This window comes from Telmatherina bonti (genome assembly GCF_933228915.1).
Source record: "Telmatherina bonti genome assembly, chromosome: 17".
NCBI classification, from domain to species: Eukaryota; Metazoa; Chordata; class Actinopteri; order Atheriniformes; family Telmatherinidae; genus Telmatherina; species Telmatherina bonti.
Genome location: NC_136615.1, coordinates 9,169,074 through 9,236,671, shown reverse-complemented (window position 1 = coordinate 9,236,671; position 67,598 = coordinate 9,169,074). Strand labels below are relative to the sequence as shown.

The 67,598-nt window shown below is 38.9% G+C and overlaps 2 protein-coding genes across 2 annotated transcripts; one reads left to right on the top strand and one right to left on the bottom strand.

Moving 5' to 3' along the window:
* Positions 1-1,593: 1,593 nt before the first annotated feature.
* Positions 1,594-4,895, bottom strand: abraxas1 (abraxas 1, BRCA1 A complex subunit; the record flags this gene model as incomplete). The annotated part of the gene is made up of 9 exons (XM_079256996.1): positions 4,763-4,895; positions 4,194-4,284; positions 4,091-4,127; positions 3,954-4,020; positions 3,680-3,876; positions 2,227-2,346; positions 2,068-2,152; positions 1,876-1,993; positions 1,594-1,802 (listed from the first exon to the last, which is right to left on the bottom strand). Exons 1-9 carry the CDS (start codon positions 4,841-4,843, stop codon positions 1,594-1,596), a joined length of 1,005 nt encoding a protein of 334 aa, XP_079113122.1. The 5' UTR covers positions 4,844-4,895.
* Positions 4,896-6,896: 2,001 nt separating this feature from the next.
* On the top strand, positions 6,897-24,798 carry gpat3 (glycerol-3-phosphate acyltransferase 3). The gene is made up of 13 exons (XM_079257259.1): positions 6,897-6,994; positions 8,199-8,370; positions 8,501-8,567; positions 11,984-12,272; positions 15,295-15,369; positions 15,794-15,883; positions 15,986-16,079; positions 16,156-16,271; positions 17,599-17,654; positions 17,746-17,831; positions 17,912-18,040; positions 22,657-22,736; positions 24,348-24,798. The coding sequence occupies exons 2-13, from the start codon at positions 8,227-8,229 to the stop codon at positions 24,475-24,477; spliced, it is 1,356 nt and encodes a 451-aa protein (XP_079113385.1). The 5' UTR covers positions 6,897-6,994; positions 8,199-8,226; the 3' UTR covers positions 24,478-24,798.
* Positions 24,799-67,598: the final 42,800 nt, after the last annotated feature.

The window sequence follows — 67,598 nt, the reverse complement described above, 5'->3', positions numbered from 1 at the left end:
AGAAAGTCAGCAGACACTAGGGGTGAGACGATATGCTTATGTCCCGATTCAATTCCGATTTTTTTGGGTGCCGATTCGATTTAAATTGCGATTTTCACAATTCTCCGATATTTTGGTAGATTAAAACCCCCCCAAAAAAAGTGCAAAACATTTTTTGCTCGTCATTTTTCTTCATTTCAACGAGGAAAAAAAAAAAAAAACCAGTAGCCAGACCTTCATTCTGCTGCTATAATGCCCAAGTAGACAAGTAAAAAGATCAATAAAATAAAATTATATAGTGCATTCATTGTATTTGAAGAAATATAATCAATTTTAAAATTGTGAAGAAAAAAATCCCGATTTTTATTCTGATTTTTTGATTAGATTTTCCCACCCCTAGCAGAGACACATTCTGTCTTCATGCGTGCCGACGTTTCAGCTGCTTCTGCGGTGAACATCCGCGATGATAGAGCATCATTGTCTGTCACACGGGTGACTCCTTGTGTGAAGATGCTGCAGTGGATGTTGGAATTTGGGAGACAAATGCAACGATTGTGGCATCTACACAAAGACTCCTTTATTCAGGTGTGTAGGGAGCAGGGACACATTGAAAATCTGCAGGACTGCAGCCTGTATAGGACCAAACGGACAAGCCCTGATCTCAATTCTATCTGTTTGGCATATGATGCACTGGCGACCCGTCCAGGGTGTAACCTCCCTCTCACCTGCTCATGGCTGGGATAGGCTCCAGCTTCCCTGCAACCTGAACTGGAGAAAACGGTCAAGGAAATGGCATGGATGGAAAAATAATCTATTCTTAAATTTCAAACAACTCTGAGTCCTTTTAAACTTCATGACTGGCTGAAAGCTTCAGTCATCTTCAGACTTTTCCAGAAACCATGAAGTGTAATTAGTTTTCCAGGCCTGGAACGCAGCTGTGAGATTTTCCATGACAGCTGGACCTGTTCCTCGAGGAAAACAAACACACTGGTAGCATTTCAATGTAAAAATCTGAAACGCTTCGATTATTTCATTAAAAACAATATTAAAATTATGTAGAGGACAATAAGCAGAAATAATCTGCTGAATCTAAACCGATTACAATAAGTAATCATTTCAGTGATATAATTACTGAAGATGAATGAATTTGTTAATTAAAAGGAGGATTCTGCTTTATTTCAGGGTGTCGAACTCAACGTGTGGAAAATGTTTTATGAATCATGTTAGCTTAAAGTTTCAACCTTCAGTTGTTGATTCAGAAAAACAAGCAACAAAACTTCCAGCAAAGTTTCAACTCCCTGCAACTTGTCCACAAAACCTGATTTTCAGTGTTTGTTTCCAGTCTGACAGAAACAAAGCGAGCGGCTGCAAAGCTTCAGAAACCTCTGCCTGACTCGGTTAGAAATGTTTCTCCATGATTTATATTTGTTGGTGCAGCTCCTTAATGGCAAAAATTAAAGCCAAATAACAAGGATCATTGCGAAAGTAGAAAAACACATTTATCAAGAAGACATTTGTAACAAATCCTCAGAACAGAACAAACAACTTTCCAGAGCTTTTTAAACCAATATAAAATATATATAAATATGAACTCTAGTTTTCCTGAACATCAGATCAGCACCTGCTCCTCCTCCGTTTCCGCTCCCTCACTGGTACAATTGCTTGCAGTTGTTCCTGCGTTGCCGTGGCAACTTCCTGGTCAGGGATAGGGAACGCGTGCAGGTTTAACTTCTGCGTGAGGAAAAGAGGAGAGAAGCCGAGGAGCGTTCTGACGGCTTCCAGCAGCAGCAGGTTGTTCCCCGGTCGGGTCAACTCGTCCTTTTCTGTTCGCAGGTGAAACGCTGAGTAAGCAAAAAACCCTAAAACAGATGCCAGGAGGTGAGTTCTGCATCTTACCACCATCTTCTCCTGCCGCGTTCTGCTGCTTCTCTCTGAGCCGCTTCCTGAGAGATGAAACCTCCTCCTGAAGCGCTTCAACTCCACGCTCGCTCTCCTCCACGTCTCTGCACGCTTTCTGTTCGCAAACACAGAAACGCTGAAGCAAAGTGCAGCAGCAGGGTGTTCAAACGCTCGTTTACCTTCCTTTACCTGTAGCTCCGCCTGCAGCGACTCGTTCATTTTATCCACCTCGTTCACCTCCTTCAGCAGCCCGTTGGGGGAGAAGAAGTTGGACCTACAACAGAGTCACAGCCATGTGAGCAGGGACGTGGATTTGGTATGAAGATGCTGGCGTGAAGCCGGACATACCGGTGTTTCTTCAGGGTGAGGTTATAACCTGCTGCAGAACACGGAGCCGACACCTTCCAGTACGCCTGCTGCTCAAGCAGACCCAGGTTGTTCACCATCACGGGGATGTTTACGAAGCATCTGGAAAGAAAAAGAAAGCGTTGGTCACTAGGGCTGTGACGATATGCTTTTGTCCCGATTTGATTTTTTTTCCAGATTTTTTTGGGTGCTGATTCGATTTAAATTGCAATTCTCAAAATTCTTCAATATTGCTGATTTTGGTAGATTAAAAACAACATTTCTTTTAAATAAAACTTCTTTTTGCTGGTAATTTTTCTTGATTTCAGTTAGGAGAAAACAACACAGCAGCCAGACCATCATTCTGCTGCTATAATGCCCAAGAAGACAAGTAAAAAGATCAATAAAACCAATAAAAATGAAAAATTAGTAGATTAATTTTATTTTATTAATTTTATTTAATTGAAAAAAATCAATTTAACACAAAAAAAAAAAAAAAAAAAAAAAAAAAAAAAAAATCGATGTTAAAATTGTGAAACAAAAAACCCCGATTTTCAATTTTTCGATTTCATTTTCCCACCCTCATTAGTCACTGGTGTGGTCGCAGGGCCAGCAGCTGGTCTTGTCGTTTAGTCGACCAGTTCAGAGTCGTCTGAGAACCGGGGTCCTAACTCATCAACCGTGAGCAGAATCTAAAGGTGGGAAAATTGTATCGAAAAATCGAAAATCAGGATTTTTTTGCTTCACAATTTAAAATAGATTTTTTGTTAAAAAAAAAAAAAAAAATCTATTTTTTTCAGACTAAATAAAAGTTTTATAATGGATTATTTTTGTCATTTTTAAAGTTTTTATTGATCCTTTAACTTGTCTTCTTGGGTATTACAGCAGCAGAATGATGGTCTGGCTGCTGTGTTGTTTTTTTCTCATTGAAATTGAAATTTCTCAATGAAAATGACTAGCAAAAAAAAAAAATTTAATACATTTATTTTGATTTTAATCTACAAAATCAGCAATATCGAAGAATTGTGAGAATCGCAATTTAAATCGAATCGGCACCCAAAAAAATCTGAATCGAATCGGGACAAAAGCGTATCATCACAGCTCTAGTAGAAACTTTCCTAAATTCCATCCCATGAATGAAATGAATAAAGTGTTAAAGGTTCTCACCTGTCTGTCAAATGGACCTCTGTAAGTTTTGCAACTAAACTAAATTATTTTAAAAGATTACCAATGATGTGATTATTATTTTGATGAAATAAAGAATGTTCAAATATGATGAGATTGCTGTGACGCCTTCAAAAATGATGTTGTTTACTTGTTCTACTGCTAGATTCTGTGCAAACCCATGATCAGAGCTGGTCTTTTATTAAAGTACATATTTAATAGAAGTAAAACATGCTGAATTTATCAATTGTTTTCAATAAATTATGACCCAGGAGACCAGAGACGACCTAACCTGCTGCGGAAGATGAAGGCGGAGTACTCCATCCTGTGAGTGGAGCCTGTCGGCGTCACTTTGCTGGGCGTCAGTAGCATGAAGATCATGTGAGGGTTGGACAGAGCACATTTCAGCTTTTCGTGGACTAGCTTCTCCTTGAACGTCATGTTCTGTTCGGTGTTCCTGCGCTGCCGGTACCAGCCGATGACGCTGTCCTGTGTTCAACAAACACGCCACGTCAAACATGTGAAACAGCAACACCACGTTGATGCAACACACCTTCGTTGTTCACCTGTTTGTTGTCTGCCAGCATTTTGTGCAGCACCTCCATGTTCACCTCCCCTGTGCAGCTGTACAGACTGACAGCAAAACCACCACACATCAGAGAGTGGAAACATTTCACCACCTCATTATACATGCAGTACTCACGAGTTCAGTCTGTGGCAGGGGATGCACTTCTGGACATCTGTCAGAGACACACTTATTACACACAAAACTCACACCTGATGTGTAAAAATACGTATGTACTTACTGTATACTTCCTCAATGTGGATGTTTTCAGGCTGGGAGTCGCTGATGGTGACCTGCTCATCAAACCTGCTCTCTCCCAGCACGAGACCTTCCTGCCAGACACAGAAACAGACTGAAAACCTAACTTGATTGACATGATTCCAGTTTTTCAACCATCAATGTGACCCCCTATAAAAACCGCCTTTTGGATTAAATATATGCCGAATTTACCAGCAGAGCTTAAAGGCTTGGAAAATGTATTTAGTCGTTATGAATATTTTGTGTTTTGTTATTAATCAGTGGTTTATCTTAAGTTACAAGATATTTCATAAGAGTCCGGTGTAGCATATAGCATAGTTTAAAAAGTAGAAGTAACACAACTGTGGAAGTATTAACTTCACATAACAACATATAAACTTTACGGCACCAAAATGCATATTAAAAATGTCACTAATGAAACAATAATAAATTTTTTTTTTATAAAGCTTCAAAGTTAGTGTCGGGAGGCTTTTGCTGTTTCCTCAGTCACACAAACCGAGCGGGTCAACATCAATAACACGGACTTTAAAAATGAATAAAAGAGCTTCTCACCATGTCGGAGTCATTGTTAAAATGTTGGAACATGAGAGAAGCTAAAACAATCCCGGAGACTCGAACTGTCGGCTCCGACATGACGCCTGATTGATGAAAAGAGAAAATACCGAGTTTGTAAGAGGCGCTGACTTCTTCCCTTAGCGGCTGACGAGAGGGTGACTACGGTGGCCTGGAGGGTCAAACACGTAAAGCTATTGGAGCGCAGTATCGACAACAGAGTAAAATAGAGTAAAATAAAATAAAATAAATAAACCACTTCAGTGTTTTTTTTGTCTTTTTTTTCACAAAAATGTTGCATTCTTTTTATTATTTTTTTCATGCATGAAAGAGTTAATGAACTTTAAGTTTATGTATTTACTTTTCAGTGTTATTTTTTAATGTCCATGCAATGAAATGAGGCTTGAAGTTCATAAAGGTTTCTCCATGGCACTTTGGATTTGGCAAATGTTGATTTGATTTTTTTATTTCTGTGCTATAAAACTATTAATCTATAGATCAATTTATAGATCGATATGTAAGTATCAGCCATGTTTTTGTCCCATATTTGCATGACAAACTGACAGGAAGTCATTAAGGGAGTACCACCACTTCTTTTGTTCCACTTAAAGCACTGATCTTAAGATAACGAAGCCAAATTTCCAATTAGCTCATTTTTAATAATTAAAAAATGTCATCCATATTTTCTGGTTATTATTATTATTATTATTATTGTCAAGATAATAGATGATAAAGATGGTTTAAGAAAGAAAAAGAGTTGCTAGCATCAAATTTAACTGGTAAGTGTTGCAATTGCCCAGAACAGTAAATTAAGGCAAACATTTGATATTCTGTTAGCTTCCTGGCAATGACATTCCTGAAGTTTGAGAAAGTTCCTGTTTTGTCAAGAAGAGAAAATACGTTTTCCCATTTCGCTGAGACAGTAGTGTCATTGTTTTCCCAAACTGTGGTAAATAAAGAGGTAATTTATTGTTAAACTTCAGGAAAGCCATTTCCAGGAAACCAACCGGCTGCTTGCCTCAATTTACTACTAAAAATAACTCATTATCCAAAGACAATCGCATAAAAAATACATAGTTGTGAGAATGAATGCTTTTAGGTTTTGTATCTTTGTTTTTTATGAATGTTAAAACGCATTTGAACATTTTAGCTTTAGTGTTTTAGTGCCACTGTGTTTTCTAAAAATGTATATCTGCAGAAATGCTTCATGTTTGAGAGCATGTGTGTATGTTTTTTTTTTTTTTTTGTGCTTCTGGTTGTACTGTTTTCATTTATGTTTAATTTTTACCTGCTTTTACTCTCAACTCTTTAAATATTGGCAAGGTAAAAGGAAAAAGTGAAGGCTGGACTCAAACGCATGTAGAATATTAGAGTTGTGTTTCTTTAACACTCATCACATCTATTCACTGTTTGCTGATAAAATAGCAGAACAACTGTTGGAGCTTTGGTTACTAAGATGTAGCTGAACATATGAAGCAGTTTGGGGGGTTTAGGTCGCGCATGTCATCTTGCATATTTTTATTTTCTCGTTGTTTTTGTTCCTTTTGTTTATCGGTTTGATAGCTTTGCTATTTCGTCGGATTAGTTTTGGACATCTGAGCCACCGTAGTTAAATTTTTTCCCCCCAAAACTTTATTGTGAATGATCAATACAAGAATACATCCACAACAACAAACAGAGAGAATAAGAAAATATATTAAAATAATAATAATAATAATGATACATAAAAAATAATAAATAAATAAATAAATAATAAAAATAAAAATATCACAAAAAGGAAAAGAAAAACACAAGATTATTCATATTATTATTGATATACTTTTGTTACTATTCATTATTTTTCTCATCGTTATTTAAACAAATACCTTAAACTCAGAGCAAATATTGACTGTTTTATCAGCCTTACTGTTTTGCATTGGAATAATAGTTGATAAAAACTGCTCCAGTTCAGGCTTTAGCACCAAAAACAGTGGAGTTTTTTTTTGTAAACTTGCATTGCATGAAAGTGATGTTTGGCCTCACATAAATTAGATTTACAAGAAAAAGTGCAACCGTAGTTAAACGCTTCCTTTGTTTGTGCTGCGCGCTCCAATAGACGTCATGCGCGCTCCGTCATCATGACGTCGCGTGTGGGCGTGGCTTCATCTGCCCGTCAGACGTGGTTGTGATCCTGGAGGACCAGTTCCAGATCCAGATCCTCCGTCCCAGCTGCACGCTCGTGACCGATGTCAGGTATCCGCTTCGTTTTCACCTGCATGTGTCCCCGGAACCCGGTTTCACTGGTTCGGGTTCGGGTTCGTTCAGACGCGTAGCGGCAACTGGGACTAACGGAACAGCAGGAAGCTGGTTTCCATTTACCCTGCAGCGAGTTTTCTGAGACTAATGTGGATCATTAATACCAATATTCTGATAATTCTGTTGTTAAAATGTAACTTTGCTTTATGTAATTATATTATTTATGCTTTTTATTGTTGCACTAAGCTATAAGCATCTTTTTACTGTGTGAGGAGGCAGAAATGGAGTTTATAACTACTTTATATGCAGCTCTGTTAAAATGCATTAGATAACGGAATCATTTTGGCTAAATATGTTAATCTGTTTTAATCCTATTGTTTTACAGTAACAGTTTATGTTTGATTTCTCTACTTTTAATTAAATTTACTTCAGACTATCGTCATATATGTGTTACCTAATTTCTCCTTCAGGTAAGATTTTGTGTTTTGGTTCGACAGTCTGAAAAGTTCCCCTTACATAGAGTTTAAAAAAAAGGGAAAATCCTCTATTTACGAACCTAAAATCAATCAAGTAAATTTACATAGACACAAAATAATTTAGAAATATTTTACAAAAGTCTTAAAACATACATATATTACTTTATTTTTTAATGTTTTTTATTTGTAAAATAGCTATAAATTTGAGTTAATTGTTGGAAAATAAAACTGACTTCCAGCAACTTATTTCTGTAATTGAACTTGTTCTTTTTCCATCTATGAATCATTTGTTCTTTCAGAGATTTATGATCTTTAATTTAGTTCAAAGCATTTTTGACCTTTGGTGGTTGTGAGCCATGACATGGTGAAGTGTCAAACAGGCATCCTGACAGTGACAGTGATGTGTTTTTATTTGGTTAACATGAAATATTATTATTTCACAAAACAGGGAAAGTTTATAAGCATTAGCTGCATCATCGGCTAATTATGCAGCTCATTTCTTCCTTTATTTGATTAGGAATTCCAGGAAAACTGCAGGAAAATGTCAGATTATCTCTTTTATGAAGATGAAGACAATTAGATCTGCATGTTTTTTACTTACATTAAATTGTGTTGATGAATGATTGACACATTGAATGTTGAAGGATCTGAAGGAAACGGAGTTATCGCATCATGTCTGACAACGGTGATGCTTCAGCGTGAAGTCGTGTCTGAACTCTTTGCAGACGATGAGGTGACCTTGGAGCTGCAGTGATGGAGGACCTGTACAGTCTGGCTTTGGCTGTTTTCCAGCTGTGGATGTTCACGGTGCTGTTCCTCATCATGCTGCCCGCCATGTTCGGCCTTTCTCTGGGGGTCACCGGGGTCTACATCCAGATCCTGGTCAAAATCCTGGAGGTGATTTCAGTTCAGTTCCTTCCGATGCAAAACGTTTGTCCTCAGGGGAACTTTTCGGTTCTTACTTCATATGTGAGTTGGGAAATGAGCAGCAGTGTGTTGAAATTGTTTTTTAATTCTTTTTCTTTAGTGGGCAACAATTCGCATCCAGCGAGGACTGCAGGAGCAGCCCAGTGTCCCAGTCCCTCTCCCAACCGGTGAGTCTGCTCGGCTAGAATTATGCAACAACTGAACCAGGGTATTTAAGAAGTGACGGTATTATGTGATACTACAATAAAACAAAACCTGAAACATGAAAACAAAACATCTGCAACTTTGGTAAATCAACTAATCAATAAGAAAATTGCATAAAGTCAGTAATAACATCTGACAAACACTGAGATTCTTGATAAATGCGAACATCAACAAATACATTTTTTAAAAAAGGAAGAAAATATGTTTAGATAAAGAAAAATGTAAAACAAACAAATTTGGCAAAAAAGAGAAAATTTCAGAGAAAATGTGGATGAAAAGATATTCTTAAAATACAAAATAATCTAGTTTAAACTTTTTTGAAAATTAAATAAAGATGATAATAACATTATTATTAAACAGTTAAAGAGACAGCAGGTTAGAGTGCAGAAAGAGGATGAGGATGGTTGTGGTTGTGGTGGGTGGGTGCATGCATATTGTCATGTGTGTGTGTGTGTGTGTGTGTGTGTGTGTGTGTGTGTGTGTGTGTGTGTGTGTGTGTTTCAGAGAGATTATTATCAGCTGTTTGTTTTAATAATTGTTGGCTTTTCTACTTTGGTGCATGAAGGCAAGGCAAGTTTCTTTGTACAGCACCTTTCATGTACGAGACAATTCAAAGTGCTTTACATGAAACATTAAAAGCTTTACAGAAAAAAAAGCACAAAAGAAAATACAAATAATAAAATCATAATGAAATCAATGAATAAAAAAATGAAGACTGGATTTTAATGTGCCAAAACTGTTTTTACATAAAACACTTCATGAAACTTTATGAATGAAAAGTGTTTTACATTTAAAATTTTATTTGAAATACATAAATAAATGCTTTTACCATAAAATTATAAAACTAGAAAAAGAATTATCAGTAAAATCACTAAATTGACAAATATTTGTAGAAAATATGCAGAAGACACGAATTTTAGTTGTATTTCAGAAAAAAAAAAAAGAAAAAGATCCAAAGTAAGAACTCTTTTATTAAAGAATAAAAGTTTTATTGAATGAATAAAGGCATTGCAAGTTTTATGTTTATTTATTTATTAATGTTTTTTTCATATAGTAAGGTCTTGAATTTAAAAGTGATTTTTAAGCTTTTGATTTTATTTGTTTTGCTTTTATCTCTCATTAAATCTGATTTATTTTAATAATTGTCCAAAAATCAGCAAACCTAGATTTTAAAACCTTTTTACCTAAGGCGCGCGAGTCACTAAAATCCCGCCCTAGTTGCGGTTTTAAAGACATTTTGGTGTTTTTTACTCAAACCTTTTCAGAAATTCTGCTTTTGCATGTGTGTAGGCACAAGTTCAAACTCTGAAAAAGTTTTTTAAAAGTTTTAAAAGCTTGAAAAAAGAGAAGATTTATATATTTTCTGTGTACAGTTGCGTCTGGATACAGTCAGACGTGAAAATTCCAGTTGCAACAACTGGAGAAGTGGTTTGTGTGACAGGCATGAGGCGGTCTCTGGCAGCTCCCTGCCTGTGTGTGAGTACACAGTGTCCTGCTGTATGAGGGATTTGTTTCAGCTGCACGCAGAGATCATGTGACGCTGTATGAGGGGAACGTAGGGCCTCCACATTGGTCAGCTGCTCTGCCGGATGCAGGGCTGCTGTTCACAGCTCGTCTCAGGATGATGATGCAACAGCAGATTGCATAACGTTAGCCAAACAGCCGCTTGGAGTCCACACGGAGTCTAACATGATCACTAACACACACAGAAACTTTCTGCTGCCATGTGTTAAACCTGCAGTCCAGTGGAGCGACTGAATGTTTAATTCTAAATAAGTTATTCAGAATGAAATAATTCAGAAATGAAATATTTTCCTTCGCATTAACATGGAAAAAGTCATTCTGAACTCAGATTTACATGGGAAACTTTAACTTTAAATTTAACTTTACACTCTGGGGGTTGGGTGGGTTCTGACTGGACAGGGGGGCAGATGTGATGTATTTATGTCTACTGTAAGAAAGTTCAGCGTTTTTCTGCCTCCATCCATCAACTCGTTTCATTACATCCATTTTTTCTAAGCCTCCAAATAAATGAATAGTCTCAGCTCAAGTCAAACACTTGCTTCAGGCGACCATTCAGCACGGAAAATGAGCGCTATCGCGACAGGACGAGGGAACGAACATGGACGTAATGACCAGAATTCATTTAAATGAATGAATGTATATACATGTATCTGCATGATAGAAGAATCATACATGTTTCCAAACCAGCCACTTACTTTAGATTTGAGTTTAATTTAGAAAGTTCAGTGATTCAGAATTAGATGTTTACAGGGTCTTTTTCAATCTTTTTAAAGATTTCACTTTTATTCTCAATTAAAAGGGAATAAAACTTTCATGTGAACGTGGGCGATACAGTTAATTTAGGTAAATTCAGAGCAAGTATCGTCGATACCATTATCGATACTTTTTGTCTGAAATTGGTTTGAGGTCGTATTGCCCAGTCCTTCCCCAGTGGAAAAGAAAAATGACACTGGTTGTGTTTCTAGTTTTTTTTTTTTCATCAGGTTTAGTACAGGTTTATTACAACTGCACAGCAGCACCGTACACCCTGCAGTACTACTCTTCTACCTGCTAACAGATATTAACATGTCTACATGTTAATACCTGTTAGCATGTATGTTAGCACGTTAGCCGTGTAATTTCTCTATTTGCTCAACAAAAACAAAGGAAGGAAACAACAATCGCTTTCATTGATCAGAGCTGCTTCTGTGTAAACTGAATTTAATAACCTTTATTAATACTTAAGAGATACAGTTCAGGTTGTCAATCGGGGATTTGAACTCTGTGTCTCTGCATTGACGACGGTGTCTCCAGGTGACGTTAAGGAAAACGTTTTTCTCTAGCAGACAACATACACTCTGTCTGTAAATACAAAGGCAAGAGGAAGAATCCAAGCAGACTTCTATATAAACCCAAATGGTCAACTTGTTGAATAAGGTGGAGAAGTGAAATTTGTATCTGCAGCTGACACACAGATATGAGTTGTTATGGTAACGCAGCATGTTGTAATATCACATCCTGAACTTTTCACTGCTTTTATGTGAACTCAGGCGTGTTTTTTACTTCTTTTATTGAATTCTGAAGTGGGATTAAGACACTAATGTGACTTAATAAACAAATAAAGTAAGCTGTGTATCTTTACTAAATTCTATTGTTTCTTTATTAAACTCGTTTCTTAAATTAACTTCAGCAACAATGGTGAACTTTACCAGTGTAAAACTGGCACTTTGGTCATTTTAGATGACAGAAATGTGTCTGTGAACATGCTGCAAGTGAGAATGCTGATAATCTGCTTTCTCAGCCTGTAAAACATGAACGCTGAGCTAGAGAAGCAGGATGAAGCTGCAGCCTGACTGTTGTGTGTTCTGTCTTCCAGGGATCATAGAGCGAGCGGGGGGCTCAATGGAGGAGGAGATGGGGCATCTGCGCCGCTCTCAGCCCCTGGCAGAAGGAGAGTTTTCTCTGAGCGATGCCATGTACTTCTGTAAGAAGGGTTTGGAGAGCATCGTGGACGATGAGGTGACGCAGCGCTTCTCCTCCGAGGAGCTGGCCTCCTGGAACCTCCTGACACGGACCAATCAGAACTTCCGCTACATCAGCCTCCGCCTCACCATCATATGGGGTCTTGGAGTTTTTGTGCGGTACTGCATCCTCTTTCCTCTCAGGTCAGTCTCCGGTCAGTCCGACCCCCCCACCTCCTCACAGAGGCAGCATGTAGCAGGAACCGACCCAGATTTCAACTTCCTTCACTCCAACGTTCATTCATGTAATGGCTGAACCTCACCGAGTACAGAAACTGACTGATATACTGAGTAATCATGTTTTTTTTAATTTGATATTTTCATTTGGAATATGAATTAATTAATTAGATAGATAGATAGATAGATAGATAGATAGATAGATAGATAGATAGATAGATAGATAGATAGATAAATAGATAGACAAATAAATAAATAATAATAATAACTTGTAAGCTCCTCCCCCCTCTACATGAATAATGTATCACAATAAAATAAACGTCCTGGTTTCAACATGTCTAGGTGTTAATATCTGTTAGCACTTTACATATAAATACATATGTCCTGGTCGTGTTTATACACACACACATATACTTCTGTCTGTGTGTTTACATACACACATAAAAACATACATAAACACACAAATACATGTACACATGTATAATATCGCTAACATACCTATACATACTTATAATTACTGCAAAGAGGCACCCTCCCATACGGTGTGTCCACACAAACACATCCAAAAGACAAGTGAAAGTAATCAGTAAAACTGAAGAAAGTAAAAGAAAACCCAGATCCTCATTACGTTTAGTGTAATCCATCACCTTCCTCATTCTTGTGTTTCCTGCTTGGATGTTTCTAAGCTACGTTGTGAACCAGTTCCATAGTCTCACCCCACTGACGGAAACTCAACAACCTGTCCTGGTTGTACGTATTAATTTGATATTAAAGTTAATTTTTCCCCTCAAATCATAATCTCCTTCGTTAAGAGTGAATAATTTCTGTATATTTATTGTTAATAGATTATTTTGAGCTTTAAACATTATTTGAACTGTTTGATATGTAAGGATTAAACAATGAGGAGCCGTGCATTAGACAGTTATAATGCACGACGCGGAGTCTAGAACATCATAGCTTTAAAACCGTCTAATGCGTGGATCCGAGTTGTTTAATCCACTTACACCGTGGTCTCACGCAGTAAATATTTTATAAAAAATTTGTATTTCTTTTTTACAACACTGATTAAATATGCTAAAGTATAGGAACTATTTCACATTGGCCTCAATGTAGTTTTTATGCTGAACAACCACTGTAAAGCTACAGCGGGTTTCTCTCAATCACTTGTTAAAAGACAGCTTATCTGAATCAGTTGCTATGGTGACGGCCCGTAACTATGGGGCGCTCACCACTCCTACTCATCCCAAATCTTTTATTTCTGGCAAAAATATTGAAATTCCCCTCAAAATCCATGCCACAGCAGCGCGTTTCAATCCTTCACCTGTCAATAAACTAATGTCATGTATATGGCTGCCCCTGATATTCTAAATATTTTTATTATTATTTTTATTGAAATCATCATCAGTCTTGATATGGCAGTGCTAGACCTAGCCAGGGGAAAAGGAAAAGAGAAAAGAAAGAGAAGAAAATGAAAGAAAAAATGAAAGAGAAAGGAAAAGTGTGTCTAAGCTGTTAAAAACAGTATTTGCAAAAACAATATAAACTACTACAGTGTTACAGCACAACAAGCTATATAAAGTGAAGTAATAACGATATGCAAAGAGAAAACACACACACACACAACTGTTATCAAACATACCTGCAGAGAGACTTAACAGCAGAAAGATATTACAGTGACAAAAGTCGCTGAACTACGTGTGTGTACATACGACATTCTCACTGACCATGGTAAAACCCACAATTTTGGTCATTTTTAATCATTTTGACTGAAGGGATAATAGATTTGTTTAGTCTTTTGTGTTGTGAATGATCCGTGTTGCTCTTTTTGAACAGCAGTCAGTGGCTGTAGTGATGTTTTCTAGCTGTTGCCCCAGGCACCAGATTATACACTGCCTGGCCAAAAAAAAGTCACCTCCAAAAATAAAAAAGTCTAATATTTCATTAGACTACCTTTAGCTTTGATTCCAACAGCATTCGATGTGGCATTGTTTTGATGCAATTTCACAATTTCCATCCAGTGGTGCATTAATTTGTCTCCATGATCTTGTCTTAATGATGGGAATCTGACTACGGCACCAAGCCTGCTTCACCACAGATTCTCAATGCGGTTCAGGTCTGGACTCTGTGGTGGCCAGTCAGTGTGTGAAGATGTTGTCTCCTGTTCCCTGAACCACTTTTTCACAATCTAAATCATGAATGTTACTTGGCATAGTGCCATCAGGAACAGTAGAATAACCTGCTTATCTACTATATATATATAAATAGTCAGCTGACCTCCTTCTTTAAACACAAAACCACCTGCAGCAGCCCCAGATCACAGACTGTCCCTCCAGACTTGTACAGTCGGCTTAAGGCACAATGACTGCATCATTTGTCTTCCTCTCTTCCTACCCTGATCATATCACTCTGCAACAGGATAAATATAGATTTATCAGACCACATGACCTTCTTCCAGCTCCAGAGTCCAGCCTTTATGCTCTCTAGCAAACTGAAGCCATGTTCTCTGGTTAAGCTCACTGGTTAGTGGTTTTCTGCTGGTCACACAGCCGTTCAGTCCCTTTAGTTCCTGTTGTTGTTTTTTGTTTTTTTTTTTTTTGCTATTCCTGTTCAGTCCTAGTCCAGTTCTAGTTGTGAGTTCTACTGCTTTTTAAAAAAATGATTTCAGAGACCATTTAAGTGATCACCAATCACTTGTTCGCTGAAAGATAATCACCCATATAGTAATTATCCAACAGGAAGCTCCTACCTGTTTGCTTCTTTAAATACAGATGGTGACTATGTTTTTGGCCAAGCAGTGTGTAATAAATGTGTGACACAGTTGGAACATTCGTGTGGTGCCAGTTAAGTGTGCTGGAGCTCATCTGAGATGCTCGCAGGGCTTCTGCACTGTGATAAGTCATAAAAATGATGAATAAAACCACAAACCCTGACATGAGGATGTCAGTAAGCTTTCAAAGTCCATCTGAAAGAAAACTTTGTGTCCTTTCAGGATCACTCTGGCCATTATAGGCCTGTCTTGGCTCGTGATTGGAACCACACTGGTTGGATTTCTGCCTGAGAGCAGGTACAGCCCTATTATAATATTCATTGAAGTTTTTATTATTTTAATATGGTTCATTTGTCATGTAACTGTAAAGAAATTAAACTCTGACTAGAATGAATATAGATGCACTGCACCAGCTTAGTGCATCCATCTGCAGTCCCTGTAGCAGGCAAAGAGTAGAAAGTAGGAAAAAACAAAGAAACAGATATATACAAATAAAAAACAAGGTAAAAAAAAACAAGTAGAGATAGATACATTAAATGCATTACAAACATGTATGGAATGAAATGCAAACTCAACAAAGCTCAATGCAACAATGCAAATAGATGATAATTAAATACATAAAAAGCTATTGGCCTTGTAGTAGTAAAAATTAATTATAGTAAATGTGTTGTATAGTAAATATTATTTACTAATATATGTATTTACTCTGTGTGTGTGTAAGTGCAAAGAACTGGCTGAGTGAACTGGTCCACCTGACCTGCTACAGGATCTGTGCCAGAGGACTCTCAGCCACCATCCACTATCACAACAAGTCAGTAAGCTTCTACTTTATTGATAACTGCATTGATTATTTCCTCAATAAAAAGAAAATCTCCTCCAGCTCTTTTTAAACATCTTCCTCATGTTTCTGCAGAGAGAACTGGCCTCAGAAAGGAGGAATATGTGTTGCAAACCACACCACGCCCATCGATGTTGTGATTCTGGCCAATGACGGCTGCTACGCCATGGTGAGTATCATCACCACGGCAATGAGCTCAATGGGAGTGACAGCGAGGATGCGTTCTGATCCAGCTCTGTTCACAGGTGGGGCAGATTCATGGAGGTCTGCTGGGCGTCATTCAGAGGTCCATGGTGAAATCTTGCCCACATGTTTGGTTTGAGAGGTCAGAGATGAAAGACCGACATGCTGTGACCAGCAGGTGAGGCTGTATGTCACATAACAGCTCTGAATTGGCCTTCAAATGGCAGCTTCACCTGGAAGTGTGAAGCAAAGAAACCCTAGTAGCATCAAGAACCTGCAGAACCTTTAATATTACTTCAACCTTGGACACGGTATATTCCACAAACAACTGGTGAATGAGATAGGGCTGTACTAAACTGGTTCAGAACAAGGCGGGCTGTACTAGACTGGTTCAAAACATACTTACTGAACAGGCAGTAATTTGTGTTAATAGGTAACTTTACATCTGAGCAGACAAGAATCACATGTGGTGTTCACCAAGGTTCCATACTGGGGCCTCTTCTGTTTAACATCTACGTGTTCCCATTAACATGAGTTCAAGGTAGCTATGCAGATGACTTGCAGATTTATATTACAATGTTACCAGGAGAATGAAGATTGTACAGGCCTTTGGTAAATGCATTGAGAAGATTAATGACTAGATGTGGTTAAAATTTCTTCAGTTAAACAGAACAAAACTGAGAAGATTGTTTTTGGAGCCAAAGAGAAACGATTGAAGGTCACCACAAAACTTCATTCTACATGCCGGAAAACCACCAACCAGGGCAGAAATCTGGATGTAGTGATGGACTCAGAGCTAAAAACCACCAACCAGGACTGAAATCTGGATTTGGTGATGGACTCAGACCTAAAAACCACCAACCAGGCCAGAAATCTGGGTGTAGTGATGGACTCAGACCTAAACTTTGAAAAACACATTATGAGAATCACAAAGTCAGCTCTTGAGGATATATCCAAAATAAAATTAATATTAAAATTTAAAGTAAAATTTCTGTTGACTCAGCAAGACCTGGAAAAACTAGGCCATACTTTAATCTTTAGTCAGCTTGATAATTATAATAGCGTCTTTACAGGTTCTGCCAAAACAATCAGACACCTGCAGCTCATTCAAAACTCATTCAGCTGCTCAAGTCCTCACTAAGACCAAAGAAGCGAACCACATCAGTCCAGTTGAGGTCTTAACACTCGTTTGTAGACTTTAAAGTTCTGTTTCTGGCCTGTAAGACCCTGAATGATTTGGTACCGAAATACATCAGTGTCATCTAGACCCAGTATGAACTTCCAGACCCCTCAGGCCTTTTAACATAAAAGCAGTGAACATGGATAAAACAGAAAAAGCAGCTTATATGTTAATAACAAAACAACTCATTTATTGTAAAGTGGAGCAGTGAACTTCAGATTAATGGTGGCAGTAAAATATCAGAACAGGAAGTTTAAAGGTCTTCAATCCCTTGGCTGCCGTTTCTGCTTCTTCACCATGACAACTCGTGTTCCTCTCTCTGTAGGCTGAGAGCCCACGTTGCAGCGAAGACCAAACTTCCCATCCTCATATTTCCTGAAGGTCAGTGTGCGCTGATGTTCATCACATGAGGAGGATGATGATGGTGGTTTTATGGTTGAATGACTTCTATTTCTCTTTCCGTTTCTACTAGGAACCTGCATCAACAACACTTCAGTAATGATGTTCAAGAAGGGGAGCTTTGAAATTGGAGGGACGATTTATCCGGTGGCTATAAAGGTAGAAAAGCTCCAGTGAGCCAAACATGTTTTCAGAAGTTCCTCTTCCCTCACCATTAGTTTTGTGTCTGTGTGTCTCAGTACGACCCTCGTTTTGGTGATGCTTTCTGGAACAGCAGCAAATACAACATGGTGAGCTACCTGCTGCGCATGATGACCAGCTGGGCCATCGTTGTCAACGTGTGGTACCTCCCACCCATGACCATACAGGTACACCTCAACCTGAAGTCACTCATCCGTTACACAGAAACAAAGAGTCCTCAGACTTTTACACACATCTGTGTGAAGTGGATCAGAAATGAGGAACCACAGCAGCTGATGGAGCCGGTCATATGATTGTTATGCAGTTTGAATTACGCAATTAGCAGGATTTAAAAAAAAAAACCTCTTTCCTCCCATCTTCTCTGGGCAGGGCGGGGGTGTTCATCTCAAGCTCGGGTCCTCTATCAGGGTCCTCTTCAGTATCTTAGCTGTTTCCTAGGACTGATCTCCTCTGGATGGAGATGTCTGATGTAAATGGTAAATGGACTTGTACTTCTATAGCGCTTTTCTAGTCATACAGACCACTCAAAGTGCTTTACACTACTTGTCACATTCACCCATTCACACACACACACACACACTCTCTCACTCACTCAACACACTCATACCCCAATAGGCACATCGGGGGGCAGTGTCTTGCCCTAGGACACTTCGGCATTTCAGGGGAAGCCTGGAATCGATCCCCCAACTTACCAGTTGAAGGACAACTGCTCTTCCTCCTGAGCTACAGCCGCCCCAATGTCTCTCCAGGTATCTGTTGTAGCCATTTCTCCAACATGGTGGACACGGTCTCCAGTTCTTCCTTGAGGTCTTGGTACTTCTTCAGTGTCTCATGTTCCTTTGTCCTGATATTTCCATCTTTGGGGATGGATACATCAATCAGTATGGCTTTCCTCTGCTGCTTATCCATCACCACTATGTCCAGTTGGTTGGCCACCACCATCTTGTCTGTTTGAATCTGAGAGGATCTTAGCCCTTTCATTCCCCACCACCTTGGGAGGTGTCTCTTATTGGGACTTAAGGGTAGGCCTGTCATGGTATTTTGCCATGCGATTAATTGTCGAAGAAATTATTGTGATAGATGATAATATAAGCAATTATTGTCGTTAATGTCATAATAATGCAAGTAGATGAATAAACTTTCATTTCTAAAGAACATTTAGTTTGATGTGCAGACTAGTCCCCAGTCTGCTAAAAACAGATCAGAATTTCTCCTGGGGTTTTGGTGTGGTTATCTGGAACAAATGGTCTCTAAACTCCATGTAACACAGTTACATAGTCTATGGTCAGCTCATATAAGGGGACATGTTTGTACTTGACCAGAGGTCAAGTACCGATTCCGATTCCCTCCGGCTTGCCAGATCCACTGGTCAATCTTCAGTCCTGGTCCTGCTGGACCTGTCTGCTGCTTTTGACACCGTGAACCATCAGATTCTCCTCTCCACACTCTCTGAGCTCGGCATCTCTGGATCTGTCCTCTCCTGGTTCTCATCCTACCTCTCAGGAAGATCCTTCAGAGTATCCTGGTGAGGAGAAGTGTCCAGCTCACATGAGTTGAAAACAGGGGTGCCTTAAGGGTCGGTGCTCGGCCCTCTTCTCTTCTCACTATACACCTCCTCACTTGGTGCAGTCATAAGTTCTCACGGCTTCTCCTACCACTGTTACGCTGATGACACTCAGCTTTTCCTCTCCTTTCCTCCGGATGACACGACTGTCTCAATGAGAATATCAGCTTGCCTTGCTGATATCTCGGCATGGATGAAGGCTCGCCACCTTCAGCTCAATCTGTCCAAGACAGAACTCATTGTCTGTCCAGCCAATCCTTCCTTACATCCGCAATAAGGTGTGAAGCTTGACTCTGTCACACTTGTTCCTACCCCTGCTGCCCGGAATCTTGGTGTCATGGTGGATGACCAGTTGACCTTTAAGGTCCATGTTGCCTCAGTTGCCTGTCGATATGCTCTCTACAACATCAAGAGAATCAGACCGTACCTGACAGAACACATGACTCAGCTTCTGGTTCAGGCTCTGGTCATCTCACGCATCGATTACTGCAATTCCCTACTAGCAGGTCTGCCTGCATGCTCTGTTAAACCTCTGCAGATGATCCAGAATGTCGCAGCGCATCTGGTTTTCAACCAACCCAAACGAGCTCATGTCACTCCGCTGCTAATCGCTCTTCACTGGCTTCCGGTCACAGCATGTATCAAATTTAAAGCTTTTCTTCTGGCTTACAAAACAATAACTCAAACGGCTCCCGTCTACCTTCACTCCCTAATCCAGACCTACACTCCCTCTCGACAGCTACGTTCCACCAGTGAAAGACGCCTCGTGTTACCACCACAACGTGGGACTAAATCACCAGTCAGACTCTTTTCCTCTGTTGTGCCACGATGGTGGAATGATTTCCCAAACTCTGTCCGCTCTGCAGAGTCCCTGTCTACTTTCAAGAGCAAGTTGAAGACTCAGCTCTTCAAGGAGCACTTCAACACTTAGTATAGCTGTATTTATTGGAAAGTTGGAGAACTTAGCCCAGTTCCTTGCAACAAACGTTATGGTATTAAATCTTTGTATTGTAACATAGGTGACATTATGTGGTGGGAAGGGAGTAAACAAAAAACAAAAAAACAAAAAAAAGCCTGTAGCACTTCATGCAAGGATCTGCATCTGTAACGGCTCTTGAATGGTTGCTGACAAACAATAAGGTCACACCAGGTATCGGGATCTGCATGTTTATTCTGTGAATAACATGGGAGGGCACAGTTCAGACGCAGACAACGGCACAGTCTCTCTTCACCTCCCAAACAAAAGTTTCCCAGCTTTTTTTTCTTTTAAAAAGACCATACACAATTAAATAAAAATCCATCAAAGTACTTTAAACAATATTATACAAAGAAAATGTCAATAAAAACAACACAAAAATAAATCAAAATAATATACAAGGAAATAAAATGTTAAACTCAAATGTCTTAATTTCTTCCTCACATAAAGTCTATATTTCAAGATCAACTTAAAATTTCTTTTAACCCTTTATCCAGCATATCACATATTTAGCTCCAATTTAAGTGCAGTCCAGAACAATAAGATACAAAATATGTCACAAACAACACTTTCATAACTTAACACGCACCTGTGAATAACATGAGAGGGCACAGTTCAGACGCAGACAACAGCACGGTCTCTCTCCGCCTCCTGCAGCAGGTCAGAGGAACGTGGGAAAATCCCCAGCACATTTAGTCACAATAACGGTCATTTTTACCGACCAAAACTCATAAAAAACAAACTAAAAGAAAGAGTAGCAAAAATATATTTACTTTCTTAAGGCGTCTAAGCCAAAGCAAAACATTTTTAGACTGTTAGCTTGTTAAAGAGAGAGACAACACTGAAACACGTCTTACCCATACAAAAGTTTCCCAGCTTTTGCCGCAAAGCTGCAAAACGTCACACATGCAGCTGTGGTGTACCACTAATTACAGCCCCCCTCACAACAACAGGCTGCTAGGAACTTTGATAACAATGTTAAGTAAAGGGCCTGATAATTATTTTAAAAAAAGCCATTTGACAGTAAAGTATCACAGGTTTGAAGAATGTTCATAATAACTGATTGATATTTCTTAATGCTTTATCTTTTCTTTTTTTTTTTAATAAAACATATTTTTACTCAGCTACACATCCAAGTGGACAGTCCACTAGCATCTTCCTACGATGTCTTCTACTGTTTGATTTCGTGCTTGTGTTGTTCTCACTCATATGTAAGTCACTTTGGATAAAAGCGTCTGCTAAATGACTGTAGAAGAAGAAGAAGAAGAAGAAGAAGGTGGAATGGTAAAATTGAATGTCTTTGATCGCCTTCAGTATTTCATTTTTCATATCATTGTAAAGTTGTGGAAACAATTCATACTGGCTGTGAAATGCTTGCAACATTTTTCAAAATGTCACCTTTTTAACAATATTAAAGGGCAGCATCGCTTTACCAACCACGCTGTCTGAGTGCACGCCATGTTGCGCTGTCCTGTGGGTAGTTAAACTGTCGGTTAAACACTGCAGTGATCGTAGACTGTCGGGAAGATGGACCTAGCCTGTTTGTTGAGGTCTTTTTTCCCCTGCTGGGAAAACTGCAAATGATGGTTGTGTTTTAAGTGGCGATAGAAGCTTGTTGTATTGCAGTGTTTAGTTAATATTGTCCTAAAACAAATGCGCCACTTGCTCAGTCTCTCACTTTGGGTGAGAGGAAAGAAAGACAAATTGAAATTGTTGCACCCGGTAAGCTTATTGCGTGCATTTTTTTATTAACTTACTGCGACAGGCCTACTTAAGGGTCTAAGGGCCTACTTGAAGGTCTCCAGTTCACACTCTGCACAGATGTTTCTGTGTACTACTTGATAATGGCGCTCCATGTATTCTTTGCCTGCCAGTATCTTGCACCCTGCTGGTGCTGGATTGTTACAGGGATTTCTTTGCACAGTCTGTGCCTGGAGTCCTGCCTGGTGTAGTAGATCTGTGGTAGATCTGAGCCTCGATGACCTCGGCTGGCCTGGGAAGAGCTGGTAAATCTGGCTGGGGAGAAGGAAGTCTAGGTGTTCCTGCTTGGGCGGGTGTCCCGCAGCCCGACCCTGGATAAGCGGCAGAAAATGGATGGGTGGATGAATTTTTATCTAAACATGACATTCCTGTCAGACTAATAATCTGTGTTTGTTGACTTTTTTCACAGCAATGTTACACAGTGTTGGTGCTGCCATTTCAGATTGTCTGATGTTTTATATTTTGTGTGTTACTTCGAGCAGGATGGTGAAGATGCAGCTCACTTTGCCAACAGGGTGAAATCTGCCATCGCTCACCAGGGAGGACTGCTGGACCTGGCATGGTGAGGACGATCCGCCGCTGAATACTCAGACTACTCCAGAATATTCTGCTTCTTTTCTGTGGTGGAATGTGACTAAACACACTTTAGTTTTACTGCACTTTTTAACAAAAATTCAAATAAGAAGTATGGTTCATATGGTTTTACTTTCATAGGGTGATAAATAATGAAGTTATTCCTTAAAAATCTTTACGAACCAACTTTTTCAGACCTGTAAATTAAGTTAGGTCATTTCTACCCTTCAATACCAAAAAAGTTTAAATGTTTGCTCATGGTGTCAAACTGTGCCGAGTTGAAAATTCCTCTTCTCTAAAACCCCTGTAACTTTCTTGTGCTTCACTTCATCTCCATGAAGCTTTGCACAAATACTGTCCACATGTTGAGGAATAGTTTTCTGGGTGTTTTTGTCTTCATTAGGAATTTTTAAAGCTTTTATATACTTTGAAATGCAAAAAATATTAGGTGCAGAAAAAGATTTTTTTTCCTCACTATCCATCTTCAAATACTATAAAATGGCAACATCTGTGGTGATGATGTCCCTTCTGAGAAAATCCCAGAAGTGTTAGCTTTAATTTGATACCAATAGTTTATGTAGAGAGTATAATCACAGAGAAATATGCAATTGTATTTGTGTATGTCATTTTCAAGCCAAAACCTGGAAAATACCCTTGGGGTGGAAGAGGTTAAATACAACAAAAAGGAAAATGAACGAAGAGAGAAAGATTAATGGATAAATATAAAAATAAAGCTAATAAAACAATGACATGCCACAGAAAATGTTTGTTATTCAAGACAATAAAGCAGTGGTGTGCAGCTCCAGTCCTCCAGGCTGCAGTCCTACATGTGTTAGGAGTTTCCCTGCTGCAACACACCTGACTCACATCAATGGATAATTCGCAAACTTGTGCAGAATTTGACTTCAAGCTCTGCACAAGTTTGCTAATTAAGTCTAATAGGTGTCAGGTGTGTTGCAGCAGGGAAACTCCTAACGAGGACTGGAGTTGCCCACCCCTGCAATGAAATGAAGGATTACGTAACACACAGGTGTCCAACTCCAGTTCTTGAGGGCCGGTATCCTGCAGGTTTCTGTTGTCTCCATGCTCCAACGCACCTGACTGAAATGAATGAATAGGTTGACAATAAGCTGCTGGGTGCATTTGATTTGATTCAGGTGTGTTTGTGCAGGGAAACAACAAAAACCTGGCGGATACCGGTCCTGGAAGACTGGAATTTTTTTTTTTCTTGACAAACATAAAAAAAAAAAAATGCCATAAATATTTGTAAAACATCATGAAAGCAACTTCAGGAACATCTAAAAGCATAGAAACAAAAAACTGCTTCACCAAACTGACCGTGTGTTTGTTTTGGTAGTTTGTCTGATACCATTTTTACCACATTTATGGGCTCAATATAAAACATGAGTGGATCAGATCAGTTAAATTCTGCTTGAATTATTCCAACAAAGCTGCTTTGAAGATGTTTAAACTCTGATTATTTCTATGAAATGTTTCTGAAAACACAAATCAAATAAGAATCAGATCATTGGATTGACTGTAACCTTGTTTCTTTAGCATCACTTTTAAACAGAGGAACGTTGTTTCGTCTGCTTTGCAGGGACGGAGGACTGAAACGAGGCAAGGTGAAGGATTGCTTTAAAGAGGAGCAGCAGAAGATGTACAGCAGCATCATTGTGGGACAGAACGGCATCAACAGCCCAGAAACGTGCAAAGAAAACCAAAGATGATCAATAAACCTGGATAAAATCAATCTCTGATGTCAGTTTCCGACACGGAAAGCTGAAGTCTCATCAGAACTCTGAAACTTGCTGTAAAAATCTTATTTGAATGTTTTTTTAAAAAAAACAATCGGACATTTAAATCAGTTTTTTAATGTGTGTGTAGGAGTGTGTGTCCACCAGCAGGAGGCAGTGTGAGACAGCACAATCATCCTGTCCTCGTCCTCTTCATCATCATCATCAGGAATGAACAGTTTTCTCTGCGTGCACCCAGTGACATGTCATGTTTTTTATTACAGCAAACCAGTTTTTTTTTTAAACAAATATGAATCAAAATGTTGTTTATGTGTTTTTATTTACAGGACGGGAAATAAAATTGGATTTATTCTGAATGCACACACTCAAAACACAAAGAAAACTCTTTAAAGCCTTTAAAAGTTCAACATATCTGGCACTCAGTCTGGTTTGAATGAGATTTCCTGGTATTTAGATTTGGTGCTGAATTATTTCTGGACTTTTTTAAGCTGCAGGAAGCTGCAGAGCTTCTCTCCTAACTTCATTCAGCAGTGACGTTGCTGGAAGATTAACACTAGTGCTTGTTATCAATTGATCATGTGGATGAAGGGTCATAAACTCAGCAGGATACGAAAGAATACAAGGAGGAAGATAAAGCAAGAAGAACATGTGAGCAGGCATCACGTGACATTCTTCACTGTGACAGTCAGTAAAATCTACGTGGAAACATTTAGTGTGTCTTCACCAGGTTTTTGTTAAATCAAGACATTTATTAATTATGTGACAGTAAAATGTTTCTGCTGAAAACAATAAATTCAGCATCAGTAAAAATAAAAACGGGCCAAAGAAAGGAGAAATCAGCTCACAGACAAAATATAAAGATATGGAAGCAAAGAATAAAATACAAATATAAAAACGGACATGCTTCCATCTACAGATAAGTCACGATGCTTCTCGTGTTTCTCTGAACATTTGGGTTTAACTCTGAGGGGTTGGAATGAAAAATGTCATGTTTGGATACGTGTTTATTGTGTGTCTGAAACACGAACAAACAAGATCTTTGATTAATCGCTTCAGGAAGGAATTAAATGAGCAGGAGATTTCATTTATTCATCAGCAACACTTTTACATAGTGATTTGAATAAAATATCAGTGTGATGATGAATAATCTAGACTACGTTAACTGAACAGACCTGGTTATTGGCCTTCATGTTCTCACAACATAATCTGTCCATTCCTTATCGATCACATTATAACCCCCACATGGAGGTTGTGAGACAAGAGGGTCGCCAGGTATGTAAACATACAGTTGTGCTCATATGTATTCATCCCCTTTCATTAAAGAAAAGGCTGAATTTACAACAATCACTCAAATAACTGGAGACTTAAAAAAGGAACAATAACTTAAAATTAGCAAAAATATAATTTAGTAATATAAGACACTGTTTTTTCATTTAATTGAGTTGAAGAAAGAAAAAAACAAACAAACAAATGTGTCCTGGACAAATGAGAGACTTTTCTGTTGAACAGTGGGACAAAATACCTGTCAACAGGTGCAGAAGTCTGACTGAGAGGAACAGAAAACACCTGACTGGAGCGGAAACATTAAAGGATTGTTCAACTAAATATTACTTTATGACTGATGGAATATGTAATGAATTATCTTATTTGTTTGCTTTTTTAAAAAAAAAAAATCTATTGAACCAGAATTAGAAAATAATGGAATGATTTTCATAAAATTTTTATTTATTATTACTTTAGTCAATTTCAGCTTAATTTACAGACAGCTGTTTATTTCCTTATTTAATGAAATGGTATGAATAAATATGAGTACAACTGTAGATAATCTACATGTATCAAGTTAGTTTGGTCATTGTAGGGTTGTGAAAATGAAACAACTTCATTGTTTTGACTCATTAATGTTCACATTAAAAATCCTAATTTGGCATTATTTCCAGCTGATTGTGTGCATGTAGGTACCTCGTCTCAGCTGTGAACTTCTAAAAATAACTTTTTCCTCCTTATTTATAAAGATTCTGATGGTTTTCCAGACTTTCTGTCTGCAGATGATCCATCTGATATGTCACACATTTAATCACTCAGTCGTCGTGTGGAGGTGGGGGTCCCAAACACCAAAACCCACGCACATTATCTCAGGAATCTCAGGGGTCGTGGCTTAAAAAGTTTGACAACCACTGCTACAGATCATGATTTTTAAAATCAAATACAGCAGATCTTGTTAAAGTCTGATTATTTGACTTTTTAATGACTTTATTTATTTTATTTATCCCATAGAAATATTTATAAAGTAATATATAGTCATATTTATATAATAGAAATATCCTATAAAAAATGGACTAATATAATTTTCTTGTTTATCTCTGAGATAAACTTGGTAATTACATGTAAGTGTATATATATTCTTCAGTGAGTGGCAGTGTGTTGGATGATTCTCCTAATGTCCACAGAAGTAACAAAACTGAAAATATACTATCCTCACTTCTGAATATACTAGAAAACAACCTTTAAATAGGTGTCCATAGTTCAAAATTCCTTTTTAATCATTTTAATTATTTTAGTAGTTTTAAAGATGCAAACTTATAAAATTAACAAATTTTGTTTGTCTTTGATCAACTTAGATCCTTAAGAACTATTAAAAAGGAGAATAAATGAATAAAAACCTGCTGTTTTGTGAAAATATGTCGGTAAATTGATCGTATTTGGGTTGAAACTAGAAATAAACGCCTTGAAGATGTGTTTGGGAACATTTTTCATGTATTTCCAAGTTCCGAGTTGATTGAATAAAGGAGTAATTATGGATGAATTCTGAGAGTTTGGGGTCCGTCCTTCAGAATGAAAAAAGCCGGCGTCCTCGTGTGTGAGAGGTAGTGGATGATACAGAAGAGAGCTGCAGATCAGAGTCAGGCAGCGACATGTTTACTGTGACGGCGCTTTAATAAAGAAAGCAGAGAGTGTGAAATAGCATGGAGTTATTCTTCCACACACAGCCAGGCTTACATTTCACAGCCTCTCCTCCTCCTCCTCCTCCTCTTCCTCCACACGCCTGTAATAACAATCCCACAACTCAAATTGCTTGAACAGAAATGTTTGTTCTCTTCTAACAAGATTGTGAATTATTAATAGGATCTAAAGCCGATTCTATAACCCGATTGTTGAGGTGGGATTCTTGGCGAGCGATGCTCCACCACACCATTTACTGTGATGTATGTGTCTGCACATCTTTATATCCAATTTAATGTGATTCAGATAGATTTCAGAGGGACATCATAAAAGGCATTGGAGTGACCCTGACTGTGGACTCCATACAACCGCCCCGTATGTCCTGATATGTTGATTCAATTTGCTCAATTTTACTTTTACCCTCAGCTGATCTATACAAATGCAATGCAGGTACACTAAGTAAATATGAATACATTTCCAAATTGAATCCAAGTGAATGTAGTCTGCAGAGGACATCATTTTAAATCCCGCCGTGCAGGGAACTGAGCAGTCTGACCACTCTCTGGGTAAATGACTGAGGCTTCTTCTGAGACTTGCCATTAGTTGGAGTGTAATGCCTTTAAATACATTGTTCTGCCATCTATTCTGTGCTGCAGCTGTAATGTATGTGATGCTGAGGAGGGACAATGCAGCTCTGAGGGAGGGATCGATACAGACATCAGGCCTCACATCCACCGAGCAGCTGTTTCTGTTAGGTTACACAGTAACCAAGCACTGCGGTAAAAACGCTGCAATTAAACAAATATTTCTGGCCATGTGATAAAGGGAAAAGAAGCCATGTTGTTTTGGTTCCAGTGTTTCGCCTGTCAGGATGGAAAAACTCTTGTTCATCACTGAAATGAAGTAAAAACAACGTGAGGTGAAAAGCAGAATATGTTGTTTTTAATGGACATAAGATAAATGAAGACATTCCCAACATTTCAACAGCAGCAGGGAGTTAGCAGTCTCTCACATGGATGTGGAGGAATTTCGCTCCACTCTTTTGTACAATGCTGCTTGGGTTCATTGCAATTTACAGCATTTATTCCAGCACATCTCTCTGAAGGTCCCGCCGCAGCATTTAAACCAGTTTGAGGTCTGGACTTTGACTGGATCCCTGCCACACATTCACTTTTTTTCTCTTTCTGTTGTTCTGTTGTAGATCTGCTGCCTGCTTGGGATCTCTGTCCTGCTGCATGAGCTCATTTCAGCTGCAGTGCTGACAGATACAGAATATCTAGGTATTCAGAGGACTTCATGGTTCCTGCATGGTGTCCAGGTCATCATCCCTCCACTGTCGTGTTTGACAGTTTGTTTGAGCTGTTTGTGCTGATATGTCGTGTTTAATTTTCTCTAAACATCTCCACGTTGATCCAGTCTGGCCAGTAGACATTGGTCCAGAAGTCTCAGGGTTTGTTCAAGTGCAGATTTGCAAACCTGAGCTATGCTGCCACGTTGATTTTAGAGAGGAAGCTTTTCTCCCGCATCCCTCCCAAACACTTCCAGTTTCAAGATGCTGACTGAAGCCTGGAGGGTCTGAGATGATCCACTCCTGGGATGAATGGAAGCTGGATAAGAAAAGAAAAAGAAAAGGAAAAAGAAAAGAAAAAGAAAAAGAAAAAGAAAAAGAAAAAGAAAAAGAAAAAGAAAAAGAAAAGAATAGAAAAGAAAAGAGAAAAAGAAAAAAGAATAGAAAAGAAAAGAGAAAAAGAAAAGAAAAGAAAAGAAAAGAAAAAAGAAAAGAAAAGAGAAAAAGAAAAGAAAAGAAAAGAAAAAGAAAAGAAAAGAAAAGAGAAAAAGAAAAGAGAAAAGAAAAGAAAAGAGAAAAGGAAAAGAAAAGAAAAAGAAAAAGAAAAGAAAAGAAAAGGAAAAGAAAAGAAAAGAAAAAGAAAAAGAAAAAGAAAAAGAAAAGAAAGGAAAAGAAAAGCTACTACAAAGAAAAAATATTCTCTTTTAGTTAGTGTATGTTCTTCTTTTGTTTTAAAGAACTGTTTAGTTGATAAAAGTTGGACACTGCTGCCGGGATTTATTCCCTGTGTGTCAGACTGGACTTGAAGAAGCCTCTCTCTGAACATACTCTGAGTTATGCACACGTTGAGCAGCTTTGCAGCGTTCTCCTCTGTATGAATTTTCTGAATGTTTTCTGCATGTGAATAATAACCAGTTTGTGTAGTTTTGCAGTTTGTTAAATCATTTTAACAATAAATGATTAAAAAGTTTTATCTTCAATGAAACTCTCTGTTCTCAAAAGCCGTTTGTGTTTTAAAACTTTCCATTAAAATGTGCAAAATTTCCATTTTAAGTCTGGAACGACAGATGCAAAAAATCATATGCAATGCAATTTTAATAAATGCAAAATGACCAAAACAAAAACAGAACAGCTCCACAAATCTATCTGCAAAGATACAATGCATGCATAAGATGGAGAAAGATCTCAAAACGATGCTCAATGATGCAAAGACAAGACCCAGCTGCAAACTACTGCACAGATACGGCATCATTTTATTGCTAGGCAAATAAAATAAGACTGAAACATGCTACACAAAGACAGAAAACCTACACAACTACAAATATCTGGACCCCCCAAAAAGACAAAGGTGCAACAACCGCAGAAAGATGCAAAAGCCCATTCTCCCCTCTTAAATTCCAGATAAAGACAAAGTATGTAATAATTCTAAGTTATAAATTAATAATCATGAGATTAAAAGTCATTATATTCAGCTTAAAGTTGTAATTATGAGATAAAAAGTCATTATGATGAAGCAAAATGACAATTCTGATGTAAAAAGTTGTAATTATAAAATGATTATACTGTTTTTTTTTTTTTGTTGTTTTTTTTAAATGGTGACTTTCATTTCATAAGGATGACTTTAAAGCTCATGATTTATTATTAACTGGACTGAAATGGGCTTCCACACAAAACAACTAAGATGCACAGCATCTTCAGGAAGCTGGAAGGAGACACCAAACAACTGCATGATGATGTTCTGTGGAGACAGAGCAGCTGGAGATGGACGCTGATGTAGTTTGGGCTTCGTGTCTTCGGGTTGTGCTGCTGAGAGCAGCTGCTGCACAGACTGGACAAACTGACCACAGATCAGCTGGTGCACAGCCGCCTCCTTTGTACGACTTCCACCAGATGAAGCGTCACGATCCTCCTGATTTGCGTACTCTAATGAAACAGGCTGCAATTGGTCAGAATTGATTTTTTTTCCTGCTTTGATTGAGCTACAATTGAGTCTGAAGTTCTTCAAATGGAGAACTGATTGATTTGTGGTTGAATTCCAGTTTATTTGGTTTAGAAAATAATTAAGCAATGATTGGACGGCAGAGGAAGGCGGCTGACCTCCTCAGCCAATCGCCTCCTCCCGTTTGTTATCAGAGGAATCATCTTCAATCTGCACAAACTACTTGTTACTGAGTGAGAAGGTGAAGGCGCATGAAAAATGTCCTCTGCTGAGGTACATGAAGGTGTGAAATTGCAGACTCCTCTTTGCCCTCGGCCCCGAGCCTCAGAAGGTATTTCTTCTTTTATTGACAAGGCAGCAGAATTTCAGGCTGATGGCGGCCGTCGCCGCTCCTGCTGCTGCTGTACCACCTCCCCCCCCTCCTTCTGTCTTGATTGCTTTTGTTTCCAGGTCACCTCCTATCTATTGCTGCAACTTTTCCAATTTCTCAGGGCTCGTTGTATGAAGACAGAGGGTGCCGGCGTCTCCTCGGCTGCCTGGGAAATGTACATAAAGCTCAGCAGAAAGACAACACAAAGGAAACCTCCTCACTTTCATGCTCAGTGGGCATCACACATCCTGTCGACGCTGCTGCCGACACAACTTCATCAAAGCTACAATCAAATAAAAGTCCTGCTTCATTAATATGGAATTATCTCAGCATTAAGATTAATTGCATTAAACTGATGAGAGTGTGTTCGCCGAGGATGGAAGCCGCACAAATGATGGATGATGAGAGGCGTGATGAATGGAGAGAGCAGCGGAACTAAATTGAAAGTGTACTCATCCGTTCTTCCCTCACAACTAATGATAAATTGAGCGTGTCACATCCAACAATACGTGTTGAGCTTTAAACATAGCCGCCTCCTCCTCTGCTTCGTCCCTGCGGGCGAGCATGGTTGTCAATGGGCTTCCTTCTGATGGGAGGACAACGTCCTGCTGGAGGGTCTTCATGGAGCCACAAACACACCTCAAGCATACTTTTGGTGGCAGTTTTGAACATTTTTTTTCCTCTTCTGATGTTTTTCATGTGTCTTTTAGCAGAAAATTGGAGTTTTGACATATCTCTGTGTCTTTTGGATGTTATTTTTGGTTGTTTTGTGCATTTTTTTTGTGGTTGCTTGTCATCTCTGCAGTTGTTTGTCTTATTAAGGTTATGTTTCATGTGTTTTTTTTTTTTTTTGCCAGTTTGTGTCTTTTTGATGTTATTTTTTGGTTGTTTTGTACATTTGTTGTGGTTGCTTGTCATCTCTTTGCAGTTTTTCATCTTATTAAGATTTTGTTTCATGTGTTTTTTGCCAGTTTGTGTCTTTTTGGTGACTTTGATGGTCAGATTTTCTTGTGTTTGCAATGGTTTCATGTATTTGATGCTGTTCTGAAGGTTTGGGAGGTTGCTGCTTTATGTCTCCTCAGTGGTTTCTTGTGTTTTGCATGGCTGCTTTTTCTTTCTTTGGCTGCTAGATTGTGGTAATTCGTGTTTTTTTGTTTTGTTTTTGTTTTTTTACACCAATAATAGTTCTGTAATCATTAAACCCCGAGCAAGACTTTTGTCCACTGGGGAACTAATGTAGCTTCACAGTCTCCATGTTCAGGTGAGACAGATAACTAACAGGTTTTGTAATCATTCACCAGAATTAGCTGAAAATATTTTCCTACCTTGTTACTTAAAAAAAAAAAAAAAAAAGAAGAAAAGTTTTGTCTGTTTAAAAACCAAAACAAGTGACAGGCAGCTAAAGTTACAAATGATTAAACTCGTGTTGAGGCAGCGTCTGGCCCGGCTCCAGCTGACAGCCCCCATTGTAAATGATATTGCCATCTGTGAGATCACAACAGTTGGAGAATGAAGAAGAAGATCTCTATCAATCTCCACTTGTCTCTTTCATATCACAGCTCAGCTGATTTGAGCGATGCATGTTTCATTTTGCTGCATTACGCAGCATTAAATCAGATTTACCTGTTTCTGTCTTGTATCTTTGTACAGAAGCCCATGAGGGACAAACCAAACTCTGGTTCCAGAGCAGGACCTTTAGGAGTTTTTTCAGTTGATGTAATTGGATACTTGTGCCAACAGATGTCACTAAATGCTACAAGCTGGACCTTTAATACAGGAATACTTTAAGCAGATAAAATGCTATCTATGCGTAAGTGATGACAAAATTGATCAATGAAGCGAACTGCACTTGCTGTGTTGATAAATTACATGCATTTCCTGTCACTGCTTCATGTCACAAAGAATATTTAATCACCACACAAATAAACAAGAGATAAACACATGCAAACAGTCAAATTAAAAACAACAAAAATGAAAAACAAAACTTGCACCATTTCAGTCTGTAATTAAAGATCCAGTCTGTAAATGTGTGTGTGATGACTGGATCTATCTTCTTCTTGTGGATTTGTGCATTAGAACCACAGGGAATGTTTCTGGTCCAGGATGTTTCCAAAAGTATGAGATGTCAAAGCATCAGATCCTCTGCTGCTGCATTTTCCCAACTGCATGCACAGTCCCTGTCATGTTACCCCCGCCCCCCAAGGAAACAAGACCATCAACCACATCTCTACCAAACTGCAGCTGAATCAGCTCAGCAGAAGAGATTCCTTTAGGTTTTAATTCTGGCCTCCAACATGAAGGTACATGCAGATATTTTGCTTGTTTCTATGGTGATGAAAGGAAATTAACTTTATATTTAATAAATTTCACTTTTGTCAACAGATTGTCTGAATTTAACCCTGCTAAAATGAATTAAATGAAAGTCAAATAAAGATCAAACTAAAACCAAAATGTTCAACAATGCAAAGAAGAGGAAAAACAACAATAACAATAATTATAAGAGTGTTAAATAAATACAATTTAAGCTAAAATAAAGAACATCAGTCTTTCTGTACTAAACTGTGCGACATTTAATTGTTTTTCCTTTTTTTTTTTTATCAGAGAAACAACTTCCAAGGAAAATTACGGAGCTTGATTTCATTCCAGGTTCATATTTGCCAAGTTCACATTGACTGTCATCCATCATGTCCTGCACCTCCTGATCACCGTCTCTGGGGGACCAGGTTCATCTCTCCTCTTCCTCCATCCAGTTCAAGCAGAGCAAAAAGCAACAGCGTCTCCAATTTCTCTCTCAGCAGCGAAGCAGAAAAAAAAAATCAGTCCAGCGGAGCAGCACGCTGTGCAACTTCTCTGCAAAATGAATACTTTTTAATTTGTGAGCGTGGGATGGCCCCGGGCCCCAGGACAATGTTGATGGATGATGTTTTAATGCTACTGAATGTTATTTTTACTGAACAGGGAAAACTATAAATTTTTACTTCATTGGCAATGATTGTGCCCTATGCATAAAAGCACGGCGGCTGCGCGTTGCCCATGAATAATCTCCCCTCGCAGCAGATGTTACTCTGCAGAAACCAATTCCTCGGATAAGATTTGCACAAGATTAATTGTCTACAGCTGTTTCATGGCCCGCTGCAATCTTAATACATTTATGATACGTTTAAAAGCTCACCAGAGGCAGCACAGCCTCCCGAGTGGGGAGGCGCTTTATTCTTACATCTGGATTCATATCCTCTGTCAGATTCATCATTAGCTTTTATGCAAGACGACTAAGAGGCCAGCCATCATTACCCCACACGTGCAACAGTGTCTCCCTCCTCTTTCTTCTCCCTCTCTTCAGGCCCATATTTTCATCTCTTCCTTTTTCAGTGACTGAATTATTCAGATATGTGCAAATGACTTGTTTTCATTTTTCTCCCCTGGAAGTGGAAATTGAAAGTGACCCAGCATGACCTCCATCTATTACTCAAGCTAAATTGCAGTGAGTGTGCAGTGTGGCTCATTGTAACCGCGGGGGTCTTTGTTAACGCCGCGCCGTGACCCTGCACACAGCGCGGCATCTGCAGAATCGCCGTGTTACGACCCACACTCCCCACTTTTTGTAAGGCCCCATTTGAATATTCTCTGCAGAACAAAAGCAATCATGTCGGGCGCGCGGGCCGGGTCAGGGGCCGGCGATCTGCGGGGGCCACTACTTTAAGGTGAGGTTTTGAAGACCCATTTGGTGCTTCAGAGTTCCTGACACCAATGGAAGCGACATGCTCAAAGGTTTTAACCCACCCCCTCCAACCCCCTCCTTGCTCATTGTGTGCTCTGATCATTTAGCTCCAGGGAGCCGCAGCCAATAGATCCTCCATTATTTATCACGTGAATCTTCCCTGTGATGGAAAGAATCAGAGGAAACCCTGCAGCCGCCTGTAGGTTAAATCCTCACTTTCATTTCATGCAGCAGCGACATTTTAACCCTTCTTCAGCACCAACTCTATAATCAATGTGTACACACACACTTCATTGCTTTATAACGCAGCAATGAAGCTGCTTATTAACAATCACTGTTGTTATAAAGCTGTTATTACAGGTTTACGAACTCATCAGGTCAAATAATATTTTGATGATTGTTGTATGATCAGAAGAGACAGGAGTATTTTAACAGCTTAATCCTCATTTTTAATGGAATTTACCACCATTTTATGAATTTTTTGTTGATTCTTTATTAAATCTCTTATAGACAAAAATATGTTGTGTTATTCAGTATTTATTACATGTACAGTTCTATTTAAGAATTAAAGTAATCACATCGGTGATGGGTCGGTGTTGTGTTCTTCTGCAGGTTTCTAACCAGCATTTTTATTTTATTTTTTTGTTTAAGCTTTATTTCACCAGGAAAGTCCCATTGAGGTTAAGAACGTCTTTCTCAAGGGAGTCCTGGCCAAGAAGCAGCAAGAGTTACAGGCAATTTACATGTTACCAGCATGCATTGCTTCAGACATCATGTGACTACGTATAGGCAATGCAGAGCATCCAGAACACAACATGATATGGAGACTGATGGCAGATTTTTCATTTATTTTTGTAAAAAATCATCTATTTTAAAGAGAAAAACTAAAGAAAAATATTTTCTTAGACTTAACAGGAAGGTATTGATCCCCTTTACAGGTGCAGTAAATTATGACTACATTCTCGGTTTTGCATCTTTTATTTTCAACTGATTTTTCTGTATTGAATTTTCTCTCAATCACAATAAATCTCCCTATTCAAGGACAAATAAATCAGACTGAACTGCTGTTTATTATTTCTCTTTAGATTTCTATTGACATTGACATGATGGTCAAATGATGCTATACAAGCCACTCCCACATGACCATACTTATAGCTATTTATTCTAATGCAGCAAATCACTGATTCAGATTTAATGACACATTTTTACAAGAGAGCAGTTCAGACTTGCTTTATTTAGGAGTTGTTGGAGAATAGATCTCAATTGAAGCTGCAATATTAATATTATGGAACTGATATTTTCAGTATTTCACCTGTTGGACATCGATCCTAATCAAGGCTTACTTTATTAGGATGAAACACAAAAATCCTCCCAAACAGTTATTAAAAAATCTGCAGTCCATATTTCACTGGGTTTTCACTTCACTATCTCAGAATTTTCTTGATTTATTGCTGAATATTTCCTATTTAGACGTTTATCTCTCATGTCAATCAAAGCCAGATTAATGAAACATTTTCCAACTAAAAGCATGATTAAAAACTGCTTTTTTTTCCTGGTTGCTGGTGGTATTTTCTGATTTATTGAGAGATAATGAAAAAAAAAAAGCCTAAACTCTGATCTGTAAAACTTCATCAGCATCAAATCAAGAATTCTGAATCTTTATTTATTTATTTTTTTTCTAAAAAATCTGGATGTTTGTTGCAAAATCTCAGAGCTCGACTGCAGGATGTTCATGTCTCTGTTGCAGCTGATGGAGGCATGAATATTAACCCTCAGTGGCTCAACCTTCACAGTGGGAGGGGACATGGGAAAGATCGTAAACACTCACCACAGAACACACACTCACCCACACACACACAGCTTGGTGTAACACAGCTGTGTACAGGCTGACAGGAAGTGGTCATAAATAATCCAGATGAAGCGCCACCAGCTCGGCCTTTACCTCCTTCCTGCCACCGCTCAGACATTGAACATGACATAATATGTTGTAATAAAACAAAACCTCCACTTCATAAATTTGCATGATTTATTAGAAGGATGTAGAATGAATTCATCATCATAAATACGCAAAATCATAAAAGCATTGCGGCTTCTAATTTATTCCAGTGTGATGCTGGGACTTAATCACAAATTGGTTTCTCTCTCAGCTCTGTGCTCATTAAGAAATTTGTGTTAATGAACTGATCATTGTGCGTCTACCTTTTTAATTCAGCCAGCCTGAGAGTGTGCAGTGCATTTAACACACATTTCACACTGTTTTTGCCTTGAGAAGGGAGTTTTTGTCTAAATGCAGGGGCAAAACACAGAGCAGGCAGCAAGATTACAAGAGTCCTCTCACGTCAGGCCTCCTCCTCTTCCTCACACACCTTCCTGCCCTGTACAAACAGATCCCTGTCACATATGAAGAATAGCACCGCTCCTTAACGGATTATTTACTTTTAATGGGCGGGGGCGATGAGGAAAGCACTTAATATGTGCTCACACGAGGTGTGATGTATGGGGTCATCGGCACACCGGCGGCTCCGCCCTGAGCTGCTCGCCTGAAATAAATCTGCGGGCTCTGCTGTGCTGTTAGATCACCCAGGTCCCACAGGAGCTCAGTGTTTCCCTGTGATCGTTTCAAGTGCAAGAAGAGGGTTTGGTTTTAGAAGTAAGTGAGGAAAAACGTGATGAAGGATTTAAGGTGAATTTTAAGGTTGACTTTGCTTTCATGCTTGCTATCATGCTGTTATGAAGTGTGTCTTACCTCGCCTCCATGTTGTACTGACATCTCTTCTTCTACATGACGCTCCAGACTGAGGCTCCACCTCTGCGGAGATCCAGACTGTCGCTCCGTCTAAGATCTGGCTAATTACGTTAGCCTTTAAAGGAACAGATCACAGAACTGTGATGTTTCTCCTAGCGGCTCAATTAGATATTCAAAACTTCTTCCGTGTTTGTTTTTCCTTTTTCAACAATTAAGTCTCATTCAAAGCTACAAGAACATGACAGAATTTCATGCAGCAATAATAAAAGAAAACAAAAAACAAAAAACAGTATTTGAAGCAAAGAAAGACAAAACTGAAAGGATATACAGTAATTCATCAGCAAATTAGTTGGTTATAGGTAAGGGTGTCATGATTGGGTATTAAAGGAGCACCCACCATTAACCTTGTGGGAAGACTACTTCATGCATTAACCACGCCCACTTCCAATTTCTGACCAATCATGCAACAGTTGATAGGCAGCAGAACAGACAAAAGATATTATGAATCAAAAACAAGCTGTGAGAATCTAAAACCAGTATGTAGCGGTAATATCGTTAAAGCAAACGCCAATCACAGCTCAGCTAAAGGAGGAAGGAGGGTGGGTGGTGGGTGGTATGGCTTCCAGGAACTGGAAACAAGTTTGACAGTAACTGGTTTTACTCTTTTGGCATAAGTCCGTACAGCATTTGTGACACTTCACCATGAACTGGTATGTCTTAGCCATGATGCCATTACTTGATCAGGGTTAGAAATACATAATAGTTGGGACTAAAAAACACTTTTTTACTGCACCACCATCTAGTTTACCAGTTAACCCATAACACACTGTTCCTGTTATGACCAATTCCCTGCATGTACTTATAGGTCTTTACTGCATGAACACATAATCTGTGGGGTCAAGCAGGACAGTTTTACTTTCCCAGGACACACACCGACATTTAGGCCAGCCAGGTTATATTGCCCTTTTGCTCCCATACAAATAAATATTGATTAAATGGTTTATATGTCTGTTAGTGAAGAGAATGAAGATGGTTAGTCAAGGTGATAACCTGCTGTACTCAAATATAAGCTCATTTAGGTTTTATGGACGTTTTTTCAGATGGAATAAATTATTTGGACTGTTGAGGTGACACGAAATGTAGCACTGAGTTTTAATCCCTTTACTTTTCAGTCTTTATTTTGATTTCTTTCCTTGACTGGTGTCTCTTCCACCCTTTTTGATAATTTTTGCTCAGTTCCTTGAAATCTGCAGGAATTTGTTTAATCGCAGGCACAAGACAAATAAACAACGGTTGATGACACACATGACATACATCACATTATTCTTTTAATAAGTAATATTTTTCACAAAATCACTTGGAAAATGCAGGATTTTATAAAGTGAGGTGGACGTGTGCCCATTGTAAATGATGCTCTCTGCTTATTTGACAGCTTTTCTGGATGAAATATGTTTCCACTTTTGGTGCAGCACGTCCATGACTAGACATATATGGAGGATTTGAACGGTGCCATTTATTTGCCATTTGGGGTCGTTAATATTCATGATCAATCACCAGCAATGAGGCCCCGAAGAGCCACATCTTTTGTGTTTTATGATGGTTATTAATGACGACCTGAGCGCTCACTTCTCCCACTCACATAGCTGTGAACCCTTAATGATCAAAAGTATTAATTCCTACAGTATTCCATTATTAATATCCTGGATGGAGATAAAAGGTAATATTAATGTAAGGCCAACATAAAGACAGAGTCATTATTTAAGTCCTGTCATCGTTTGTCTTATTTAAATACAATGGCGATAAGGCTTTCTTTTAATTTAAATAAAGACATTAATTTCTTTAATGCTGAGCAATCAAAGCGATTTTTTACAGTTTAACTGGGAAGCTTGTTAAATCGGTCATAAATCTTTCTGGGAATTTCCGGTTGAGGATCACCTTTGATTACAGTCATATTATGTGTCTTTACTTGTGTTGTCAGAGCAGAAAAATGGACGCTGTCTGAATAAAGAAATGAAGCACTGAAGGGTTTTTAAAGCAAAGAATTACATCAGATTTCACGTAAAGTCGTCCCTCGGCTCCGGAAGCTTGAGGCAAAGAAGCCGACTGATTATTTACAGCCTTCTGTCGTTGTTTAATTATCTTTTAATGTTGGATGCTTTGATTTTTTTTTTTTTTTTTTAAATTAATGCATAAAAGCTGCAAATAATAAAGCTTTTATAAGGACTTTCATTTATCCGTTAAACTCACAGCCAATGTAGAAGTTTTTATGAATTTCAACTAATCCTCGCTTGATTACTTTTGTTAAATTTTGGACTTTATTTAGTAAAAAACATTTCAGTCATAGATTTTCATTTTTCAGTCATATTTAATCAATATCCCTCAGAGATACTTTTAAAAAACCTTTTGATCCTAAATGCAACAAAAGACACTGTGTCAATAAGTGGTAAAAAAATGTTATGAATCAATAATTTTTCCACTGTAAACAAAAGTCTCTAAAAATAACTTCAGACTGAAACATACATATAAAAAAATAATATTCATTTGTAGTTTTTAACCCTTAAAAAATCTTTGTTCACAAAAGAAACATCCAAGAAACCTAAAATAAGTCCTGACTTTCACATTTCAATGAATATTTTCTTATTATTATCAGTCATAATAATGATGGTTATTATTATTATTATTATTATTATTATTATTATTATTGGTAGCAGTAGGATGTGTTGATTATTGGGAATTAGGTTGTTAATGGCGATTCAGTCTGAGTTGTTTTTTTTTTTAAAACTCACATTTAATCAGGCAAAAATGTCACTCATGCAAAACTGCTGTAAAAATATTTTGCATTGATCTTTTTTTTTCACTTTAAATACGTCAATCTTTGAAAAGTTTTCAGCATGGAATAGACATATATGATAATTATTTAAGCTTTTTAACTCCTATAAGGCCAGTTTGTTTACAAAACTCCAGTTTTGTTTATTAAAATAAAAGTAAAAACTAATGACTTATGCAATGCTTTACAGACTAATTATGGAACAATCAGGGGAATTAAGCTGTTTTTCTAAACAAATAATTATCTATTCTGACATCTTCTCTTTAATTACTGAAAGATTATATTCTTCCAGCATCTTCAGAGGCAGCCTTGCAACTTGTCCCTAAAACTTTCATTCTTCTGCCCTAAACCCGACCCATACTGTGTCTCTAATCTAGCATCCCAACAGATGCATGTATGTACGGAGTAAAATTAGTGTCATAAAAGTTGCAAACATGTTTTACACGATTGTCCTTGCTAATGTCTATGAAACCACACACACACACAAATATCCAACAATTTGACCAAATGGAAATAATCTCACACATGCATGTATTACAAAGTACACAACTTGCATATTTAGCACAGATTTTTAATCTTAACCACAATTTTGGGATTATTTTGGTGTTAAAAAAGATTCCCGGGGATACAAACTGTAGGTGCATGTTGAATGTATGATCTGACGCATATGGATCAGACTGCATTTGTGCACGGATCAGTCGGTGGGTACATGTGGAGTTTTGAGACTCCTTTAATGTCCTCACAGAACTCAATGCTGCTTTGAGGTGCTAGTGGAAAGCGGGTTCATTTGGATTCAAAAATATGTTTGCAGGCCATGTGTGTACACAGGAAGTTCTTTGAGAATGTAAATGAACGTCTGTGAGGTTGACAGAAAGTCTGTATGCAAAATGTTAATGTTTGTACAGTTTATGACGGAAAGTACATTATTGTACATGTGCTTTATACATTTGTGAATAATGAATTATACATTTCAATTATTATAAAGCTAATTTCTGATAGCTAAAAGACCATACAAGAGCTTTTTTCACTTAAATTAGCTCCAACTCATATGTTTGCTTCATCACTTATCAATTATATCAATTATTTAATTACAGAAAGCAATTAAAACAAAGCCTCCAAGTGCCAGCAAATGACATCATTTAATGTAGTATAAATGATCAGATGTTCTGCTTCCAATGTATATACATCAATGTCCTTTTATTTGATCATTTTACATAATTTATTTGTGATGCTTCTGTCCGTGAATCAGTTTGTTTTCTGATTGGCTGTCAGAGCTCACCTCACTTGACGAGGAACATGATTAAAAATTCAACTTTTTCTTTTGATTTTCACAGACAGTAGAGCAGATAGAAGAGGAAATGTGGTTTCCAGGGAGGAGACCTTGAGATGACACCTGTAGCTGTTTGTGTTGCAGTAAACCTGGAGAGTAGACGAAGGCCGTGGTGCTTGTTGACGGAGGGAGGGAGGCGGTTGGATGAATCACTCGATTATACAAAGAAAATGAGAAGAGGGGCCAAAATACAGCCAGCTGCCTCGTGATCGTCCTTTTAATAACCTGTAATCTTGTGGCAGGAGATTTGTGCCTGGATGAATGTGATTGATGACACATCACAAGAGCGAGGCAGATTGACCAAACATCTAAACACACAAATTATTAAAAAAGGAGGGGTCACCCTTTGGACCCTGGGAGGAAAGTGAATCACCTTTAGTTAAGATGACACCATTTTCCAAGAGCAATTTATAGTCTATTGACTGGAGAAAGTGTCTTTTCAGATGTGCGGAAATTGTCTTACATTGCAGATGAGATCTGCTGCTTGACACCGGATTCAGGGGCCAGGCCGACAGCAAATATCACATTAGCTGCCAGGAGCTGCACAGATGATATCAGACTGTGTTTCAGCTCTGGACAAACACAACCACATATCAAGCCATCTCCTAAACAAGCACAGTGCAGACACACAGACAGAGAACAGACTGCTAACCTGGAGTACATGCAGCGCATCGGGAAGTGTAAAACATCTGAATGGAACAATGTTAAGTTCCTGATTGCAAGTTTTCCTCCTACAAAAAGACCTCCACCTGCCAGCTCAATCACTTATGCTACTGTTTGTAAAACTGACAATCCTCAACTGTGGATTAAAAGTTTAAAATTTGAAGTTTTCTATGCAAATGAACAAAAATTAGCACATAGCTAGCTGCTTAAACTCTCACATTAACAAAACAGTAACCATTTTTCATTGCTTATCTGGGGTTGGGTGACAGGGACAGCAATGACTTCTCTCTCCCAGCCCCTCCTTCCAAATTGTGGATGGGCTAGCGGGGTTCGCGGCCCAGCCCAGAGCTGGTCCGACCATTGTGTCCTGCATCCACGACCTCTTCCTAGCCATGTCCCAGGCCTGGTAAAAGCCGCAACCCCTCACCAGGAAGATGTCCAGGAGGCATCCAAACCAGATGCTCCAGCCACTTTATCTGGCCTCTATGGATGCAGAGGAGCTGCAGTTCTTCTTTGATCCCCTTTGATCTTTGATGACAGATGACCAAATCTCTAAAGGAGATCCCAGCCACCCTGCAGAAGAAATTTATCTGGATCACTTGTATCAGTAATCTTCTCCGTTGGTCACTACCCACAGCTCGTGACCATAGTTTAGGGTAATAACTAACATGCCCCAGTAAATAAAGAGCTTCTCATACGGGTTCAGCTTCTTTTTTTTAATCCCACTACGACACACCAATGCCAAGTCCTCATCACTGCAGATTATAAACTTCATCCCAGCCAGTTCAGACTTGGCAGCAAACTGATAAAGTGAGAGTGAAGATTGTGGCCTGATGGCATGAACACATCATCTACATCAAAACAAAAGGATGTGTGACTAAAATGGTCACATCTAGAGTCCTGCCATGAGTTCAGCCTGTCTTCAGTACTTTACAGAGCCTCAAATGCAACACGATCCTGAATTGCTGCTCTTGTAGGAAGCAGTGAAGTAGCCTCATGCCTTTCAAGTCAGTGATACTATTTAATAATCTTTTGTACAAATGGTTCTCTCTTATAGGTGAGACTGCACTTCTTAATGGGAATACCTGTATACATCAAGGTTAAATAAAGTAAATAAAACTTTGATTCTATCGCTGCTGATACAGAAGTGTGTATCCAACACACTGTGAATGGAAGTTTAAGTGAGGGTGGTGAATCACAAACTACTGGGTCATGCAGGAGGGAATTTTTAGGCGCAGTTGAAGCGTTGAGCAGATCTGGTTTGATGGCATCAGATTGCGTTTTCGCAGAAAATAACCTAAATATTATATAGCCCCAGTAAGAAGTGTCTTCACAGGACACAATAACTGTCTAATAACTTAGACAATCCAACTGTCCCCAGTCCTAGGTACAGTCTACATGGTGTATGTGCAAACGAGCAACCATAATATTAGAAAAAAATACGGCAGTGGACTCTGGGAACTGGCAGAAAAACATACAGAAGACACTTACTGGTTATCCAAAGCCCATTAACTAACATGTGTAAAATATAAAATTCTGCATGCTCTTACACATCACAGCAGTTCCTTTTGACATGGAAATAAGTTCTCATCACTCCTTAGATGGCGTGGCAGTATCCATCCAGACCACATGCAGGTCTTCTGTATAAACCATTTAACCGTAAACAATCACATTGAGATACAGGCAGAAAACATCTCAAATGGAACCTCAAATACACATTATGCAAAAAGGAGGACATACTTACCTTTTTAAAGGGGCAAACTTTGAATCACCAGGGCTAGTTTCTTACCAGCAACTTCCTTTCCTTTCCAGTTAGGTCAAACAGGAAGAAGGGCCGACATGCCTCTTATAAAATGTTTGCAGAAAAGGTTTCTACTCCTGAGACATTGCCATCTGGTGGCCAAAATTTACAACATGGCATGCTTTTACAGCTCAAGGAATCAAAACAATAAAAACTGCAGCAGAGGATAGACAAACCATGAATGTCACAAAACACAACAAACCACTCCAAAACGTTTCTTGGAAAGACTTCCCATGCTTAAGTGGGAAATTCATTCATTATCCTAACTGCCTAGTCCGATGAAGGGTCACGGGGAAGCTGGAGCCTATCCCAGCAGTCTTCAGGCAAAAGGCAGGGTACACCCTGGACAGCTTGCCAGTTCATCGCAGGGCCACACAGAGACAAACAACCACTCACTCCTGTGGTCAATTTAGAGTAACCAATAAACCTAACATGCATGTCTTTGGACAGTGGGAGGAAGCCGGAGTACCCAGAGAGAACCCACGCATACACGGGGAGAACATGCAAACTCCACACAGAAAGGCCACTGACCAAGCCTCGCCCAGCCAAGGATTGAACCAGTGGCCTTGCTGTGAGCCCACAGTGCTAACCACCATTTCACCGTGCAGCCCTAAGTGGGAAATTACTTTATGTATTTATCACCTGGATACATATAATTACACTGCACACCAGACATGATTTAACAAACTGTTTGGGCAGAAGAATGTGGAGAAAGATGGAAGGTTGAAGGTAGTTTCTAATAGACGAGTTCTACTGTTGTTTTTCCCATCTGATTCCACCAAACGTTTAAAGGTGGAGTATGTAAGATTTTCAATATTTTCAAAATAAATTAACTAAAAATATAACTACAATCATAATTAGATAATTTTTTTTTTAAACATATAGGTTCCAGTCTGTCCATATTTGATGTGTTATTAAATTACAAGTTTAATTAATGACAAAGACCTTCTTAAATGTTTGCCTACCAGTAAAAAAAAGTGCTTTTTGTCATTTGTCATGAATTAAACTTGTAATTTAATAACGCATCAAATATGGACAGACTGTAACCTACATGTTCATCTAATTATGATTATAGTTATTTTATTAGTTAATTTATTTTGGAAATATTGAAAATCTTACATACCCCACCTTTAAGTGATCATCATCACTCTTTTCGCTTTTTTGTCAGCCAGTTTTAACAAAGCCTTGGACAGTTTTAGGGGTTTCTGCACCTCCTTAGATGTTTTCACTGCTTGATGACGACAGTTTGAAGCTTCTTAAACAGACGAACATCGTTTCCATGACCTACAGATGCAGTGTCAGACATGGTTGTTTGAGAAATGAGAATCTACTGACTGCATCACCTGTTGCCAGATGAAAGCTAATTAACCCTAGATTAATTATCTAACAGAAATCTCCTGCCTGTTTTGCTTTGTGAATCAAGGTGGTGACTTTTTTTTCCCCTTTCGACCAGACAATGTCTTTTATGATGCCAGTGTTTTGGACTTGCCTTCACATCGATATTGTGACATTTTCTTGTTTTACATTGATATCTACTGTGAAGATTGCACACATATCTTCATATTTTTATCCCCCAGCATAGATTTAGTTGACATCAGATCCATATTTCAGTTGATATCCTCCAGTGCTGTCATTGTGCTGGTGTTGTGGAATATAAAAATGCTGGCAGTCTGTGAGATGTGGGATGCTCCGGTATTGATTGTTTTGCACACTCACACACACATTCACAAGCAAACCACTCCTTCAGTCACACAATCCTGATGATTAGAAGAAGAAATCCGGCTCCTTGTAAGAGTTTACACTCAGGTGGCGTCCTTCATTACCTCTCAAACTGGGATTTTTTGATAGCGAGGGATCCTTCAGTTGCCACTCAAGTCTATCAATGTCAGCAGCAGGGCTCAGCCACACACCCATATATTTGGATTAAACAGTCAGAGTCATTACAGCCAATGTTATTGACCTTTTAAGATACAGCTTTAATAGCTTTTCTCTCCCCTCTCCGTCTGTCATGCTGTGAAGCGCCAGAGGTTGCCGGGCTGATGAAGTCCCCCTCAGGGTTTGCCTGGAATTGGAATCAAATACTTTAGATCCCCTTTTCCTCGGAGGTAATGCCGCTGGCTTTGCAGCACAGAAAGGAGAAATTAAAGGAAAAGCACACAAAGAGAATGAGGAGCAGGCGATCAGGATTACAAGACAGGAAGCATTTTCCAAGAGGCCAACCAAGCAGCTGAGGCTGAGAGCAGAACTAATGCTTCGTTTTTCGGATGTTTTCACTGTGAAAGCAGGAGGAGGTGCAAGCCATCCAAACATGAACACCCCATGAAGACACAGAATTACTGGTCAAATATGCGGTAATTCAACCAATAGTTAAATATTTAAGCCATTGGTAAGTTTCTGGTCAGGAAGTGGAATTCTGAGAGTACCCAACACTTTCAGGGTGTTTGTTTTTCCTCCTTCTTGTTTTCTTCACATCACATTAAACCTGTAGCTGATAAAACCTGTGAGCTTAGAGCTGTTCCAGTTTGTAAACATAGATTAGATTGTTGCCATCCTCTCTACAATGAATTAAAAACCAATCTTATTCTTCATCTTATTTGCTAATAAGCATGAAATTGTACATTTCAGGGGGAAGTAGAGTAAAAAAATAGCTGGAACTGTAAATCTCTAAACACTTTGTAATGGTTGTTGTTGTTTTGTCCCATTCTTCCAGCAAACGTCTTCAGGTGCTAGATCAACCCTCCAGGTACGACAGACCAGTATCTGTATCTTTTTCTCCATAACAATGCACTAAAGGCCTGGAACGCAGCAAATGTTCCTGTAAATATCTTTTCTACGTTAATGCAGCTTCCATAAAAAAGTAATGAGTTTAGTTGAGAGCTCCGATGCAACCATCCATTACTTATGTAGCAATGGGGATGTTACCTGATAAGTACCTCGCTCCATTTCTCTAATGTATTAATGTATAAATATATGCCAATATTGCCGTCTCTAACTTATTTCTCCTTTTTTCTGCAGGTCTTCTTGAATAATTGCAGTTGTACATGTTGATCTGTCTTTCCTGTCCTCTCCACCCCAACCAGTCGAGGCAGATGGCTGCCCTCCCTGAGCCGGGTTCTGCTGGAGGTTTTCTTCCTGTTAAAGGGGAGTTTTTTCCTTCCCACTGTCGCCGCGTGCAGCTCAGGATGGGGGATTGGATCCAAGTCATGATTCGATGCAATCAGTTGGTTTCTATAATAGGATATGTATGAATTGGCTTGAAATGATGTGTATGTTGATTTGTGTATGTAAAGTGTCCTGTGACAACATTGGTGTGAAGTGGCGCTATACAAATAAAGTTGAATTGAACTTGGTACCATCCCACAGCCTGGATGTTGGAGTTGCTGCTGACAACAGTTTGGATGCTCATTTTGGTTCATTTCAGACACAACGACTTTCAGAACAGACACCGTTCTGGTCGTGGTTCTGGTTCTGGAATCTCAAAAGCTTCATACTTTCTGGAAAACCAGCCAGCATTCACACCAGTTTAACTGGAACTAAAGTGAAATTGAATCCATTAAATGGATGTAAATCAACAAATAAGATGAAAATTTATACTATCAGCAATAAAACAAAAAACTGATTTGGGACTGTGTGACACATTTATACCATACAAGGCCATGACTTGCATCAGACTTTTAGACAAGTAGTAAATAATGTTAATATACTGGTGTTGGACTTGAATTCTTTTTAAACAAATTATCCATTTTTTTCTGATTGTTGTTGCTTTCCCTTCAGCTTGTCATCGCTCGGATGAACTGGCACATGTTTAAGCTGGATGCCCTTCCTGATGCCACCCTCTGCATGTATCCGGGCTTGGGACCAGCGCTCAGACAACAATTGTCCTCAGGGGAGCAGGACTTGAACCGCCGACCATCAGGTCACAAAGCAAACGGCTCTACCATCGCCTCCACTTTTTTCTGATATAATTTAAAAATTAATTAAATTTATTATAACCATAATTAAAGGCTGCTCTTATCTTCCATTGCTAAAAATAAAGATTTTATAAAGCAGTAGAGTAATAATAGAAGCCCAAATGTCTGCGTGTAAGAAGAAGAAGAAGAAGATGAAGAGTTTGCTCGTCTCACTCAGACAGTGTTGTTGTTTATTTATGTATCAGTAGAGCTGCAGAGTGAAGCAGTAAATTCAGTCTCTTTGTATTTGTCTCCAGGTGTGTTTGTGTGCAGGCCTCTGAGGTTAATATCCTGCTCTGTCTCTGCTCCTTTTTATCGTCTCAGGTGTGTTTAAGTGCCGCCATGTGTGATGGAGAATGACTCGCATGTACTGACAACAGCCATTTGTAAATCACAGCGTGGCGCCGGGTCGCAGCATAATCCCTCCTCTCACTTTATATAAGAGGAAGATAATGTGATAGAACTTTTCTAAACTCGTAACCTTTTATCACGGCAGCCTCGGTGCTCTCTCACCTGTCCAGATGGCTCTTATTGTTTTTGTGCTCGTACCTGCACTCGGCAGCCGCTGGAGCCGTGTCCTCATATTCACTGTCGGCAGCCATCAGCCTTTTCCAATCTCACCATCAGGGAAGTCACAGCTCTTTGTACAAGTGCCTTCAGTAATTGAATTTGCTGCAGAAATAGCGGCCTAGAAAATTTCATTTTCGCTCCTCCCTGATGTGTGTTGTGTGTCTGAATGTGTGTGTTGCACTGGAGGCTCATCCCCTCCTTCCTAACTGATATATTCTCCCCTCCATTTCCCAGCCTCCATGCTCTCTCCATTTTGGACTCCACTGTCCCACGCTGTCCGTCCACTCATCCAGCCACAACAACACACAGCGCTGCTGCTGTGGTGTTCACCAACCTGATGCGTAAATCTGCCTCCCGCTTTGTAAAACCTGCTGCTTTCTCAGACTCAGGCAGTCCGACAATGGCTGTAACTGAGTGTGCAGACAGAATATTATCTACAATGTGAAGCTTTAATGCAACAAACGATGTTCTGCCACCTCGGAACGAGACTCTAACTCAGCCTGAATAACCTTACTCTCCTTAGCAAACTCTAATCGGGAGAATAAAAACCAACGTTTTGTCAAAGTGCTTTAGGATAAGAAATAAATCCTAAGAGAAGGAATACAGAAGCAATGCAAAGTGGGTTTTTTGTACTTTTCCCTGAATCAGAGAGCTGAGATGAAGGCATTGCTGTGGGATTACACAAAAACTACACAACTGGATTGAGGGAAAAATGGCATTAATATTGGTATAAAAGAAGCTTTGAGACCTTTTGAATTTGTTGTAAAGCTGCAACAGCAAAACTGATAAAAAATACTAAATCTTAGTCTTACTGTGTTCTAATTTTTGCAACAAAATAGAAATGAATCTGAAAAAAGAAGCATAATTGGCTGCATTTAATCAGGATTTGCTACCAAGCTGATCAACACTGAGTTGTTTCTGTTGAAATGGTGTTTATTTCCATTTGATCATTTTTCAGGTGGTTTCTATTAGCTAGGCTATTTATTATGAATTGGCTTGAACTGCGTCTGTAAAGAGACCTCAGACGACATTGTTGTGAAGTGTCACTTTATAAATAAAGCTGAGTTGAATTAAAATATGAACCCAAAGCAGAACTATCAAAAGCGGCATCTTCTCTCATATTTATAATATTTTTACAACATGTTGGTGCAAAGTGATTTACTGAGATGAAGAAATAAATACGGTTTGTGAAATACAAACATTCAAGTTTTATATTTAGTTAATTTGCTTTACTGAAATAAAGCGCAGTGTAGTGGTTTAAAAACCAGCACAGTTTCTGGCTGTATTTCATTTATTTGTTTAAAGGCTGCCTTTGACTTTCTCACATTAAGTGTATCAGAGTTTAAAAGTAATTCTGCTCTCAAATCTGTTAAATAAAACACTTGTCTTTCAATATTCTTCAATGAATGATCAGTTTTACATGATAAAATTTAAAAATAAATAAATAAATAAATAAAAATAATAATGGCAATAATAATAAAAATAACAAAAACAACAACAACAACATAATAATAATAATAATAATAATAATAATAATAATATAATAAATGAGTCTATATATAAAAATAGATAAATATGAAAATATAAATAACAGTAATTAAGTCTCGTATTGCTTTATTACTTTATCATATCTGCATGATTTATTCTGCTGCAATGACAAATGAAAAGATCACTTCTCTCTCTCCACCTGTATTTTTAAGACCAAATGATGCAGTTAAAGAGCAACATGTTTAGGCGTAAACAAGCTGCAGATGCCGGCGTCCACACAGCAGGGGGCGCTACAGTCAGATGTTATCATCCTAAAACGAATACTATGAGTATTTGTCCCTGTCGTACTGATGCTGGCGTGAAACGCCTGATTCCTCCTGTCCAAACTTCTTGACCACCGCTGGTCTGCAGACCCGGTGGCGGGTGGGGGAGCACTCCAGGGTTTGTCACGGTGGCAATTTTCCCCTAAATACCTTCCACAAATAATGGTTTTCAGAATGAGCATTAACAGGGTTGATTACACGAAATGGCCCTTTTAATTTACAGCGGGCTCCTATTGATCACAGGAGTGCAGATTAAAGCGTTCAATGAAGCCGGTGATGAGGTATTAACCAGCTGCAGCCCTCTGGGGGCCTGGGAGGATCGGGGAAGGCTGGCCAGGGCTCTGCCTGTGTACAGTTATTCCCCTGTAATGAAGTGCCTCTATGCAGCGGCATGGAGCCCCGGCAGGAAAAATAGATTGAAGATGATGAGCTCTTCAAAGTCATTTCTTGCTCTCTCATTCCACCTCATGCCCGGCGCCTCCTGCCCCACCGTCCCCGCTCCTGAAAATGCCTCGGATTTACTTAGCCAGCCGGACCGATGCAATTTTTATGACCTTATTGCTTTTTTACCATGGTAATAGTTTTGAATCAATTTATCAATCTGCAGGAGCCATCAGGCATGTTGCCCTCAAAGATCAAGTCCAGGTCATTCCATCATTGCACTCTGGAGCACTGAGATGGAAAGATACCCCCCGTCCTCCCCCCTTTGACGTAGCCCATCACTGCCACCGGCCATATGAGAATGCTCCTCAAACAGCTTAGCAAACATGCTCTCACCAGTTTAACCCCTCATCCAGAGCCCCCACCATCATGCTGCCTTTAAGAGCACACTGCGGGGATTTCTTATTATCTATCAGAGGGGAACAGAGATGCACCATCACAAAAAGAGCCTCTACTTTCACAAGTCTGTGTGTGTGTGTGTGTGTGTGCCGTAACAGCAGCTCCCTTAATTCTGCTCTGGCATGACTGTGCTCCTCTAATCAAATGCTGCCGGTTCAAATAAATTCCCATAAATCTGGAGGAACGCTTGTCCCAGTTGGTTTTCTGTTTTCTGGATTGATTTAACTCGTTTTCAGATCAATAACAGATTGAAAAGGACAATTTATTCCGGGGATTAATATGTTTAAATGAGCGTTACGGCTCTACTGTCCTTTGTTCGGCTTCAGCAAATGTCAATTAATGTTCCATATCCTTGGTGAGATCAGGCCTGAGAGCTTTCATTTAATTAGGCTGAATTATCTGAGGCTCTGTCTACTGTATGCCACAAAAGGCTACATCAGTAATGTGATAATGGCAGCAGGCTTTGTTTCACATAACTGTGCAGCTGGAGCTGCAACAGGGCAAAATATTCCAGACTACATTGATTATTATTTTGTTTTGAACATTTTACACCTGTAAGAGTGGAAACAGCCAATCAGTTCTTCAGACTCTGGAGAAAGATTTGTGGATGTCAGAGAGACCATCGTTTGCTTTTAGACACCAGACTTACAGCTGTGTTTTAAACATTGGACTAATAATTATATCTGCTTTCATGAGCAGTGAATCGGTCTCCAAACCACTTTCCTGAATTGGTTTGAGGCAGTTTCTAATAGGACTAACTGGTCTTTTACCTGTGGTGTACCTCAGGGATAAATATTGGTACCTCTTTTGTTTTAACTTTATGTGCTCACATGGATCAATTTAGAAAACCTAACATTGCAAAGCATTTCTATTCATCAATATTTATGGACACATGTTGGCCTACCGCTGATGCAGGGCTGCTGATGAGCTTTGTGCATTGGCTCTACTGATTTACCTATGGGTGCAACACCAAAAAATTGAGGAATACCTGTATTTTCATGGCTTGATATTTTTAAACGTTTTTTTTTTTAACATTTCATGGTAATTTAACATATTGTGAGCATGAATTAGATAAGTGAAAATGTTTATTGAACTTTTTTTTCCATTACTGCCTTTTGTTAATTTCACTCAGAAACCACGAAACTCTAAGATTAGTGGGGTTATTCCACTATAGTTCATATTTTACAACTATTCCAGCTTTCTTATAAAATTCCACAATTTGCAAGCGGAAAGGGAACTTCTACATAATTCCAAATAAAGTATTTACCTTTGAGTTTACATGGAAATAGTAGCTCCATTAAATTTTTAAAAGCCATAATTCTAAGTTTCGACAAACAGCAACTGTGGTTTGCAGGTGTTTTTCTACTGAACTGTGTGTACATGTAAGCCTCAGTAAAATCTCATTTGGGTGATGAGTTTTTATGAGAATTGCAGCCTATGCAAACTAGCTATGTAGTGTTAGTTTAGGGTTTATTTTAACATGCTGCGGAGAATTTGCCACGGCTTTTCAAAGCTTAACTCTAAGAATTGCTGTTATATGTTCCATCCAGTGCCATCTTTACTGGATATGAACTGGTTATGACCCCCACATCAAGTCCGGGTACACATGATAAGAAAATAGTATTTCCGTTACACTTTTGCGATATGTTTCTATATTAAAACGACTGAAAAACCATTTTCTGAGAGTGTAAAAACTTTTTAGAGATAATTTCTTTTTCATTACTGCCTCTGATCCTGTGTATGTATGAACTGGCTGTGTATGTCATTGTTTTTTTATTTTTAAATTAATTCATCCAGCTTTTTTTTTTTTTTTTTGTTGTTAATTTCACTCAGGAACCATGAAACACTAAGATTGGTGGGGTATTTCCAATTTATTTCACATTTTACAACAGTTTCAACTTTCTCATCAAATTCCACGATTTGCATGTTTTCAATGCATTGCTTCTCTAAAACACCTGAAAAAAAAATCTGAATTCCCTCATCTTCATATCTTTGTGCTCCTCAGAGGCCCAGTAATGATTCGTTCATTTCATTCATATGTATTACAGAAGGAATGCATCTAAAAGTTGCAGCATAGTTCTGAGGTCAGTTTCAGCCAACAGCAAACATGGTGATGATGCAGGATAACATGATAATATTCTCAGAATGAGAGAGACAAAGAAACAGCACAATAGATGGTGGTCCATACAGATATATATGTTACATATATATGTATATATATGTTGCGACTTCTTCTTTGTTCCTTCAGCTGAACATCGGCTGTCCTGCACAACACTGGTCCCACAGTTTCTGGTGCTACGACTGTGTTTTCTACGTTAGACCACGCTTCAGTAAACTGTGTTATGTAAGGACGCAAAGATGGAAGAATGGCTTTATAACCTACTTTAGCACTGGACCAAAAGTCCAAAATTAAGACCAGTAAGACTTAAGCCAAGACCAGCAAGACCGAGGTTCAAAAGAGCTGTCTGCATCGGCATGGTGGAGATGAGCGGCCCAGTTCAGAATGAAGACTGGCAAGACCAAGTCTCAAGATGAACAAATCCCAAAGCAAGACCAGCATACTCTGGGACAGGAACCCTGGTTAGTCTGGCAACAGTAATTGGTTTAAAGCTGGTTTAAAACTAGAACTAGCTTCACATATCAGCAGACTGCAAACCCAACAAAACCCCAATAAAGACCTGCATCAACAGCCGGTCTTGGTTCCAAACCAAAATAATGTGACTGCAGCCGACACAAGCTACCGTGTTTAGATAAACCTAGACGTCAGATGTGAATGAAAGCAAAACTAACATCTCATTTCAGATTTGTTTTGAAGTTTTTGTCAACGATGCTGATCCTGGACTGATCGCAGTTCTTCACGGTCGTACCTTCTTCGCTACGCTGCCGCCTGCTGCCTGTGTGACTCCACCCAGCTCAACAGCTCGCTCCACGTTCAGCTCAGCGTTACGTCAACACTCCACGTGATGCTTCCTGCAGGAGATCTCGTCTGGTGGCTTTATTTAGTCTGGAAGATTTCCACTCTGGGTCGGTTACTTCCACACGGGTTCTGGTCCAGTAGCAGCGGTGGGAGGCAACAGTAACAGAGATAGACGACCACTTATACCAGAGGTGTCCAGCTCCGGTCCTCGAGGGCCAGAACCCTGCAGGTTTTCTATGTATCCCTGCTCAGACACACCTGATTCAAATTAATTAGTAGTAGAGCTTAATCAGTTGTGCACGTCATTGGCTGTTTGATCCATTTAGTGGAAGCTAGATGTGTTGGAACAGGAATACATGGGAAACCTGCAGGACAGCGGCCCTCGAGGACCAACTTTGGACACCCCTGACTTATACAGTTGCTTTAAAAAATGTCACAATCAATAGCAGTGTGTTTATTTTGCTACATGTTGTCATTGTTCTTGACTGTAAAGAAGCTCTATGAGATGTGAGTCTACAGATGTTTACAGATGTGTCCTCTAGGTGTCCCAGCACAAAGACGCAGCAGATGGTTTCACAGGAAGCTAAATGTAGAGCGTCTGTGTGGAGCCTGTGTTCAGCCTGTGTGGTGGACGGCCCCCCACCACTTCAGAGAAATCCACTCTAATGCAAACACACTTTTACTGACAATGAGTGTGTTTTCAGCGTGTCTCTGCAGAGGTCCTCACTGAAACATTTCAACAACTACTCAATGGATTTAAGTGAGATTCTGCACAAGCGTTCACGCACCTGACAGGATGAGTCCTGGAGACTTTGGTGATTACTGTTCAATATTTTAACTAAGTGGAAATTAAACACTGGATTATTTCAGAAAATCTAAAAGAACTTTAGTTTGCAGCAGCGCCTCCTGGTGTTGGGAGGCTACAAAAACTCCTTTGCATATGCGTTAACAGCTATAAGTTAAGACGTGTGTTTAAAAATTACATTTATTGGGAATAAAAGAAAATTTACTGTCAGATTTTTTTTTCAGCAGTTATCACTACATTTCCTATAAACATTCTGTAGCCATAGGGATGTATCAAACATCCCTATGGCTGTCTAGGTACATTAGCTGGGGCGGTGTTATTTACGTTGTATTACTTGACTGGGCAAAAGAAAGCTGAATAAGGAGTCAAATTTAAACAAAGCGAGTTATGTGTAGAAGAAACAACAAAAACGTGATGGTGTAAAGAATGAGGGTAGATGAAAGAAAAGTAAGGAGGAAGGACAGAATGTTGCTAAGGAAACAGGAAGTGAGGTAAAGCAAAAGAGGGTGTTTAATATAAAAAGGCTTATGGATTGTTTGTGTTTGACCAAAATTGTTGTAAAAGAATGTTTGCAAATGATTTCAGAGTTTTTAGTTGTAAATCAGGCTTTTCCAACATGTAGAAAAAGCTGCCTTGTAAATTAAAGATTGTGCGTGTGTATTAAAGAATTTGTGGGACTATAAAATAGACTTCTATTTGTAAAAATAAAGAAATAAAATGCTTTTACAAACAAATGTTCACATATGCAAAGCAAAAAACTTTGTGTAAAAACTTCTGTCTTTAAATGATTGGATGGCAACAAATCAAACTGTCCAATCAGAGGCTTCAGCGGTCTGCAGGTTCTCAAATGGAAGATGATGAAGGTGCAACTTCTGCTACTCAAGTGATTATAATTTATTAAATACTGGGAAAAAACACTCAGACTTGTCCTTTGTAAAGAACACACATTTCCCTTTAAGCCCTTTTGGGACACTGGATTAAATTTGAAACCATTAAACATGAAAAACTTTTGTCCATTTCCTTGTAAATCAAATGTGAATATTTTTATATGTGTTTTAGCAAATACACTTTTTTACATAATAAATTAATTACTTTCTATTTATTAATGCAAAATGGTTTTTTTTTGTGATGGTATTGTTAGTGACAAAATGCAACCCAGGACGAAAAAATGTCTAAAGGAATCATAAACAATATAACTATAATAAAGTAAAACCAGGTCTAGTTGGTGTTGACTGGTTATTTTTGCTCATTGGCTACAGATACATGATGTTTAATTCTGAGTTAATTATTCCGTATTACATAATTCTTAATGCTGCATCCCAGATGGGGACATGATTGTTCTCTGAGAGTTGCGGTCCTAAGCCCGGATAAAAGCAGAAGGTTGATCAGGAAGGGAGTCTGGTATAAAACATGCCTATTCCCCGGTGTGATGTTTCGCTGTGGCGACCCCTTCAGAGGGATGAGATGAAAGAGAACTACTGCATAATTCTGAATAACGTAGTCTCCTCCGAGCTTACTAGGAAATAGTGATTCCAAATGAAATTTTCCATGGAAAACATGTTTATTTGCCTTTACTTAATTCTGCTGTAGATCTGGGGGTTGGGAAAGATTCTGACTGGACAGAGGACGGACGCGACGTATCTTGAGTCTTTTGTTAAAGAGGCTGCAAGTTGCTCTACCATGGAGGTGTTGGTCATGATATCTGACAACAGACAAGCAGAGCAGCCATTGAATTACGGACCATTGAGGAGCACATCAGCACAAAACTGCCCTCAACACACACACAAACTTAAGCAGACACACACACTGCAAACAAAGTGAATAAGCTTATAGCAGCAACACAATCACAATGACAAATGTCAAATATATGCAGCCTCATTAAAACTGATGATCAGTTTCCTCAATTTTCCAACATTAAAGAAAATAAACAATGATTCCTAAAGAGAGGCTTTGACACCTAAAGACGTGTAGCCTACTCATTGAGATTAACCCTTTAACTTTCACACTAACAGAAACGCCAGAGTTGAATGTTTGTGTTTTTCTGTTTGTTTTGGACAAGAAGAAACAGAATAAATGTTTTTGCAAATGTTTGAGATGTTAAAAAGAAGATATATGGTGAAATGGTTGAAATGTGAAACAGCAGTGTTAAAACAAACACTAAGTTTGGCTTTTACACACCCAATCCAGCTGGTAGAGATGCTCAGGCAGGTTAATTTCCACATTTTTTTAAAGAAATGTATTAAAGTCACTGTAAATCTACCTCTGCCAGGTGGCAGACCAGGATGTTAAAGGGTTATTCAACACCCTTGTCTTATTAAACGTATAAGCAAAGTGCAATATGTTGTCATTAAAGAAAATGAGAAACATCTCCAAAAATATTTCTCCTATATATCTACAAAAATCTGTTTTGGTCCTGAATGTACAACTATGTAAACAAACAAACACATAAATTGTCAGCCTATTGCTTTCTCCTGTATAAGTTTTTATTCAGATAGTCCAGTTCTGACTGGTACCGTCCATTAGGCCATTTAATAATTCCATTTTCAGCTGTTGTGTTGACAAACATTTTACTAAATAAGGGTTAATAAAGGTTTCAAAATGGAAATAAAATCAATGATACAACTTCAGGCCTGAAATTGCAACTGGAGAAATCTTCCAGCCTCTACAAACAAAACAAAAATGTGCAGCATTTAAGTATAAATCTTTGCCCTGGTTGCCTGGGCAACAAGAGCCCATGCCTGTGAACATCCTTGTTCCTGAATATTAGATGACCATCAGCATTGCTTGTCCTAAACTCCAGTTAAACATCTTTATTTTCAGCCAACGTGGTGCTTTAAAGAGCGCTGACCTTGTGCAGAGCGACCTGGTGCTTGATATGGACCTGAAGGAGGCTCCGTAGCAAAGGTTGCTTCATATGAGCCTCATTAGCTAACACAGCTGAATTCATCTGCTTCCAGTAACACCAGCCTCATGCGTCTTCTGTATTCATCCCCTTCTAATATATTGAAATACTATGCAACACTTAGGTAACAGATGAGCACAATCACAGTGGGGGCGAATGATTGATTATTTGATGACACTTTGTGGTGGTTTTTAACTCATCCTCCCCAGGCTGTGTGTAGATATTGGACACAGAGCACAGTAATGGGTTCACAAGGCCACATGTGATGAATATTTAAAGTGTAACTTACATGTAACTGTGTCAAGGGCACAGACTAAATTATTAGTTTAGTATCTGAAGGAGAGGTGACGATGAGTCCATAAACAAAGCGTTTCTCTTTGTCAGGCTTCTTTCTTTTTTTTTTTTTTTACAGAGATTGTTTGGGACTGTAAATAACTTGAGGTAAACATAAACAACACATGCTCTGAGACAAAAGCCAGCGTGCTTACAAACCTGAGGGTCAGTGCTCCAACAAGAGCTGGCATGATAAATCTGGGAAATCCTTAGTTTATTAATTATGCAAGAATCAAAAGTCTGCTACATTAAATTGTAACTTTTTTCAGTTTTTTTTATGAATGTTTGCCTCCAGATGTTCGACAGCTAAACTGAATCTAATCAAGCTGCTGCTAGAGAAACTCTTTCTGAGTTCAGAGGTTTTAACCTTACAGCGTCCCGTAGCAAAGAACAGAAACACACAAGTTACATAAAAACAAATCAAACTAATCCAAAGGAAGTTGAAAAATATGTTTTCAGCTGCTTTTTAAGGCAGAGAGGAAGAGGAGTTCCAGAGGAAGGGGGTCCTGATCATGTGATAGCAGGGACCTGCTGGGAACGTAGAGCTGCAGAAAGACCCTGATGTGAACTGGTCATCGATCGTTACGAGATATGTTGAAATCACAAGTTTAAAACACAGAGTGATGAGGAAGGAGCCAGTGCAGCTGGATTAGTAGAGGCAGAAAGTTGAGATTATCAGCCTCGCAGCAGCGTTCTGACGACCTGAACACCTTCCAGAAATCGTTTTTTCCTTCAACACGTCAACACAGAATGACAATAGTTAACTTGTGATGAAATGAAGGCAAGAATGATCATCTGCAGGACGAAGTCATCATCGTCGATATCCTGACAAAAGTCAGAGTAATTTCTGAATTTTAACATGCAGCAGCGCCTCAACATTGTTGACAGTAGCTGCGTTTCCTCGCTAGTTTCGACAAGCAACAGCTGCGATGGAACAGTGTTTAGTGCACAGTTCTTGTAAAATCTCATCCGGTTAACGAGGATTTATGAGAATTGCGGCTTATGGAAGGTAGCCATGCAGCGTTATTTTTGCTACTTGCAGGGGAGAATTTGCTGCGATTTTTCAAAGCTTTTCTCCCTCATTTCTCTGCTGTTTGTCCCACATTGGGCCATCTTGGAAATGATCTGGTCACGACCCCCCCAACATCACGTTCGGACACGTAAATACCAAAAAAATAGTTCCATTACATTTCTGAGACATATTTCTATGTCAAAATGTCTGAAAAACCACCTCTTGAGAGTGTAAAACCTTTTCAGTGATATTAAAGACTTTTCTAAAGATGTAAGTGTTTAAATTTGCGTTTTTTTTTGTTTTGTTTTTTTTTTGCAATATTTAGTTTTTGATGTAATGGAAACGCAGCTTTAGTTTACACTGAAGATATTGCTTAGATGCATTATTAAGTTGGACATAAAGAAAACAACAAAGCTGTTATTTTTATGGCTTTCACAAAACTGAACAGATTTTCTTATTGTGCTAACAATCTAACAAAAATGTTCTAAAATGATAATCCTTCTCTTATGTAGGTCCATGTGTCCTGATCCTATTAGCTCTAAGAACATAAAAAGCACAAAAGGAGATATTCTGCGCATTTATTGGTGCTCTCGGTTGTGTTTCAGCAGCAGCAGGGGAAGCGATGGACTGAGTTACATTTGCAAAAAGACCTGAAATCTGAGTTCCAGCCTGAGCACAGATCAGATCCAGAAATTCCTTTGTTTTATGGAATTCCAAGCTGAAAGGCAGGATTGCACCTCTGTATGGCAACAGTCTGCAGCTCCTGAATGTCATGGCAGTAAATAGAAATAATGAAAGGATGAGGTCTTTGCATCCAGACTGCTCTGACCTACAACATTCCCAGAAATAGGCTCCGTATTCTGACCAATATCGGACTAATCCTTCCTCCATCTCCCTGCTGCTGGAGGTCAGCCTTAAAAAAAGCATTAAGCAAACAGCTAATGGAATTAAGGCTATAATAATATAGGGATATAGTGAGACAATTCTATTAACAAGATATAAATCATGTTGAGTGTGAGGTAAGTGTTTTTTAATTGATTGATGGAAACAGCGATCCATAGGTTTTCTGGAGACTAACAGCCATTTACCGTCTCCCACAGAGTAAAAGAGGCAAAAAGGGAGAGATAAGAAAATTACTCTGGGCCGAGGAATAAATTATTCAGAAAAGATAATCATTTTGTGCTGACATTACTAATGTGAAGAAGCATTTAATCTCCCTCCAGCGGGACAAGGGAGCGGGGTGAAGCCTTTTTAGAAAGATTAAAACTGCAGCCAGAACGCTGCGCTCTCATTAGCCACACCGCTGTCCTCTAATCAAGGAGAGGGAGGCTCTGCAGACGGTTCAGAGAGAGTTTACCCACAAACACATGCATGAGCTCACGTCATGCATGTGCGTTTACACGCTCCAGAGCACAGCAGAGTTTACAGTAGCTGACTGGCTGAGAAAGTATCACCTGCCAGCTAGAAGCAGGTCAAATCATGCTGAACAGCTTAGTTGGTTCAAAAGCAACAAGTTGACTCATTTAATCACCATGTTTGTGTTAAAAAAAAGGAAAAAATAAATAAACAAAATAAAGTTCAGACAGGAAAAATCAATCACACAATGAGATGCAATGATGTGTAATTAGTTATAATCAAAATAAACAAGAAATAAAAGTAGAAAATGATTCAGAAATGATAAAACAGACAGTAGGAAGGCTGGTTAGACAACTGGAACCCCTAACAAAGTATTTCTCTTAGCATATTCACACGATTCATGTATCTGATTGGTCAGCTCCAGTGGTCTGATCAGGCACCTCCCACCACACTGTACCTCGGGTATCCAGGTGTTGGACACTGTAAAGCTAAAAGAACTGGACTCCATTGTCCATCTATTCCATCTTCCTCTTTCTTTTCTTCTTTCCTCTGCACATCCTCGGCTGTTGCTCCTGCCAAAGTGTGTCAACAAAGTTATCAACACTGTTCTTAGTTTGTGTTTATGCCTGATTTGACCCACTATAATATTCATTGAAGCATCTATCAACTTCTGCTGTTTTTTTCCTCTTTAATAAAACTCACAACAGCTGTTTTATCCAAGTACTCACTGGTCGATGTCATTTCCTAAAAGCACATGTTTCAGGTTAGAACCCCCTTTAAATCTGTGTGGATGTGTTTATATGAATGGAAGTATATGGAAATGTGTGTGTAAGTGTAGGTGAATGTAAACATAGATTGTAAATTGAATAAGTATGTTGTGACGAGCAGCGACGGAATGGAAAACTAGATGAGTGGAAACGGGGGGGAACACCAAATAAGTGTACACTTCTTCCCACTCCTTTTTCAAACTCCTTTTATCTCACAAATTTATTTAATTATCAAATTGATGAGGAATTATTATCATTATTGTTACTAATATTAATATTTGTGATTATTATTATTTTCTTAATTAGGATGTATATGTAAGTATATACGTGTGCATATGTACATATGTATGTATAGGTATGTACGGATATTTTTCTTTTCTTATTTTCTTTCACTTGTTTGAAATAAATAAACTCACCTATCACAAATCAATATAAATACTGTAGGAACCAATGCTGAATAAAAACACATTGATAAATACATTATTTTGGGCCATTGAAGTAGTTTCTCTGAGAATTTTACTGCTGCTTCTAAAACTGCAAGACAAGAAGTACATAGGAAAAGGGGGCACATCTGAATTAAAATGCAATGTTGGACATGATCGGTATTGGTTTTTACTTTTGAAAAACTTTGACAACTTTTCAGTTCAAGTATCTCGGGGTCTTGATCACGAGTGAGGGAAGGATGGAGCGCGAGATCGACAGACGGATCGGTGCGGCGTCTGCAGTAATGCGGACTCTGCGCCGGTCTGTCGTGGTGAAGAAGGAGCTGAGCCAGAAGGCGAAGCTCTCGATTTACCAGTCGATCTACGTTCCTACCCTCACCTATGGTCATGAGCTGTGGGTCGTGACCGAAAGAACGAGATCTCATATACAGGCGGCTGAAATGAGTTTCCTCAGCAGGGTGGCCGGGCTCTCCCTTAGAGATAGGGTGAGGAGCTCGGTCATCCGGGAGGAGAACAGAGTAGAGCCGCTGCTCCTTCGCATCGAGAGGAACCAGTTGAGGTGGCTCGGGCATCTGGTCAGGATGCCTCCTGGACCTCCCTGGTGAGGTGTTCCAGGCACGTCCCTCTGGGAGGAGACCCCGGGGAAGACCCAGGACACGCTGGAGGGATTATATCTCTCGGCTGGCCTGGGAACGCATCGGGATCCCCCCCGCAGAGTTGGCAAATGTGTCTGGGGAGAGGGAAGTCTGGGCTTCCCTACTTAGGCTGCTGCCCCCGCGACCCGACCCCGGATAAGCGGCAGAAGATGAGATGGAACATTTACACATTTTATTTTACACATATTAGACACTTCAGCTAAGTCTCCTCTAACTCAAACTGACAAAATCTAAGTGATGTTATGTATATTTTTCTAGATATTTTTGTTTGTTTGACTCAACTGGCTCCAAGAATATCAGCATCAGTTGATATCAACATCACAAACTAGGAGTTAAACAAAACTGGTTCAACAATATCAGACATCAGTAAAAAAAAGCCGGTATCAAACATCTCTACTGAATATACAGCTATCATTATAGCCTGTAATGGTATATATCATTCACATCATGAGATTCTTTGCCTTCCAGTAAGTACTTGGAAGGGATTTTTAATATTAATAAAATATACTTTACTACTACTTTAATGTGTAAGAAATTATTTCCTAAAACATTTTGTACAAAATAAAACTGACTTCTTTCAAATATCTGTATTAATTACCACCTGAAAATATATATATAAAAAAACGTAAAAAGCAGGAGATAAGTGTATGTCTTTATTTGTTTCACACTGATGTAAACGTGGCTGTTTCCACTGGATCGACACCTTGCCACGGATCCACTTCCTGCTGTAACATCATGTACAAACGTCAAAGTGTCAAACGCCCGCAGGCGAATTAATGGCTGAAAGAGGAGGAGACAGATAAAGAGAGAAGAGTGATGCTCTGAGGAGCCAGGGTGACACATTATGAGAGTTACAAACAGGAAGTTAACAGGAGCATGCTGCAGGCGGCCATTTCTATCTCCCCTTCTTGTTTATTACCACCGGCCTCTTGTTGTGCTCCGGCGGCGCTGACAGTGATCGACAGCTCCTATTAAGACCCTCTCTGCCCGGCAGCTGGCAGGAGCTGATACATTAAATACAACTGTTATTACTTTTCATTGGCGCGGCTGTAAAATATGACCACTAAATAGCTGTTGCCATCAGAAGCAGTTTGATACAAGATTTTAATTTGAGAGACGGCTCCATAACGCGGCTGCTATTGACACCAGGCTTTGTGCGGGGACTGTAATGATGGTGTACATGTGTGGGTATTGATGTGCTGTCTCCTGTGGGCTTTGTCTGCCTGTTATATATGACTGGGATGCTATCAGAACCGCTTCTTCCCTCCCTCGTTCGCAGAGCACGTCTGCTTATCACAGCATGTGTCAGCGTTGCCAGCAACTGCTCCCACATGGCTTCTACAACATTTAATCTTACAATACCCCCATTATCCTCTAATTCAGACCTCTGTTACCTGATATTATTTACACATGACGTCACATCTGTCTCACTTGTTCGTGATATAAATTGCTGGTAAATAAAGATAAAGTGGTTGCAGAGCAGAGCATGGGAGCTGAATGTGTTATGGATGATATGGCCCTTATGCTGGGAGGTGTTTTGGAGGTTCAAGCTGTTCAAATTGTGAAACTAATCGTAATTATTTCAATGATTTCTTGTTAAGTCATTAAAATGGAGAAACTGAAGGATAGAAATATATGTAATATATTTCTAATTAGTTACAACAATTTGTATTTATTTAGTTTATTTATATGTTTTTATGTTTAATTTTTTTAATTATTATGATTATTATTATTGTTATTATTATTATCATTATTATTATTATTGGTTGAAGGGACAGAAGATCACTTTAAAGTTCTGCCATGCAACATAGGACTGGGGGTGTGTTCAGTATGTGAATGATTATGCATCTAGTTATTTTACTTGTTGTTTTATAAATTTATTTTCAATTTTATTTGTTTATTTATTTGTTTATTTATTTATTTTAGTTTTAATTTTTTAAAATTATTGTTTTAATTGTTTTTTTTATTTATATGTAAAGTACTTTGCACTACTTTATGTATGAAAGGTGCTATACAAGTAAATTTTGATTTTATACAATTATCTTATTTTTCCAAATTGCTACCTTTTTGCATAGCCTTTTAAAATGTATTATTGATCTGTTATAACAAAATCCATAGTTTATGTGCATTTTTATGTATATTTTATACATGTCATTGTTAAAATTGTAAAAAATAGTAAAAAAAATATGGTAAAAGTTGTAAAACTGTAAAAAAAAAAAAGTTATTCATGCTGTTTTTAGATGGATTTGATCTTTGCTTTTATTCATATCCACATCAGGACCTATGCCTGCCCTGACTGAATCGTCGTTGCCGTGGAGATCGGCCTTGTGTGGATAAAAAAAAGCTTGTGTCTTAAGCGATCTTGGAAAACTGAGCTGTGACTGTAAATGTAAAGATGGCTGCACCTGGTACCACTAACCGGTTGTCCTCACTAAAATTCTTGATTTTCGATGTTGTGTCCGTAAGTTTGTAGTGTACAGAGCAGTGAATTGTTATTATTGATCATCACATTCTTTGTTCATAAAAAAATCATCTAAGTATGTGTGGTTTATTAATCATAATTACATAAATTGGCTGTTTTATGTGTGCCATGTTGGCAGCTACCAACTGCAATGTAAACAATGGTTTATTCCATTCATGCATAGCGAGAACGTGTTACAGATTTGTCTGTAAAGTGCCCTGAGATGAAGTTATTGTCAAAATTTCCAAAAATAGTTTTGTGACTCGTTTGCAGCTGAAAAGGAAGCCATAGCTTCTCAAAGTCCAGAAACAAACCTCATCCAGTCTGCAGAGGTGCTGCCTTTGTCTACACACGTCATTAAAACGCTTTTTTTCTGTTCTTGTTCTCTTTTTAATCTGATCACAACGTCTGTTCACTCTTACGTGTAGATTACGTGTCTCCTGACATCATTAGCGTGCGTGCAGCTGCAGCAACTTACTCTGAGATTCCCCCAAACAAACATCCTTCACACTCATCTAATGATGATGTACTGAATACAGGACGGTCCAATAATACGCCCAGACCTGTCTGTGTGGTGATGGTTGGACATCTGTGTGTTGGTGTGGGGTTCGTGTCACATCCCCTGCTCTGTGCGCTGCATATTAAAAGCTTTATGGAAGCAATTAAATGCATCCTTAATGGCCAGGAGTTGGCAGAATGATTGTACAATTGAATTAGCAGTTATGATGGTGCACATTACAAGATGAAGTAAATGCAATTAGCTCAGGCATCCCCCCCGCTCCTCCTGTCAGCTTTAGCAGCATGATGTGACTTAATTAGCTCTTGTCACATACACTCTCCCACTGATCTAATTCTCAAAGTGGATCTGAAGCTGAGCCGGCCTCCTCTGTCTGCCTTCACATCGACGTTCGAGGGACCGCCTTATACTGTGGAGGAGCTGACTCATCCCAATAATACTAAAAATGGCTGGAGGAAGAGCTGCACATTCTCTCTGCAGGACGCAAATGCCAGCAAGGAGCTGCTTTAAAGCTGTCAAGATGAAGGGAAATGTGATTAGATTTTGAAAAATGACTTGCACAGTTGGACTGGAGACATTTTCAGTTTTCCCTCCTTCATCCACATTTGGTTTTTCTTTAAATATATATTTAAAAAAATTACATCTGAGTCTCAAATTTACAGAAAACTGATGCATCAGCTGGAAAAAAAAAAAAAGCTCATTGATGCTCATTGTAATTTTAAAGATCACACACACCAGAGAAAAAAAAAACTATCAGGTCTGATGCACGATGCAGACGGGCAGAGACAGAAGTCCAGCAAGGAGACAAGACATCCTCTACATTAGCAGGTGAGTAGGGCTGGGCGATATGACTTTTTACTAATATCCCAATATTTGTATGGCATGTCACGATATACGATATATATCTCGATATTTACCTTAGCCTTGAATGAATGCTTTGGTGCATACAATCACATCAGGAAGATGATTTTGTGTCTCCATTAAAACATAACTGTTCATACTGCATCAAGATATGCTGATTTTAAACATTCATGCCAATTGTAACGAAAAAAAATGATCAAAACCGTATTTATTAAACAGTTAAAGCAGTGGCAGAAACATGTCATTTTAAATTTGTGGTACTTCTACCTTTTGTGGCGACACTCTTGCGACATACTTTGCATACGACAGTTGTTTGGTCAACATCGTCTCCCCAGTATCCAAACCACTGCCAGATGATGGATCCTGTACTATTTTTCTTTGGAACAAATTCTTCCTCCTCCTTTTTTTTTTAACTCGCGCTGCTACTGCCACCAGAGTTCTCTGCTAGAAAATCTGCTACACGCTGCCTCTCATGACGTAGCACGTAGCTCACGTTATGTACGTAACTAGGTGCGCTTGCTTTAACTCTCTGTGCAAAGCGCTGCAGAGAGTGAAGGAGGAGGGAGAAAAAAACCCGCCCACAGCTAAAAACAACTGCGTGACAACAGGGCAACTCGAATATGACGAATATAGATATTTTCTATATCCCACAGGGGACTAGCCATGGTATCTCGAGTATAGTCGAGATATCGCTCAGCCCTACAGGTGAGTAAAACTTTATTCATCAACCACCTTTCATGATATAAAATCACCAAGTGCTTCACAAGATCCAACAATGCATAAAAACAAAAGAAGGGAATAAAAAACAGATGTGATTTTTTTTCCTGGCTTTTAAAAGCAACCACAATGTCAACCAATCTCAAGTCCACCGAGGAAAGTTCCAGAGTTGGGCCTCAGTTCCTCCTTTTGTTTTCAGCCAAGCCTGGGAGAAGCTGGCTCTGCCATGGAAACAGCACCTGGTGCCTGTTTGAGAAGACTTCGACAAGTCAGTGAACAAATCTTTAATTACACTTTGTAATAAACCGGAAGCCGGTGGAGCTGCATCCAGATCAAAGTCACAAGCGCGAATTTGGAGGATTTTCTCAGCCGGGTGTGTCATGGCTGGGTGTTGGGGTTGTGGTGAAGGTGTGGACCCAAACGCAGAGACGAGGGAACAGGGATGCAGGTTCAGGACTAATTTATTTTAACCCAAGCGACTAAGAACAAACAAAGTAACAAAATGATTCAGCAACCAAGGAATGAAACTGAGGGGTATAAATACACAGAACAAA

What these genes read in the sequence shown, in the direction of transcription:
- gpat3 (XM_079257259.1), top strand. Translation starts at nt 8,227, where the DNA reads ATGGAGGACCTGTACAGTCTGGCTTTGGCTGTTTTCCAGCTGTGGATG. An exon ending in TGCATCCTCTTTCCTCTCAG is followed by an intron (nt 12,273 to 15,294) that starts GTCAGTCTCCGG and finishes GTGTCCTTTCAG; the next exon opens with GATCACTCTGGCCATTATAG. An exon ending in CATCCTCATATTTCCTGAAG is followed by an intron (nt 17,655 to 17,745) that starts GTCAGTGTGCGC and finishes CGTTTCTACTAG; the next exon opens with GAACCTGCATCAACAACACT.